We start from the raw sequence: 61,471 nt of genomic DNA, 5'->3' as shown, positions 1-61,471 counted from the left end.
CTTACCAAATGAACAACATATGAAATATCAGGGCGTGTGACAATGAGGTATATTAGACTACCAACCAATTGTCGATATATAGTAGGATCTTCGAGTGACTTTCCATCCATTGGAGTGAACCAAATATTTTGCTCAAGAGGAGTAGACGCTATCTTCTTATTAGTCAAACCAGCATAGGAAATAAGGTCAGAAACATATTTAGACTGAGAAAGATAAAGGCCATCAGAGGACGAAGATACTTCTAGCCCAACAAAGTACGTCAAAGCTCCCAAATCCTTCATTTCAAAATGTTAGTGCAAATAACGTTTAAGGCTAGATATGCCTTCAGTATCATCACCTCTAATAATCATGTCATCAACATATAATAAAATAAGAATCATGACATTATTAGTTTTACGAATAAAGAGAGCAGAGTCATGAGGACTAGAGGAGAACCCAAGCTGATCAGCGGTCGAACTAAACTTTGAAAACCAAGCATGATGGGCTTGTTTTAAACCATAAAGAGCTCGACAAAGACGACAAAGTTTTGAAGAAGCATGAGCATAGCCCGGTGGTGGCCGCATATAAACCTCTTCCTGAAGATCACCATTAAGGAAGACATTTTTTACATCCATATGATATAATTTCCATTTATTAACAAAGGCGATATCTAAGAGATTTCTAACATATGTAATTCGAGCTACAGGTGCAAAGATCTCTTTGTAATCAATTCCATACTCTTGTGTGAAACCTTTGGCAACTAATCGAGCCTTGTAACGTTCCATAGAACTATCTAAGCGAGTCTTAATTTTGTAAACCCACTTACAACCCACTAAAGTTTTACTAGGAGGAAGATTAACCAAGTCCCGAGTATGTGTCTTTTCCAAGGCCTGGATTTCATTTGTCATTGCTTGCTGCCACATAGGATTAGAGTTGGCTTCCTTGTAAAAACAAGGTATTTAGATATGTAATGGCAAAATAACAATGATAGTCATGAAATTTAGTAGGCAAATGACTTACTTTATTAGAACGACGAAGGAGAGGAGAAATAGATGAAGAAGAATCAAATTGAGTGGTTACAAGTTCAGCAGATGGTGCAGATTCGAAGGACGAGCGTAACGACCCGAAGAATAATGGTATTTAAATAATAAAAGAAAGGGAAATGGAAACCGGAAACAGAAGGAGGCAGTCAACTTCGTCGACGAACACTTCACGTGTTCGTCGACGACATTGCACTTTGGAAGGGATAATCGAAAAAAAATTGTCAGGGCCTCATCGAGGAACACATGGGATTCATTGACGAGGGTATAAGAGGACCTCATCGACGAAGGCAAGGTTTGTCGACGAGGAAATACCGAGAGAGGTTTTGAGCAGTCTGAATTTCGTCGATGAGGAGTGGGTTTTGTTAATGAAATTATTAAAGGACTCGTCGACGAGATGACGTGGCTCGTCGACGAATCCAGCCCTATAAATAGTGAAAAACTCAAATTTTGTATGGAAATCTTGCATAGAAACCCTCTCTCTCTCATCCTTCGGTTCCTCCTCCTTCTCTTTTCGATTTTGGGCTGGATTTCCGTCGGTTTGAGGATCTGAAGCCACCACAACGCTCCTGGAAAAGTTCTCTGCAAGTCTTCCGGAGCGGATCGTTGATGGGGCTGAGTTGGAAATCATCCCAAATCTAGGGTAAGACTGTCTACTCAGTATTTGGTTATTTGACAGTTGTGGAAAGTGTTATACACATAGAAATACTGAACTTTAGTTATGGGGAATGCTGTTTCCAGGGTGTTGAGTTGGGAACCCTACGGGTGCAAGACAGATTTTCTTAGGGCTTTTCAGGAGTCAGGTAAGGGGATAAACTAAGCTAGTTCTTTTTAAGAAAATGTATGTATATATATAGCATTTGATTTTAGGAAAGTAAATATGTTCATATATATAATTTATATTTGAGAAAACACTGTTGAAAATGATGGTATGTTGAATATATGAAAAACCTGTTCAGTGTGGCATGAGTAGGAATTGTTATGAAATACTATTTTCTGGAAATGTGATTACGACACGAACTTTTATAATGGAAAACCGGCGTACAGGCCAAGATTTTTTTATGTTTTTCTGGCGTACAGGTTGTGCTATGTGTATAATTTGCCAACGTACGGGCTGAGCTATGGATATATTTTGCCAGTGTACGGGCCGTGCTATGGATGTGATTTGTCATCGTACGGGCTGTGCTATGATATGATTTGCCGGCGTACGGGCCAAGCTATGGATGTGATTTGCTAGCGTACGGGCTGTGCTATGATATGATTTGTTGGCGTACAGACCGAGCTATGGTAAAATGTGGAATACTGGTGTACGGGCCGATGATTTTCATGATATATGTATATATGCAAAATGATATGATTGATTTGAAAATAAATGATAAAAAATATCCATGTATCACGGTTTCAATATATGTTATATGGTATCAGAACTTGGTTGGCTTGGTCTAGACTAGCACTTGCACGGTACCATTGCTATGTGTCCATGGTCTTCATGATCATGATATTTATGTTAACGCCGCTATACGGAGTGGTGTGAGATTAGATGGTCGATGTGATTTTTAAGAAGTGTGTGAGCGCCCCTAGTGTACGGACCAGGTCTGGCAGACCCATCAGACTTACAGACTGTACTTTTGACTTGGTAGTAGTAAGCCAACCATTGTCAGGTCCCGCCTTCGGGCCACACAACCCAATTATGTGGGGGTAATACATGACAACAGCCATCTAACCTACCAGGAATGTTTTTGTATTATTATTATATGAGATGAAATATGTTTATAAAAATGCAGTATATTCTGCCATGTTTTGATGATATATATGTTTTCTCAGATTTGATAAAACAATTATTGAATATGTCCTGTATGGTATATGTATAACACAGAATACTCATGTTGCCATACACTGGTATTAGTTTATTTACCTTACTAAGAGGTGTCTCATCCCAAAATTTTATAAACTTTTCAAGAGCCCCAGATAAGAGAGCGGGAAAAGCCCCGCTGATCTAGTGTTGTTTGTCTGCCCTCTTTGAAGGGTAAGTTTTAGTAGGGACAATTGGATTTTTTGGGAAGTGTCCCTCGATCTTGTTTTTGGGATGTATATACTGGAATACAGTGGATATAGTGACTCTGGTATTTATGGTAATGTGATGGATGTTTTTGTATTTATAATATTATGATTGTGTGTTTCCTGCTGCTTAGGCTTCTGTTATGTGTTCTGATGTATCTCTGGTACCCACAGGTCCAGGTGGATTATGATCTGCCGAGCTTTGTGATATTGTATTTATTGTAAAAAAAAATATGGAAATTAAGCAGGTCGTCATAGTTTGGTATCAGAACCTAAGTTGTTAGGTTCTGTAGACTTTAGAATGCAGCGGAAACAATACTAGAGTTTAGGAAATGATTTAAGGTTTTGTTCTACAGTCTAAAGGCAGGACTTCCGTGGTAGTTTCTGTGTTTTTCCTAGGGTGACGATTTTAGTAAAATCATAGCAAGCTATTGTCGGGTTGTGTTCCTAAAATGTTGGACTGGGTATTAGAAATGAGTTAGAAATGTTGAGATAAGTGGTGAGGATAGGTGGGTAAATTATGAGGATAAGATTACTGAGTTGCAACTGCTATTTTTCAGGATGGATCTAGGAGGAAATAGTGCCCATGCGAGTGGCAGTAATGGAGCAGGACCATCAGGTGCAGTTGGGACCGATTCTGACGCGGTATTACGTAGCATGGCTCAGCAGGTTATGGCTGAGATCGCTAGGAGCTCGAGGGAGCAGAGTGGTCCATCTGCAGGCCATGGGTGCACTATAGAAAAGTTTACGAAGATGAATCCTCCGGCATTCTCAGGTGGAGTTGATCCTGCAGCCACTGAGAACTGGATGTAGGAGATCAATAAAGTCTTGGCTATGTTGCAGTGTACTGAGGAACAGAGGGTCCTCTTTGCCACCTATAGACTAACAGGAGAGGCCGAGAGGTGGTGGACTACGGTGAGACTATTGGAGCAACAGAGGGTGACTTCGATAGCCATGACATGAGACCGGTTTAAAGAATTGTTCTTTGATAGATATTTTCCAGCTACGATTAGGGAGGCTAAAGTAAAGGAGTTCCTGAGTCTGAAGCAGGGACAACTATCCGTACAGAAGTATGCGGCGTGTTTCATCGAGCTCTCTCGTTTCGCTCCGTATATTGTTCCTGATGAAGTAAAGAAGGCGTGACAGTTTGAGAGAGGCTTGAGGCGGAGTATATTCAAACAGGTGGTGGTGCTGCAGATCCAGGACTTTGCTGAGTTGGTCGACAGGGCGGCCTTGGCAGAGATTGGTGAGCGTCTTGATGCAGAGGAACAGGGACAGAGGAAGAAATCTGCATCTACCGGCTACCAGCAGCGTCATAGATTGGGTTAGTGGAGGAGAGGAAACTATGGCAGAGGACGGAGACAGGAGACGAGAGGACGTGAGGTGCAGGCGGGGCAGGGTCCTCCAGTCTGTCAGACTTGTGGTAGGAGACACTAGGGAGAGTGTCGAGCTGGTGGTGTGGTGTGTTATCGCTGCGGTAGATTGGGGCATATAGTGCGAGATTGCCCTACCCCCACCAGATGCAGTTCCAGCTCCCAGACCATACCGGGGATGTCACAACCTACTCATTTTTTAACATTTTTTTTTATAATAATATCAACATCAATCAATACCACACATCACACATTCTAGCTCATCAGGTCACAATCCACCTGGACCCGTGGGCACCAGGGATATATCAGAGTATTTATATATATAGCAGAAGCCTAAGCAGAAGAAAACATATAACCATATACAGCTCATCACAACATGCATTACAACACCAGAGTTACTATAATCACTGTATCACATATATACATCTCAAAAATCACATCTAGGGACAATCCCCACAAAAACCTAACTGTCCCTACAAAAACTTACCCTTCGTAGAGGGCAGATAAACAACTTTAGAGGAGCGGGGCTTTTCCCACTCTTCTATCAGGGGCTCTTGAAAAATTTGTAAGATTAAAGGGTGAGACACCTCTCAATAAGGGAAATAAACTAATACCAGTGTGTGGCAATATGAGTATTCTGTATTCTACTTATATCATACATAACATACTCAGTAACTTTTTATCAAATCTGGGAAAACATACATATATCATCAAAACATGGTAGAACATACTGCATTTTCATAATCATATTTCATCTCATATAATAATAATGATAATAACATAAAACATTCTTGGTAGGTTAGCTGGCTGTTGTCATGTATTACCCCCACATAACTAGGTTGTGTGGCTCGAAGGCAGGACCTGACAATGGTTGACCATCCACTGCCAAGTCAATAGTCTAGTCTGTAGGTCCGACGGGTCTAGCAGACCTGGTCCATACACCAGGGGCGATAACAACACACTTCTTGAAAATAACCACATCGACCATCCAATCTCACACCACTCCGTACAGCGGCGTTAACACAAATATCATGATCACGAAGACCATGGACACATAGCAACGGTACCGTGCAAGTGCTAGCCTAAACCAAGCCAACTAGGTTCTGATATCATATACATATACTAAAACTGTGATACATAAATATCTCATATCATTAATTACCAAACCAATCATATCAATTTGCACATACACGTACATCATGAAAATCATCGGCCCATACGCCGGTATTACATATTTTATCATAGCTCGGCCCGTACGCCGGCAAATCATAGTACAGCCCGTATGTTGGCAAATCACACACATAGCTCGGCTCGTACGCCGGCAAACCATAGCAGAGCCCGTACACTGGCAATCACACACATAACTCGGCCTGTACGCTGGCAAACCATAGCATAGCCCGTACGCTAGCAATCACACATAGCTCGGCCCGTACGCTGGTTTTCCCATCATAAAAATCCATATCATCCACATTCCCAGAAAACAGTATTTCACAACATTTTATACTCATGCCACCCAAGCGGATTTTCACATATTCAATCATACAATCATTTTCAAAGTATTTTGCAAATATAAAACATATATATACATTTTTCGCAAATCAAATGCTAAATATATATATATATATACATACATTTTCTCAAAACAAACTATCTTAGTTTATCCCCTTACCTGATTCCTGCAAAGCCCCTAAGAAAATCTTCCATGCACCCGCAGGGTTCCCAACTCAACACCTTGAAAATGAAAATTCCCAATATTAAATTTCAATATTTTCATGCGCACAACATTTCTTATAACTAGCGCAAGACCAAATATGGCTTAAAAAGTCTTACCTCAACTTAGGGATGATTTCCTACGTTCCCAATTCAACACCCCTGGAAATGAAAATTCCCAATATTAAACTTCAATATTTCTACGTGTATAACACTTTTCTCAATTGTCAAACGTCCAAATAATGAGTAAAAAGCCTTACCCTGGATTTGAGATGGTTTCCAACTTGCTTTCACCAACGATCCGCTCCAGCAGATTTGGAGAGAACTTCCCCAGGAGCATCGTGGTGACTTTGGATTGTCGATTCGGCGAAAATCTGGCCCGAAATCGACGAAAGAAAGGGAGAGGACCGAAGGGGAGAGAGAGAGAGAGAGGAGAGAAAGCTTCTTTAATAAGTTAAAAATCGGATTTTTGTATATATATAGAACCGGGAATTTCGTTAACGAGCCCGTCCTTCGTCGACGAGTCCTTCACAAATTTCGTCGATGAAATCCACTTCTCGTCGACGAAATTCAGTCGGCTCAAAGACCCCTCTCGGTATTTTCTCGTCGACGAGCCCCCTGTGTTCGTCAATGAATTCTCTTAAGCCTTCATCGACGAAACCCTGTGTTCGTCGAAGAGGTCGACGACCTTCTTCTGTTTCTGGTCTCCATTTCCCTCTCTTTATTATTTAAATACCATTCTAAATTTGGGTCTTTACAGGGGAGGTTATCAGGCGCCATATGGGGGCCAGCAGAGAAATACGACTCCAGTCAGGGTGTTTATTTTGACGCCGGATGAGGCTGAGACGACCGGTGACGTGGTGATAGGTATGGTTATTATGCTTTCTTTTAAAGTTATTGCGTTGTTTGATTCAGGAGCTACACACTCATTCGTGTCTTCGGGGTGTGTTAAATTATGTGGGGCTGAAACACATTCACTAGATGTTAAATTGTTGGCATCTACGCCAACTGGGTCAATAGTGAGGTGTAGTAGGGTGCTATGAGGTTGTGCAGTTGATATTCAAGGGAAGACTTTATTTGCTGATTTGATAATACTGGACATACAAGGGTTTGATGTTATTTTTAGTATGGATTGGCTAGCAACTAATTTTGCCAACATAGATTGCCAAGCACGAGAAGTGATATTTAGATCTCCGGGGGAAGCAAAATTCAAGTTCATAGGGTCGCGAGTGCAATCCCCGCCTCAGCTAGTTTTAGCTATTTAGGTCAGAAGACTACTACTGAGTGGTTGTCAGGGTTTGTGACTGTTATGAAGGAGATGTCAGAAAATGAATTGAAACTTGCTAGCGCGGCTTTAGTAAAGGAGTTTACAGATGTTTTCCCAAATGAGTTACCAGGCTTGCCACCCAATCGTGAGATAGATTTCCCTATTGATCTACATTCCGGTACTACACCGATTTCTAAAGTACCTTACCGAATGGCACCAACGGAATTGGCAGAATTGAAAGATCAGTTGCAAGATTTACTCGATAAGGGTTTCATACGACCCAGTGTATCTCCGTGGGGAGCTCCATTTTTATTTGTGAAGAAGAAAGACGAGACTATGAGGATGTGTATAGACTATAGGGAGATTAATAAAGTGACAATCAAGAACAAGTATCCTCTACCTCGTATCGACGATTTGTTTGATCAGCTCTAGGGTACACGGGTGTATTCAAAGATTGACCTCAGATCTGGCTACCATCAGGTAAAAGTAAAAGTAGAAGACGTCTCGAAGACGACTTTCAAGACCAGGTACGGGCATTACGAGTTTCTTATTATGCCGTTTGGTTTGACGAATGCTCCTGTGGTATTTATGGACTTGATGAGCAGAGTCTTCCACCAATACTTAAACCAGTTTGTTGTTGTTTTTATTGATGATGTACTGGTTTATTTGAGGAGCTATGAGGAACATGAGACGCACTTGAGACAGGTTTTGCAGACACTTCGGGAAAAGAAGTTGTATGCTAAGTTCAGTAAATGTGAATTCTGGCTTGAGAAGGTCGTGTTCTTGGGGCATGTTGTATCTGGAGACGGTATTTTTGTGAATCTTAGCAAGATTGAGGCGATAGTGAATTGGGCTAGACCGAGAAATGTCCAGGAGATCAGGAGTTTCTTAGGGCTAGCTGGCTATTACCGTCGTTTCATTGAGGGATTCTCAGCTTTGTCAGGACCTTTGACATGACTAACGAGGAAGAATGTTAGATTTGAGTGGGATGAAAACTGTGAGCGGAGTTTTCAAGAACTGAAACAAAGATTAGTCACAGAACCAGTATTGGTTATCCCATCAGGGGGCGAGGGGTATGTCATTTACAGTGATGCGTCCTTGAAGGGACTTGACTGTGTATTGATGCAGCATGACAGGGTAGTGGCGTATGCATCCAGGCAGTTGAAAGAATATGAAAAGAACTACCCTACCCATAATCTTGAATTGGTTGTAGTGGTACATGCATTAAAAATTTGGAGGCATTATCTGTACGGTGAGCAGTGTGAGATTTTCTCCGACCACAAGAGTTTAAAGTATTTCTTTACCTAGAAGGAATTGAATATGAGATAGAGAAGGTGGTTAGAGTTAATTAAATATTTTTATTGTACTATCAGTTACCACCTAGGGAAAGCAAATGTGGTAGCTGATGCACTGAGTAGGAAATATGGGGAATCAGTGTTGATGGCTATGGAGATCCAGCACCCGATCATGATGGATCTGGAGAGACTCAACATCGAGTTGGTTGAGAGTGACCCACAGATATATATCGCCAGTCTAGTGGTACAGCCTACTCTGTAGGAAAGAATTAAAGTTGCTTTAAAGGAAGATCCAGAATTAGCAGAGGTGATGGACAGAGTGCAGAGTGGTTAGGGGGAGGAATTCTGCATTTCAGATAACGGAGCCTTACGGTTCCTTTCCAGATTATGCGTTCCTGCCAATACAAAGATCAGAAAGACTATTTTAGAGGATGCTCACAGATCTTTGTATACAGTTCATCCCGGTAGTACAAAGATGTACAGAGATTTGCGAGAGTTGTACTGGTAGAGTGGTATGAAGAGAGAGATCGCCGAGTATGTAGCCTAGTGTTTGATGTGCCAGCAGGTAAAGGCTGAGCACTAAAGCCCGGCAGGCTAGTTGCAACCATTATTTATTCTAGAGTGGAAGTGGGATTATATATCTATGGACTTCGTGTTAGGACTGCCGATGACATTACATGGCCAGAGTGCCATCTGGCTGATTGTTGACCATTTGACTAAAACCGCCCACTTTATACCTATCAAAATCAGCTACTCCCTCAACCGATTAGCAAAGATCTACATTCAGGAGATAGTTCGTTCTCATGAGGTGCCAATATCGATTGTGTCAGATCGAGACCCGTGTTTTACGTCACGTTTTTGGAAGAGTCTGCAGGAAGCACTAGGGTCTCAATTATCATTTAACACAACATTCCATCCTCAGTCAGATGGGCAGACTGAGAGGACGATACAGACATTAGAGGATATGCTCCGTGCATGCATATTGGATTTTGGGGGTAGTTGGACTCAGTTCATGCCACTAGTAGAGTTTGCATATAATGACATTTATCAAACCAACATTGGCATGACACCGTTGGAGGCTTTATACGGTAGGCGATGTCGTTCTCCTTTATTTTAGGATGAAGTGGGTGAGCGGTGAGTAGTGGGGCCAGAGCTTGTGTAGCAAGCGCGTGATAAGGTTCGGCTTATCAGAGACAGGATTAGTGCAGCTTAGAGCCAACAAAAAAGTTATGCTGATAATCGCCGCAGGAATCTAGAATTTGATGTGGGTAATCATGTGTTTTTGAAGATAGCTCTGTTGAAAGGGGTTATGCGATTTGGTAGGAAGGGTAAACTTAGCCCTAAGTTTATTGGTCCGTTTGAGATTTTATAGAAAGTGAGGCCAGTAGCTTAAGGCTAGCTTTACCACCTGTGTTGTCCAAGATCCACAACGTATTTCATATTGCTATGTTGAGGAAATACGTCTCAGATCCTTCTCATATCATCAGTTATGATGAATTAGAACTTATTGATTCACTGGTGTATGAGGAGGTACCAGTACAGATTCTGGACAGGAAAGTACAAGAGTTACATAACAAGGAGATTCCTCAAGTAAAAGTTTTGTGGAGGAATCATACAATTGAAGAGGCTTCCTGGGAATCCGAGGAGCAGATAGGGCAGAGGTATCCGCATTTATTCCAAGAAGTTTGATTGGGTAAAATGTAAGTAGTTAGGTAGTATTTCTTTTGCAGGTACATGTAATGGTTTAATTAGTGCAGCATTTTAGTTTTGGGAGAATTTTCCTTTTGTATATGTAATCTCTCAAGACTTGGAATGTAACCATGGTATTCCTCCGCCATAAGTGAGGGTAAGTAATAAAATAAGTAGACCCTTTTCTTGTTAAGGGATGACGAGTTACATGAATAGTAAATTTCGAGGACGAAATTTTATAAGGAGGGGAGAATGTAATGACTTGAAGAATAATGATATTTAAATAATAAAAGAAAGGGAAATGGAAATCGGAAACAGAAGGAGGCAGTCGACTGTTCATCGATGACATTGCACTTTGGAAGGAATAACCAAAGGAAATTGTCAGGGCCTCGTCAACGAACATAGGGGATTCGTCAACAAGGGTATAAGAGGACCTCGTCGACGAAGGCAAGGTTCGTCAACGAGGAAATACCGAGAGAGGTTTTGAGCAGTCTGAATTTCATCAACGAGGAGTGGGTTTTGTTGACGAAATTATTAAAGGACTTGTCGACGAGATGACGTGGCTCGTCGACGAATCCAGCCCTATAAATAGTGAAAAACTCAAATTTTTGATGGAAATCTTGCGCAGAAACCCTCTCTCTCTCATCCTCCGGTTCCTTCTCCTTCTCTCTTTGATTTCGGGCCGAATTTTCGCTGGTTTGAGGATCTAAAGCCACCACGACGCTCTTGGGAAAGTTCTCTGCAAGTCTGTCGGAGCGAATCGTCGGTGGGGCTGAGTTGGAAACCATCCCAAATCCAAGATAAGACTTTCTACTTAGTATTTGGTTATTTGACAGTTGTGGAAAGTATTATACGCATAAAAATACTGAACTTTAGTTCTGGGGAATGTTGTTTCCACGGTGTTGAGTTAGGAACCCTGCGGGTGTAGGACAGATTTTCTTCAGGGCTTTTCAGGAATCAGGTAAGGGGATAAACTAAGCTAGTTCTTTTTAAGAAAATGTATGTCAATATATAACATTTGATTTTAGGAAAGTAAATATGTTCATATATATGATTTATATTTGAGAAAACACTGTTGAAAATGATGGTATGTTGAATATATGAAAAACATGTTCAGTGTGGCATGAATAGGAATTGATATGAAATATTGTTTTTTGGAAATGTGATTATGATACAGAATTTTATAATGGAAAATCGGTGTATAGGCCGATATTTTTATATGATTTGCCGGCGTACGAGCGGTGCTATGTGTGTGATTTGCCAGCGTACGGACTGAGCTATGGATATATTTTGTCGGCATACGAACCATGCTATGGATGTGATTTGCCAACGTATGGGCTGTGCTATAATATGATTCGCCGGCGTACGAGTCGAGCTATGGATGTGATTTGCCAGCGTACAGGCTATGCTATGATATGATTTGTCGGCGTACGAACCGAGCTATGGTAAAATGTGAAATAGCAGCGTACGGGCCGATGATTTTCATGATATATTTATATATGAAAAATAATATGATTGATTTGAAAATAAATGATATGAAATATCCATGTATCACGGTTTCAATATATGTTATATGGTATCAGAACCTGGTTGGCTTGGTCTAGGCTAGCACTTGCACGGTACCGTTGCTATGTGTCCATGGTTTTCATGATCATGATATTTGTGTTAACGCCGCTGTATGGAGTGGTGTGAGATTGGATGGTCGATGTGGTTTTTAAGAAGTGTGTGAGCGCCCTTGGTGTACGGATCAGGTCTGGCAGACCCATCAGACTTACAGACTGTACTTTTGACTTGGCAGTGGTCGGCCAACCATTGTCAGGTCTTGCCTTTGGGCCACACAACCCAGTCATGTGGGGGTAATACATGACAATAGTCAGCTAACCTACCAAGAATGTTTTTGTATTATTATTATATGAGATGAAATATGTTTATGAAAATGCAGTATGTTCTGCCATGTTTTGATGATATATATGTTTTCTCAAATTTGACAAAACAATTACTGAATATGTCCTGTATGGTATATGTATAACACGAAATACTCATGTTGCCACACATTGGTATTAGTTTATTTCCCTTACTGAGAGGTGTCTCATCCCAAAATTTTATAAACTTTTCAGGAGTCCTAGATAGGAAAGCGGGAAAAGCCCCGCTGATCTAGTGCTATTTGTCTGCCCTCTTTGAAGGGTAAGTTTTAGTAGGAACAGTTGGATTTTGTGGGAAGTGTCCCTAGATCTTGTTTTTGGGATGTATATACTGGAATACATTGGATATAATGACTCTGGTATTTATGGTAATGTGATGGATGTTTTCATATTTATAATGTTGTGATTGTGTGTTTCCTGCTGCTTAGGCTTCCGTTATGTGTTCTGATGTATTCCTGGTACCCACAGGTCCAGGTGGATTATGATCTGTCGAGCTTTGTGATATTGTATTTATTGTAAAAAAAAATGTGAAAATTAAGCAGGTAATCACGATGAGGTCATAGAAGACGAGACAAAGGTGCTAAGCTCAGCAGTAGATTCTATAGGAGAATTATCAGGAAACAAGTCAATGGACGGATTAGTAAAGAATAAAGAAGAAAATGAGGCACAACCTTGAAATTTTGAGAGAGAAGAAAACATTGTATGCTCCCAAAAGGTAGCATGTCGAGATATTTGAAGCCGATTTGAAATTGGATCCCAACAACGATATCCCTTATGTTCAATACCATAACTTAAGAAGCAACAAGGACATGCGCAAGGTTCAAGCTTGCTATACTCACGAGGTTGCAATAGAATAAAGCAGACACAACCAAACACTTTCAAGGTTTTATAATTTGGTGGATAACCATAAAAATTTTCAAATGGTGACTCATTGTGAAGAACAGAGGAAGGAACACGATTTATGGTAAAAACAACGATAACAATTGCTTCACCCTAGGAATGCTCAGGACAATATGCAGATAAAAGCATTACCCTAACAGAATCAATAATATGCTTGTGTTTACGTTCTACATGTCCATTTTGTTAAGATAATGCTTGGGCAAGAACGTTGGACAATAGTGCCTTATTTTGGAAGATAAATGAAGAAGAATCCTTATATTCCATGGCATTATCCATATGCAAGACTTTAATGGGTCGGGAAAATTGAGTTTGAATCATAGTGACAAAAGAAATATAAACTTGGGGCAACTTAGATATATTTTTCACGAAATATATCTAGGTAAATCGAGAATAGTCATCAATAAACAAAACATAGTAGCGAGAACCTCCCATAGTAGGAGTAGGAGATGACCCCAAATATCATAATGCACCAAATCAAAAGGATTAGCAGAAATGTAATCACTTTTATTAACTGATAAAGCTGATTGTTTAGCTAGGTTACAATGGGAACAATGCAAAAATTTAGTTTTTAGTGAGCCTAATAGCCTAGAAGAAACAAGAAAATGAAGTTTATTTGCTAACACTTGACCTAACTGAAGATGCCAAAGATGAAAAAGAGACTCAGAAGAAATTATAGATGAAGAAAATGGAAGAGATTGGGAGACTCGAACATGAAGATAATTGAGCTCAAACAACCTTCCAACTTTACAGCCGATCCCAAGAATCTGTCCTGTCTGTGGATCCTGCACACGACAGTTGTAGAGACCCGAAAAATAGTAATAATAAAAATAATAAAGAAAAGAGGAAATTTGGTTTGGCACAGGCCAAACCGTCGACGATTTTGGATGAGCTCAGAAAATCGTCAACGGTTTTGAGTTACTGCGGCCAAGTAAGGATAAAATAGTGAAAACGGGTTTGGTTAAAAACTAAACCGTTGATGGTTTCAAGGAAACCGTCGACGGTTTTGTCTGGGTACAACCATTCATAAATAGCCATAAGCTCATTTTTCTTTTGAAATTTAAAATCCTCTCTCTCTCTCTCTCTCTCTCTCTCTCTCTCTCTCTCTCTCTCTCTCTCTCTCTCTCTCTCTGTAGCGACTCTAAATTTATTAACATGAAATGTAACATAATAAATGGATAAGTCGACCCTAACCCATGGGTAACGGGGACACCTGTCAATCATAGCGGAAACCTAAACAGCAGTAAAATAAAATCTCAATCATTCAACCACGAAATATAATACCAGAGTTATTTACATTCCCAAAATACTGTATTTATTTACAATTTTCCAAAAAGTCAAAATAACACTAGGATCGTACAACAAAAATCTCATGATCCTAGTTCAACGCTTACCTTTCTAGTAGGGAAGCTAAACCCACTTAACGGCGGCCCTGACCTGCCGGTCCATCTGGGTTTCCTGAAAATCATTTAATATTCGGGGGTGAGACACTTCTCAGTAAGAGAAAATAAACTAAATACAGATGTGTGGCAACATGAATATTTAAGGCACTTATATGTATACAGTACATTTCATAACTCTGTAAACATTCATCATATCATACTGGATAATCATATAATTTCATATTTATTAATAAATCATAACATACATAAAACATTTGTTATAACTGTAATACTGAAAATATACCTAGGATGAATAGCTAGCTGGTGTCATGTATTACCCCCTATACGGGTTGTGCAGCCCGAAGGCGGGACCTGATAATAGCTGGCCGACCACTGCTGACCACACCCTGGTCCGGACTTCTAGGTGGACGTCCACACTTTACTGAAAGCCACATCGACTATCCATCTCCCACCCCTTTATGGGGTGGTTAGCACTAATCTGATCATAAACATCTGATCTATAAGCTACGGTACCGAGCCCATGAACTGAACTAAACTAACATCCGAGTTCTGATAACATATAATACATGATATAATAGCGGCCTCGTGCCAATCATTTTCATAAATACGACCTCGCGCTGGAATCATAAATACGGTTTCGCGTCGAAATTATACATAAATACGGCCTCGTGCTGATAACATAAATACGGCCTCGTGCCGATAACAGAAATACATGGCCTCGCGCCAGAATTGTTTCAGGTATATACATTCTGAAAATAAATCATGTAACGTCCCTCAATTTCTTAACATAAAATATCACATAATAAATAAAATGGTCAACCCGAACCCGTGGGTAGCGGGGACACCTGTCAAACACAGCGGAAAACCTAGCAGCAGTAAACATAAAATCTCAAACATCCAATCATAAAATATAATACCAGAGCTTTCTATAACATCAAAATATTGTTATGATATACAACCTCCAAAAGTCAAAATAACACTAGGATTAAATAACAAAAACTCCTGATCCTATAAATATGCTTACCCTTCTAATAGGGAAGCTCCAATCACTCAATGAAGGCTCTAGCCCGCCGGTCTCACTGGATTTCCTGAAAATCATTAATGTTCGGGCGTGAGACACTTCTCAGTAAGGGAAAATAAACTAAATACAGCTGTGTGGCAACATGAATATTTAATGCATTTGTACGTATACAGTACATTTCATAATTCTATAGACATTATCATATCGTACTGGGTAAACATATATTTTCACATCTGTTAATAAATCATAACATACATAAAATCATCTGTTATAACTGTAGTACTGAAAACAAACCCAGGATGACTAGCTAGCTGGTGTCATGTATTACCCCCCATGACGGGTTGTGCAGCCCGAAGGCGGAACCCGACAATGGCTAGCCGACCACTGCTGAATCAAATATGTCTGTAAGTACGATGAGCCCGCCACACCCTGGTCCGGACTGCCAGGTGGATGTCCACACTCTACTGAAAGTCACATCGACTATCCATCTCCCATCCCCTCGTGGGATGGTTAGCACTAATCTGACGTAGATATTTGATCTACACATATAGCTACGGTACCGAGCCCTTGAACTGAACTAAACTAACATCCTGGTGGTGATAACATATAATACATGATCATATATATAACATCATTACGACCTCGTGCCGAAAATATAGTAATTACGGCATCGTGCCGAAAACATAAATACGTGGCCTCGCGCCAATAACATAAATACAGCCTCGTGCCGATAACATAAATACATGGCCTCGCGCCAATAACATAAATACGGCCTCGTGCCGATAACATAAATATATGGCCTCGCGCCAAAAACATAAATACGGCCTCGTACCGATAACATAAATATATGGCCTTGCGCCAAAATTGTTTCAGGTATATACATTCTAAAAATACATCATTTATCACATAATCGTCAAAACCATCACAACATAACTCATATTTTCATAATACCTGAAATCATGTTTTGTTCATAAAATCTTTCACATCATAATACATTTCACACAAAATAATATTCATGCCACACATATGCTGTTAAAAGTCATACTTCATATTCTAAAATCGTGAATTACTTACATCTCATACATACATATACATTTTAATCATCATAGCAGTATTTTCCCAATCATACATTTTATTCGTAATACACAATATAACATACGCTTTTCTGAAAATAAATTTACTCATAATCAATAATAATTTGTATGAAAAATTACTGTTTTAGTTTATTCCCTTACCTGGCTATTGAGAAATTTCTTAGGACCCAAATCTTACGCCCTTAGCGCATGAAATTCAACTCCTGAAATTTACATTTTTCCCCATATTAATTAATCTATTTCTCCAAAATAATACTCATCTAGCCTTCCTTAGGCTCTATATACCTCAAATTAACATTTAAATTATTATTTAACATCCCCACTTAATTTTCCAAATTTTACTTGCGGGTCCTAAAATTACACCCGCGGCGCTCACCCGAGGCCTAAATTCCAGAAATCCTACTTCAGTCCCAAATGCTTAATATTTTAGCATTTCTAAATTAATGCTAATTAATTAAAAATAAGCCCCTTAATAATCGCCGCACCCTAAATTTGGAGTTTTGGCCCGACACCCCCACGAGAATTCCGTCCCACTAGACTTGTAGAGAATCATCCCTAGATTCTCGTGGTGGTGTCCGTTCGTCAATTGGGCTTATATTTTGTAAGAAATTAAAGAAAAAGGGGAAAATGGCTTACCCCAGGGAATATGCCTACGCCGCTCCTACCACCGATCCGCTCCGGTAGAAATGACGGCAGCGGCGAATGGAGTCCAGTGGTATCTTCGGATTTTCAATCAGGCGAAAATTCATCACGAAATCGAGGAGAGAGGGAGAGAGAACGTGAGGAGAGAGAGAGATTACAGAGAGTTGCAGGACCAAAAAAAAAAAATAAATAAATAAAGAAGAAGAAGGGGAAGAAGATAGAATATAAAAGGTGGGGGGGCGTGAATCATTATATCAGAAGTCAAGAAGTTTTAGGTGATTTAATATCTATATATATATATATATATAATAATAATAATAAATACATATTTAATTAATATTAATAATAATATATTTTTTTAAAAAAATAAAATAAAATTTTAATTAATTTATTTTTTTTCTTTTTCTTTTAAATTCGATTAATTAATTAATTCTTTTTTTTTTAATTTTTAATTTTTTTGAAATCAATTCACTAATCTTTTATATCTCTTTTTGGGGTTTTTACAAATCATTTATCATATATTCATCAAAATCATCATAACATAACTCATCTTTTCATAATACCTGAAAACATGCTTTACTCGTAAAATCTTTCATATCATAATACATTTCACGTAAAATAATATTCATGCCACATATGTGTTGTTAAAAGTCATACTTCATATTCTAAAATCGTGGTTTTCTGGCATCTCATACATACATATACATTTTAATCATCATAACAGTATTTTCCCAATCGTACATTTCATTCGTAATAAACAAATATAACATATGCTTTTCTGAAAATAGATTTACTCATAATTAATAATAATTTGCATGGAAAATAACTGCTTTAGTTTATTCCCTTACCTGGCTACTGAGAAAGCCCCTAAAATATCCTAGCATGACCCTCATAAGATTTCCTGATCAATACCCTAAAACTTGAAACTCCCAATATTAAACTTCAGTATTTTCATGCGTACATCATTTCTTATAACTACCATAAGATCAAATTTGGCTTAAAAAGTCTTACCTCAACTTAGGGATGATTTCCAACTTCGTTTCCCAAACGATCCGCTCCGGCAAACTTGTAGAAAACTTCACCAGGAGCATCGTGGTAGCCTCAAATCTTTGATTCGACGACTAGCAGGGTCAAAATCAAAGAGATAAGTGAGAGAGAGACACGTAGGGGAGAGAAAGGAGAGAGAGAGAGAGAGAGAGAGAGAGAGAGAGAGGAGCGTTAAAAGGGAATAAAAATCGAATTTTTAGCTATTTATAGGGTCAGATTCGTCGACGAGGCATGTCACCTCGTCGACGAGTCCTTCATTAAATTCATTGATGAGACCCTGTATTCGTTGACAAAATTCAGAGCAGCCAAAAATCTCACTCGGTATTTTCTTGTTGATGAATCCTTGTATTCGTCGACGAATTTTCTTCTGCACTCGTCGACGAACCCCTATATTCGTCGACGAATCTAGGCAATCTCTTAAAATTATTTTTATCCCCCCAAATGCAATGTCATCGACAAACTCCTTCTGTTTCTATTTCTATATCTCTCCCTCTTAATTATTCAAATTCCATTTTTATTCGGGTTGTTACACGCTCTCTCTCTCTCTCTCTCCCCCCTCCATTTTTGGACCAATTTCAGCCCGAATTGAAGGATAAATGACATTTTGGGATCCCGACGATGATTCTCCATAGTTTAACCTGAGCGCTTTTGTAGTTCAGACATTCCAGACACCACTCCAAAACTAGGGTAAGGAAACTATTTTTCAAGTTTAGTTAGTTATTGGAAGTGCGTGGGCTAGGGAATGTTAAAATAGTTATTATTCTAGGATTGAGCTGATTAAATTAGGGTTTATGGATATAAGGTTTTGTGCGAACGTCGCAGGTATGGTTTTAGTATCTTTGCAGGCATTTCTTCAAGAATTAGGTAAGGGGATAGATTATGTAAGGAATTTTTAGAAAATTTACTGGTTAAAATGCAGTATTTAATTACATAAACTATATGTATGATTTTTCTGGATATTAAGGTATATGGGAATGAAATTTATGAATTAATGCATGCTTTTGGGAAATCAGATGTTTGAACTGAGTAAACCATAGAAGCGGTTTTAATATTATTTTTTAGCTATATATATATATATATATATATATATATATGTTTTCCCCAAACAGTTAGTACATTATAGTATAACACTCACTCGTGTGACATGAGCATGATTATTTCACAGTATGTATATACAAACCAGAATATTTTATGATTGTATAGAACAAGAGCACTTTGATAATGATTTTCAAAAATAATATAGACATTAAAGAAAATATGATATTATATAGTATATTATTACTGTTCAGCCGGTCTAGTGCCATGACAATTCAGCCGGTCTAGTGTTGTGATATTTCAGCCGGCCTAGTGCCATGATAGTTCAGCCGGCCCAGTGTCGTGACAGTTCATCTAGCCCAGTGTCGTGACAGTTCAGCCGGCCCAGTGCCGTGACAGTTCAGCCGATCCATTGTCGTGATCAAATATATATAACAGTTTATTCATAAATTATGATATGACAGATTTTACACAGAAACATGAAATGAGTCATGTTATAGTTATATTATGAAATGTACTATATGATAGTAGAACCCTGATGGATTAGTTTAGTTTCAGAGCACGGTGCAGTAGTTATTATGTCAGATTAGTGCCACCACACGTCTTAGATAGAGTGTTGGTGATTGGATATTGAGCCTAGAGAAGAGTAGTGTGCTCCCCTGGCAGTCCGGACTAGGTTAGGCAAGCTAATCGTACTTACAGACGAGTCAGTTTTGACTTAGCATGGTAGGCCAACCATTGCTAGGTCCCGTCTACGGGCTGCATAATCCAATCATGTGGGGGTAATACATGATATCAGCTAACTATCCATCAAGGGGAGAATTTCAGTATTATACAAAAATAGCATATGATTTACATGCTTATAGAAATTTATTATGACACAATATGTTTATGTTGAGAAATTAAATATGATTTTACCAGACTTATATAAGTATGAGTATAGATTTCCTAATTTATAAGATACAGTTAATTATGTACAGTATATGTTTATAACATAATAGAACTCATGTTGCCACACACTAATGATAATCTATCCCACTTACTGAGAGGTGTCTCACTCCAGAATTCAAACATTTCAGGAAATCCAGACAGACGAGTGGAGCAGGCTCCGAGGTAGAGGAGGATTTGGTACAATCATAATTTAAGAGTAAGTGGTTGTGTTGAGAGATATGTTTTGTATAATCCTTAGGATGTTTTATGAATTTTTGGGGACGTACATGTATATTTATGGAGATAGTAGAACTCTGAAATTGTATATGAGGTTTAGGTATATTATGTTTTTTGTTGCATAGATTGTAAAGACCCGGGAAATATATATATTATTAGATTAATTAATTAAAAAAATTAAGTGAATAGTATTATTAATGGTAATAAAATCCTGTTGGGATAAGATATATATATATATATATATATAGGTATATAGTTATTAATATAATATATTATATGTTATACGTAAGTTTATTATATAAAGTTTGCTTCAAGAAGATGGAAATTTCTTCTTTTTCATTCAATAGAGAGCTTCTGCGCTCTCAGTTCGTCCGCTCTCACCTTCGTCCTCCTCCTCTCTCTACTTGATTTCGTCGGCCTAACGAGAGCCGATCGAAAAACGGAAGGTACTGTTGGATTCCTAACTCCACCATCGATATTCCTACTGGAGTGGATTTGTCGTAGGAGTGGCTTAGGTACCACTCTTGGCGTAAGGTAACATTTCCTTATTTTCTCAATTTCTCCTTAAATTTTTCTCTAAATCGACGATCAGACATCACCACGGGGTCCTAGTCATGATCGTCATCATTTTGGCCGGAATAAATTTTCAATTTGGGTTTCCTAGACACCACTTCAAAGCAAGAGTGAGATTTAGGGAATTAAGTAAATTGATTATTTTTGAGAGTTTAATTATTTATTTAGAATTTATGGGTCTAGGAAATGTTAAAATAGTATTTTATTTAGGGTTGATTTAATTAAATTAGGATTATTGAATCTGGGTTCGGGTGAGCGCCGCAGGTATCGTTTTGGGGTCCCTGTTGGCGTAATTTAAGAAATCAGGTAAGGGGAAATATATATATATATATATATATATATATATATTAAACCAGGATTTTATGAATTAAACAGATAAAAAAATGAATAATTTATGTATATGTATACGTTTTCTTATGGGTTAAAAATGCCAACCGTTTAAATTATGATTTCTAAGCTTAGGGTTGTTTTATTAGATATGTATATGTGAAAATGAACTGATGAAAGTGAAAGATTCTTCAGGATAATTGTGTAAGAAATTAAAGGTATACTTTTAGTATATAAATGATAAATGAGGATTGACTTATTTTACAGAAAATGTTTGAAATATATTGCTTAATTGTGTGGCATAAGTAAAATGGAAATTTTGTGTTGAATTATGTTATATATATGAGATACAACTTATACAAGGAATGTAATGAGAATGAAAATATTATATGAATTATGCTACATGTGATTATTAATGTAACTGTGTAAATGATGAATAGCTGAAAGGAGCTGTAGACTAACTGATGTACAACTAAAAGGAGCTGTAGTAGCATATTAGCGTATATCTATGTGGACTAACTGATGAACAGCTAAAAGGAATTGTAGTGGCAGAATAGTGCATATCTATGTGGACTAACTGATGTACAACTAAAAGGAGTTGTAGTACGAATGCAGGAAATGAAATGAAAATGAGAATGAAATGAAATATGAATGAAATGGAAATGAAATGTGAAATGTGAACGATGTAAAATAGGAAAGAGCCACGTAAAGTGAAATGCTACAAAATGTCAAAGCTAAGAACATGAACAGATGAGAATTACAGATTAATGACAGACAAAATAATGCATTACGACATTATCAATATTTATGCTAGTATAACATGATACGTATTATGGGTGGGGTAAACTCTTCGCGCAAGGGCTTACTGAGAAAGGTGAGTGCTCTAGTAGGTATCAAATGTAGCAATAGGCTGCATAATGTATTAGGGCAGAGGGAAATTACTTGTATGTGCGGGTAAGTTTCCTTATTATTGGGAGTTTTCGTTGGTAAACCTTTGTATGAATGGTGTGAGTACGAGACTACTTTTTCACCCAAAGACTTACTGAGTAAGGTAAGTGCCATGATATGCTTCAATTGTGACCATGGATTGCCTAAAGTATTAGAGCAGAGTGGTACTACTTGTATGGGCAGGTAATCACCTCAATCTTTAGGTATTCTCGTGGGTAAAATACCTTACATGTGTTTGATCAGGTTCATGAAAGGATTTTAGAAATTATGATAATGATTTGCAAATGATGAATACATATACATATGTTATTTACAAACCTCATGTTGGCCACACGGTGATTTAATATATTATTTCTTTCCTTACTGAGATATGTCTCACTCGAATACAAATATATCTTTTTCAGGACTTCCACGTGATCGAGCTTAGAAAGCTCAAAGTTGTTATATCATTTTTGGGGAAAAATGGTATAAACTTGTGATGATATTTTGGGTTGTATCTAAGTTTTAAGTTTTATGTTTTATTTTTTAAGTCTTCTGAGAAATGTATGGTTGTGAAAATTGGATGTGGAGATATGTATATATGTGAATGCAGGTTGATGAATGGTTTATTTTGGAATGCAGATAGATGTAGAAAACTCTGGTATTATATTGGTTGAGGATTGTAGTTATGTTTTCCGCTGTGTAATTGTTAATGGAATAACAGGTACAGGAAAATGGATAACGTGGCACTCGGGTCCCACTAGGCGGGTTCGGGGCACCACGAAGTACGGTTTATTCAGGTATAACGCACCGGACCGGGTCTTCGGGTTCGGGGCGTTACATAGATAGTATGTACTTATGGATAGGTATCCCCGGTACCCACTTTGGGTCCAGGATGACATTGTGGATGTTATTATTGGTATTAGAGTAATTTTATATTTTTAGTAGTATGGAAAAAAAAAATGTAGCAGAATTTTCGGGTTGTGACAACAACCATCAATAGAAAATATTATTTTGAGACCAAGTTCACAAATTTGAACAAAAGAAATAATATTCAAGGTTAGGTTAGGCACATAATATGATTTAGGCAATGAAATTCTGGAAGAGGAAACATGACCAATATGATTAATTTTCATAGAAGAACCATTTGTTGTATGAATGATAGGTGTAAAGGTGGGAGAGATCGGAGATGAGAGTAAAGAGGAATCAAAAGTCATGTGATTACAACAAGTAGAATCAAAAAACCAAGATGTAGTTGAGATGGTTGCCAAAGCATAAGAATTATTAGATAGCATAACCTGTTTGAGAACACTTTCTAGATATTTTAGAGAAAAAAAGGACTGGGAGTTTTAGGATTCTGAAGATTCAGCAGCAGCAACAACAGATGAAACTAAAGGCCTAGAGTTATTTTATGGTTGAGGTTGATCTCCCCTAGGTTTAGGAGGTCGAGTAGGATAATTGTTAATAATATGACCAAGATGATGGCACTATCGACATTGGACCGTAGGACATTTAGAAAGCACATGACCCTTTTTAGAGCAATTCCTACAAAACTGCTAATCGGATGCGATAGGAGATTAACCACCGTACTAAGGTTGAGGGAACGGTGGCCAAAACAATATCAGGGGGGTAGAAGACTTTGTTATGCCAATACAAGTTTCCTAAAAAATGTTCTCATATATGTCAATATCCAAAGTAGGAAGAGGATGTCGATGCAGCAAAGAAGCACAGATTGGTTTATATTCAGGATGCAAGGCCATAAGAAATTGAATGAGATGCATTTAATTAGTAGTTATCTGGGATTGAGCAAGTTAATTCCAAAAAGGCTGAACCTGTGCCAAGAAATCATTGATCGATTGTCCAGATTCTTACTTCAAATTGTGCAGAAGAGTCCAAAGTTGATATTGATGAGCAAGACCAGTAGTAGTATATTGATGAGCAAGAAAATCCCAAATCTCCTTGGCTGTATCAAACTGCTCAAATTGAATATGAATTGATGGGACTAAAGTGTTATGAAGTTAAGTAATGACTTGATGATTCTTACTCTTCTAATCATCAATTCGTTCAAGAAATTTGTCCTGAGACTCCTTTTCCTTTCGTATTGGTGTACCAAGTTCACCGTAGTGATTCGTTAAAGTTTTTAAAACCTTTGATTTTTCAACAATAAAACCAAATTTACATCCAATGCCCGTAAACCTCTGAACTTCAAAAATATCTTTGTACATCATCTAGAGAAACTCAATGGATAGGTCGTCATACAGGATGTCGTAGGAGCAAATGGAGCCGGAGCAAGTCGGTGAGATAACAGTGGAGTTGGCAATCTGGGAGCATAGGTCCAAGTCGCAGACATTGTTGGAATATGAAGTGGATTGGGCGGGTTCTAAGATTGGCGCTAGGTCCAAGTGAGGCCACTACCGGAGTTGAATATAAGGGAGAAGTTTTTCTTGGGGATTCTGATGTCGACAGTGATGATGTAGTTGTCGGAGCCGATAGTGAGGTTGGAGTTGGCAGGGATGCTGGTGGATTGGTCGGGTTGCTGGAAGGCCTTAGACAGCCTGGATTGGATTGAGCTGACGGCAGCAGTGAAAACCGTGAAGGGAAGAGCCTAAAAAAAAAAATACTACGGCTCTGATTCCATTAAGAAAAATGGGAGAAAATTAGATGATATATTATCACTGTAGAAGGGGTATTTATACATAAGGAAGCTATACAAAGAAAGAAAAAATTACTTTACAATCTAATCAAATCTCCACAATCATTCTTATAATCAAAGCTAATTAAGCCCCCACAATCATTCCAATAAGGCTAATCAAATCCCCACCATTACTTCTATAATTAAGGCTAATAGGTTTGATGAGAAGTTAATTTTAAGCCAGTTTATCAAAGGAAATTGTTTGATTCAATTTGATCAATTTGACTTATAAAATTAGATTAGATTGATAATTTAATTTATTTTTTTGAAGAAAGATATTAAGAAATGAGTAAAATTAAAAAAAATTTGCAATATATTTAATGCATTAAAAATAATTATTAACTTTTTTTTTTTTATCTATTTGATTCTCTATTAGGTTTTGACTATACAATGAACTTGTCTTTCACCTGATACTCGAATATTAATTAAAATGTTCCTTTAGGAATATTACTAGCAACATTCTGATTAGATATACATTATATTTTTCAATTAGTGTGTTTTTAGTTGGTGGCAAGGCTTACAAGGCTAAATTGAATTAATTTGGACTAGACTAATTTGACTTACTGTTATCCTAATCTATGTTTAAATAGTAATACCCATAAGATAGGCTAATTATAAAAACATAAAAATACCCTTTAATTTTGTGCAAGTTTATCAAAATATCACTTGTCAACTTGTTGCGCTATCACAAATTTACTTACTTCTCAACTCTCTTTCTTGCTTTAGGGACGTGGCTTCACATCCCTGCTTCTCTCTCTCTCTCTCTCTCTCACACACACACACACACAAACATACACACGCACATCAGATAATACTAAAAAATAAATTGATATTATAGTTTTGTTTAGTGCAACTTTTTTCAAGAAAAAGAGACCGAATTTCTTCATTAGAAACATCCGAATATTTTGATTGAAACGAGGGGAGCCCTTATAAGGGTCTCATGCCGGAGAAGTTGATTGGCAGAGAGGCGGTACCAACAAAGATGTCGATTGCGAGAGAATGGGGATGGAGGTGGGGTTTGAGATATCTTCTTATTGTTTGTTATTTTTATTTTATTTTTGGTTAGCCGACCAAATGACCTAGAACCTTATCCCCTGTCATTGAGTGCTCTTTTCTGGTCATTGCACAAGGGATGTGGATCCTTACTTTAGTCTAGCATACAAATCACATACTTTTATATTGCGTTTGGGAGCATAAATTTTAGATTTTAAATTAAGTGGATTTGAACAAATTTTAATATAATTTTATATTATATTTTATTCAAATTCAATATAACTCCAAATCTAAGACATTTTCAATATGATTAGAATGTAATATAAGATTATATAGAAATTTATCCAAAACCACTCACATCCAAATCCAAAATTCAAAATTTATACTCCCAAACAGAGTGTTAAAGAACTTCAATAATAATATAACATGTACTCTACATTAGTGCCGTCAATGATAAAGAAATTTTTATAAACAATTGAACAAATACCATCAAATGCAAAATATATCCAACAAAATAAGAAGTGAAATTTTAATCCTTAGTTCAAAATCTCATCTTCCTCACACATTTTTACGATAAAAAGCAGGTTGGGTTGGGTTGGATTGCACACTGAACTCTAGGTTGATCCATGTCTTCAATTTATAAGAAAATTCAATCCACCACTTTGATCCAAATATCCTTGAAACCATTTGTTGGTAGTTTGATTCGAGTTGACCACGTGAATAGAACGGTTTGATTCACAAACTAATTCCCTTGCCCCATCTTTATGGCTCTAACCCTTCCATACAGGCAACAATTAAAGGTTTGTGTGTCTTCACATTGAGTAAGCTTAATACCAATTAACTTGAGCATGCTAGATTAATTGGTCAACCAAAATACATTATAGGGATAATAAGTTTGGCTTGAATCGGCAACCTGTCACCACAACATCATCTCACCAGCAGAGAGGGGAACAGAAGGAAAACAATAGTCTGCTCCACCTCAAAATTGAGGCGTTACAATTGGAAAATGGAAACAAACATGTTTCAAACTCCACACTTTCCATGATTTTGAGAACTGCAACCCCAAATAGCAAGTAAACTAATCATATCTCTGGAAACTTTTAAACCATAGATCTCTGTGTTGATGTGACAAACAAAAAAATGGCAACACCAAATTGTATTGAATTTTATTAAAATTTTCTATTTGTCATTTTACCACCAAAAATATTAAAACCTGAAACAACAAAAACAAACATGTTCTTGATCCCTTCTTTTGTTATATATTGTTTTGTAGGCTTGTTCTGTTAACATCAGTAGCCCTTGACGAAGCACTTGCAAGTCAAATAAACATATACCAATGCGTAAAATGCAAGTACTTAGAAAACCCATATATGCCAAAGGCAGGTTCCCATAAAAGTGTTGCATCATTAGAAGTATATTCAAAAAGGCGAATCACCAAAGCCACTGACCAGACTTCTGTTTTAGTACCAGAAAGATGGAGCATGTAAAACATTTATTTACAAGCACATTTGGGAAATTAAAAAATGGGGTGAAAAAAACCACAGGATGGAGGCCATCACATCTCGGCAACCAGAATTTCTGATTCAGGTGTGGCTGTGGCTTCAGAAAGTTTACCCCGAGTCCACCTCTTCAGCATCTCTAACGCAGCCTTGGGCTGGTCCATAGGAACCATATGACCTGCGTCGTGGACCTACATGACCATACATACAAACTAGTGTCAGCATCAAAGCAAATCCCTTATGCCTAATCAAGAGAGGGAGGGAGAGAGAGAGAGAGAGAGAGAGAAACCTTGAGGAAGGCAACAGACCCATGACTTTTCAACACTCCAGCCTCTGAACCATCAACTACAAAAGGGGTTTCAGGAGATGCTACAAACTCTTTCTGACCGGACCATTCCATGGCATGAACCCACCTTGAGTTACCTACTCAAATGCAATCATAGCCCCAAAAGGTCAAGCATTTTTACCATGTTCTCAATTTCCCTCTGAGCTCCTCACTGAGATAAGTTCACTTCCACTCTAAACCAAAGAATGATCCAAAAAATAAAGAGGAAAAAAGAAAAACTCACCAAGCCAGTTGCAGATGAGATCATATTCTCCAGCATAAACTAGCAACTTGACTCCATCTTCAAGAAGAGCAGGAATACCGACTTCCAGGTTTCTCATCCAGTCCACCAGCATGGCCTGATACACTGTAGGGCTACAAGAAACAAAGTCTAAGTCACCAACTCCAAGTGCATCCCTGACAGACCTCTGGTTCAAGAATTTCTCCATGTTCGAGAAGTCATAGCAGAGGCTCCCCTCACACTTCTTTCGGATGTCATAGTACTGCAAAGTTGCAAGACATTTCACATTGCTATATTAAGAATTTAATATATGTGGTTCACATTTCCTCAGCCCTTGAAAAAAAAAATTATTGCTGAGAAATATGTTTTTTTAGTTTTATTTTTATTTTTCTCTCCTTTTTAACCCTAGGTGCTGTGATTTGGCACAAAATGTGCTCTATTAAACAATGCCACCAAACAATATCTGCTATATCCCACCTTGTGATAAGTGCATAAAATGCTATCATGAAGTCCTGTGACATGCTAACAGTGAAAAAGGGGGGGGGGGGGGGGGGGAAGATGGATCTGTGTTTTCTTACATTAGTATCACCAGCGAGCAGCATTATACTACTGAATATGGTATTGCAAACAAAATATGAAGCCATGCAAGAGATTGTACCATCAGTGCCTGAAATTAAAAAATAAAAAATAAAATCAACTACTAGAGTCATAAACACAGGCGATACAGAAATTATGCAGTCTCAAACATTACCGCAGAGTTTTATCGCCATTTCACACACTGGAATGATCTTCTTAATGCGATTAAAATCAGTTTTCTTAATAATCCCCATGTCCAATGCATAATCAGTGTAAGCTTTGTATTGGATTGCGGGATCAGTGAGTCCATTTCCAATGGCAAATCCCTAAACCACCAGTTTTGTGTTACTGACAAGTTGAAATGACCCATTGGAACTCTGAACAAGATAAAATTATGGCCTACCTTCAAGTTTATATGAATTCCATCTTTAGCTTTGTTTCCTTGATGGACTCGAGCAGCTACGGCAGGAATATAATGCCCTGCATATGATTCTCCAGTTATGTAGAAATCATTGTTCGCGAACTGAGGGTGCTCCGCAAAGAAGGCCTAACATCACAGGGAAGAAACCAAGGAATCAAAACAGCACCTCAGGGAATCAAAATGGCAGACCCTTAAATTAGCATATGCCAACAATCCAAAAAACATTTAGCTTTTACTTTCTCCAGATGTATAGCCTATCTTTCAAAAATCAAGGCAACAGAATAACATGCACAGTTGGAGGCTATCTGTCAAGTGTGAAGAATGGAATATGCACCGGCAGTAAATTATCAATAGAGTATGTATGGTAGAAGTTCAATGAAAATTGAAAACCAGAAGAGTAGAGCATAGTCAAGTAGAATTTATCACTGGAGTTCTGGAAAAAATGCCCTATTTTTTTCAGATTTGAAATTACTTTTTTTTTTTTTAAATTTGCTTTTAGGAATAGGGAGGGGGGGAGGTGCAGTTGACACTCTGTTAAACTAGATCAAATCTGGTAAAAAGAAATGATTTTAGTTCCAATAAATCAGCATACTGGGAGAATGACATTAAAATACATAATTAGCATACCTGTAAGAAGTCATATAGGTCATTACTAACACCGTCTTCATCATGACGAGTGTCACGTTTATCAGAGCTATAACTAAAACCAGTCCCAATAGGCTGGTCAACATAGAGAAGGTTTGATGCCTGCAAAATGAACATATCAATTATGTTACTCTCTTTTTAAAAAGCCATACATTGTTGAACAAAATAGAACCAACTTAATTTTTTTTTTTTTTAAATGCAAATTATGTTGCACATTGATACCCTACAATATTAAATCATGTCATGATCTATCTGCCAAATTAAGTTGCACATTTCTGTTAGTGAAATGAAGCACATGACACTATAAAATTCCTGACCTATTAGACTATTCTTGAATTTATGAAGGATATTGTTCTGAAGTCTGAGCAGAGAAACATCACCATACTGAGACAATTCATTTTCTAGAAAAAAATTTAGTTTTTGAAATAAGAAAACTGGTGATGTAGCCAGCTGGCTAAGCCCTGGTCATATGCCCTCTAGAACTGAACCCTACTTCCAGCCCCCACTAGTTTGAGAATTTTCATTACCAAGACTGTCCACCAATTGTCTAATGCTACCAAAAACTGTCTCCTTTAGCTAATGGAATAAGGCTTCACTGAAATCTTTTTGCCACAGCAGATTTGGTCCTGAACGACCACATAGCATTCCAGTTCTTCATAAAAGTTTCAAACAGAAAACCCTCACCTCCTTTGTGGCTACCAGTTTTACGATCCTAAAATAACAACATGAAATGGGCAAACTGCTATTAAAGAAACATGGCTCACTATAGGAATTGGGCAAACACCCAAACACTAAGGCACATTTGTTCAAAAGTAGTAGTCTTAATTGTTGTAGTAGCAGCATATTATATAACATGCTAATAAACATTTGGGCACAAGGCATGCACCTAAGGAAAGGTGTTTGCCATTATCTCCGTTAAAAAATTTAAGGATAAAACTGAAGAATGCTTTTGACACTAAACAAACCTTTTTGATGATGTCTAATGTGACCAAAAGTGAAGATCCTAAATGAGATAGAAACATATAAATGAAAAGAGAACCAACCTAGACGTCTTGTGAAAAGTGACCAGGGGAATGCCATTAGTGCATCATGTTCTTATTAAGATGACAAGGAGAAATCCTATATCACTTGTTTGCAGCATTTAGTAAATGTAGCTTGAAATGAATTTTTCAAGAAATTAACGCTGTTGTTCACTATGTCTGGCGTGTTTATTTGAAAAGGAATACTATGGGGCATATAGTTGTGGTAAACAGTTTTCATTTTTCATTTTTTATTTTTCAAACTACTATAAAAATACTAGCTTAATTTCAATTTTCCAAGCTTTGTACTTAAAAAGAAGAAAATAAAGGATTTGTTTAACCATGGAAAACAATTTTATTTTTCATTTCTGAATATCTAAATAACTAAATAATCACACCTTGCTTTCCAAATTTTCAAAGATTAAATAAGAAATCAGAAATCTTGAAAACAATAAAAAGGTGTTTTCTAACTTACAAATTTAGAAAATGGGGAAACAAGGGGGCATTTTTGTAATTATTTGAAAGAAATTAGAAATGAAAATAGAACTAGTTTCTGCAAGTGAATAGTGACAAATTTTTTTACTGTTTTCTAGCTTTTTCTATACAGATTTTAGATAACTGAAAAATAAGCCCGACTTCGTAATTATTTCGAATACTTAAAATGGAATATGAAAACTATTTTCCACAACTAAAATGGCAGTAAACTCTTCAAGGATGATTTGCCTCCTTTTTATATGGTTTGGTAGAAGGTGGTATTTTTGGCTTCACTTTGGTCTCCAATCTTCAGTTGTGCTTGCAGGGATTCCTCTTACTCATACCCAGCTTGATTGGAAGATTCTGTTATTTTGGTTGGCATTCTTAGTATTTGTTTTCATACTTCTTAGTTTTACTTTTTTCCTTATTGGATTTCTTTTCCTCCTCTTCTTGTATTCTTTCCTTCTCACTTTATCCCAAAAAAAAAAAAGAAAAAAATATTGAACTAAACGTGGAAAAAATAAAAAATAAACAAGGAAAAATGTACCTTGTCCCAACCATACTCATTCCATACAACAGACAAGTTGTTTGTGATGGAAAACGGCCCATTTTCATAGAAAAGAGCTAATTCACTGCTACACCCAGGCCCTCCAGTCAACCAGATAACAACAGGATCTTTCTTGTTGCTGCGTGATTCAAAGAAGAAGTAAAACATCCTACATACAACAAAAGAAATGAATTAGTAAAATTATTAAAGAGACCGAATGGAAACAAACTATGGATGGCTTACATGCACCAAATATATGCAAGTCGCAGAAAAAGGATGTACGATTCCATTCTGTTGCCAATAATCTATTACAAGAACTGTTCATAATTAATTTAAACCTTTATCAGAATGGAGGTTCAGAAGAACCTGATGCATCATCAATATAGGAAAAGCTTCATGACAATTAACTCAATAACATTAAGCAAGCATTAAAAGATGCTTTCTCCTATAACCTGTTCACAAAACATTCAAGTTCCAATTCCCCAAATATTTAGGCAAACAAAGAAATTAATTAACAACTGCATATTATAGACTAATCAATCCCAAAAGCAAATGAAATTAGTACATTTTCGCATTTCAGTTTCTTAAAAGCTAAGGTTTCTGTATTGCTCGGCGGCATGTAAATACCGACTGCGTTCCAATAAAATCCCCCCAAAAAACATCATCTGGAAAATCCTCAGCCAAATTAAATAAAATTCGAGAATTAAAAAATTACCTAAGCCGCATGAGATAAAATTGTAGAAAATAAATCCTAAAATCCAAATAAGATGATCAATTATGGCATTAGACCAAATTCTAGGTTCATTTCTATCTGGCAGTATAAGCTAAAATCCAAAAAAAGGGGTCAATTATCGCATTTGAACAAATTAGAGGTTTCAGATTTATCTGACAGCACAAAGCCTCCCATCATGAACAAAACAAACCCTAAATATCCATTGCAAATTCAATTAAAACACAAAGAAAGTACGATTACGATATACAAGCACTAAGAAATACCTATCACAGAGCAATAAAGACCAAAATGAAACAATGCCGTGGTTGGAATAACATCGCAAGTAATAATTATCGCAGGGTTTCACACAGACATACCTAGCATTATGAGAATGCTTTATCTTGTAATATCCGGCATAATGACCAAGGTCCTCGACAGGTACTCCCTGACCAGCGAGACCGGGGAATCTGAAACGCCTTTCGACGATGTTCGGATCCACAGAAGAATCTCCGGAGCGGACGACATCGCCTGCATCCTTGGGGATCAAATTGAGCTCTCTGATCAGCTTCTCCGCCTGAATCGACGGGAAATTCGCATTTGATGGCAGGCGAAGATCGTAGGACACCGCCGCGGAAGAGAAAAGAAGAAGCAGAAAAGATATAACAACCAAATTCTCCATCTCTCTCTCCCAGAGGAATCCACTTTCTCTAGTTGAAGTGTCAGACCATATTTATAGTGTGAGAAAAAAATATCTACTGAGAGAAAAATAGAGTAATGAGAAGAAAAAGAGAGAGAGAGAGAGTAACGTTGAAGGGTTGGTTTAGAGAGGAGTGAGGAGAAGAAGAAGCGAGCAAGGAGGAAGGGTTGTTGGTGACGGCGCTGTTGCTTCGGGCGGGAGGCGGGAATAAAGGTTTGGATCTAGTGTTAACCGTCCTACCATAAAATCCGTGGATCTGAGCTCATTCCTCTCTTTATTTTTGTTTTTTGGTGAATAAAATTAAATAATAATGACGTTTGGTCGGCAGCATGGATCAGGCCTTTTCGTATTATAATTTTTAAAATTATTTTATATGGGAATACAAAATTACTTGAAATGAAAAATTCTTTGAAAAATTTTGAGCATGCAGTATTTTTATGTCTTGTTTGCTTTTAAAAATGATCATAAAATAATTTTAAATGAAAGACATTTCTGAATTTTTAAAATGTGAGTAAATTTTTGCTGTCAATTTCAACTTCCGTAATTTTTTTGCATCGAGAATTTAGATTATATTATGAAAATATGTACCTTGATAAACAAAATTCTAATAAAAAATGTGATTATTAAATAATCTTAAAATTATTGAGAATTCTAAAATTTGATTAAACCTACAAATCAAATGCTAATTAAAGGCATAAAAATAAATCATAAGGTGAAGAGGTACTTTTGATTTGATAGGAGCAGGTGTTCAAAGGCCTTTCAATTATGGAAAATATTATAGTAACTACGAATAGAAAAAAAAAATTATGATACTTTTGATTTTGAATGCTTCTCCTAAAATTTCATTTTATTTATTATTTTTTTTGTCATTTACAAATCAATTTTTTGTTATAGAAAATATAATATTTTATATTTTGGTTTTTAAAAACATAAAATTTTCAAAATTTTATTTTTAAAAAAAATATTTCATGAATGCCCTCCTTTTAATAAAATGTTTTTTTTTTTCCCAAATGATGTCAGTTCGTTTTTTATTTTTGATGTCAAATTTATTTAATTTTTTTAAATCTCATGAAGACTCATTATGCCTTCATATTCTATATTTAAATAATCACGTATTTAGGAACTTGAAGTTTGAATATTGAACTTGAATTTATACAAATTTGAATAAAACTCAACATCCATGTGACCTAATATTAAAAATGTTTACATGCATTTGGAAGCCTGAAATCTGAACCTCAAATTTAAAATTTTATAAATTTGGATTATAATGTCAAAACACTGGTCAATTTCTTTGAAATAATTCACCTCGTATCTAAAAATTGATTTAAAAAATCCATAATTTTCCCAAATATTTTCTTAAAATATCATTTCTTCATCTCTTCCTTGTAAAAAAATGCCCATAACATAAATAAATAAATAAATAAACAAACAAAATTATTACTTATTAGGAAAAAAGGAAAAAAAAAAAATAAACACAATCAGCATGCACACAAAAATTCCAGAACCTATGGTTTCCTGGTCATGATTCGTTATTCTCTCACGATAATTATCCAATTATTATGAAAATGAGATAATTATATCGTTTTATGAGATAGAATAACACAAATTTTTGCACGATATAAATTACCATGAACCAAATTTTTGCATGAATCACTAATCCTTGCAGATACAAACTATTCTCATTATAAAGGCCGCAGCAGCAGTAGTGATTAAGAGGCTGTGAATAACATGAAGAAATTTGAAATAAGGTGTACACCAGTAGATGAAGGTGCCTATAATCTTAGTCACAACACCAACTGTTTTTGACCTTTACTGAAGAATTTGCATGACTTTGTGGGTAGAACAACTCTCACAAAGATTGTGTGCCAATCTTAATGATGCAATTAAACAAATGAGATTGTAAATCATCTCAAATTTTGGCAGCATTTTCTTTCAAAATGAATTGGTATCACAGAGAATGAATTTGTCAATCTTCGGTTAAACGAGAGCTATACTGATCAAGTTACATGTTGATGTTGATATTGAACCTCCCGACACTAAGAAGCCATATCAGGAGCAGGAAACAAACAAAAACCTGAGTGGAAGTTGTACATGGAAGGATATATTGAAGAAATTGGATCGATCTAACTCTGCATGTTAAAGATCGTGACAGGCATAGAAATTTTCTGCACCGATTATCTCCATCTTGCCACCTAAATGAGAAAGTATCACCATTACCTAATCAAAGAGACCTTCATCATGCCATATATCAACTAAAAAATCCACCATCTCCTGCACAATCCAATGAATAAAATTTAACTACATTTGCACAAGAACCATAAAAGAAGAGAAAGGGAATTCCAGAAATTTAATCAAACTTCACAAGATGCCAACAGTGCCCATAATCTATTTCAAAATAATTATGCCATCTTCGCATGCTCCAGCATAACTAGATCAAACTATTTTCTCTTCCCTAGATATCTGTCAGCCATTTCTAACTCCAACTTTTTGATTAAAAAAATGTTACAAGTATTTCGGTGGCTAAGATTTAGAAGAGTGGATTGAACTGGACTGGAATGGCTACAATAATTATCCTGTCCTCAAGTTTGAATTGTCATGTATAAAGGACAAAGATAACTACAGTTGTATCTTGAATGATAATTGGTGCACTGCACATTGACTAGGCTAATCATTCAAAAAAGATCGCAATACCCTTAATGAAAAAATATATGAAAATTTTATTCGTCTTTGAATTAAACATAATGATCTGCACTCACCAAACCAAGCAACCAAAAATTACAAAAAAAAAAGGATGTATTTGTCTGCAAACTTAGACCATAGCTATCTTAATTTTAAATAAATAAATAAATAAATAAAATTATGCCACTATCATTTTCCCCCTTTTTTAAATGATTGTGGGAAGTTGAAGGATGAATAGCTACTGCAGTCTGGGGCAGATGACCAACATCTTATAGCTGGGCACAAATCCAATTTTGGACCAAAAGTCCCATTTCGGATGTTGATGTTTCCACAGTGACTACAGATTACAAGAAATCATGGCCAGATCTGAGCCCAAAATCAAGGCCAGATCTCACTGGCCAAGTGGAGCACATGACCAACACAGTCAGAACATGAATGGAAGCAAGAGAAGTTGAGCCAGAGAGAGAGAGAGAGGGGTACAACTAAACTTGACGGAGAAGACAATTGGAGTAAGGTGGAGCAGGTGATCAGCATATGGAAGAGGAACTCAAGGTTTGTAAGGAGGTGCAGAGGGGCAGTCATGGTCCTTTTCTATTTTTCTTTGTTCATTAGATGGCCTAGCCATTTCAGGCCGGTGAGAGAAAACCAACCAGCCCTATACCTCACATAAATGGGCCAAGACCCTCACTCTTGGCCAGTCCTAGCCTAGCCTGGCCTGGCCTAGCCACCAAAACAAACAAGCCCTAATGCTGCATCTGGGAGCATAGATTTTGGACCTTAGATTTGGATTCGAATGGATTTTGACAAATTTCAATACAATTTTATATTACATTTTTCCAAATCCAAGGCATCTCCAAACATGGTGTAAAGAAATATACAGATTCTCATCATCAGTTGACTTCTCTATTTCATTCTGGGTGATGTGCTGTTTGCTAATATAAAAATAACATAAAGATAATACACAGGTTCTCATCATTAGTTGACTTCTCTGTTTCATTTTTAGCCAAGTGCTAGTTTGTTTATTTATTTTTTCTTTCTCCAGCTTCAAACGCAGGTTTCCAGATGCACAAAAAAATCTACAATACACTTGCATGTGTTTGTCAGAGTATGTGAAGAAGCTTACAGGTAAAGGAATTGGCTCAGAGAAAGGTTCATTACTTGAGAGCAGATCTTCATAAGTCATTGACCAGCTGCAAGAGAAAATTCCAATTATTACTTTCCAAAATTAGCTTTAAAGCAACAACAAATAATATAAGGGCATAGGCTCTGACAATCACACTTCTAAACTAGAAGGGGAGGGCTTATCTTTGTGTCAGAAATCCTCTCTTTCTCTCAGGATGATGTTCCACATGAATTCAGTCAAAATTTGTTCAGTATGGCAGCAGGTTCAGCCACACCAGTTCTCCTATTCACTGGAGATATTTTTTTCTGGATTGTTAAGTGGTCATAGAAAGGCCCAATCTTGGTGGGGCTTGATTAAAGTATCAAGGCCTCAAAGATAGCTTGGCCATCAAACAACTTATACTCATGGTAGATAGATCTCTGTAATTTATCCCAATAATACAAGACCACGGTTCCTTAAAATCATTAGAAGTTAAATGTTATTAATTTATAATAGTAACCCACTCGATACTTTCTTCTTCTTTGAGAACCATTTATCTTTGGGTGTGTAGAGCGGAAAAACTCATATATGCAACTCTTGCTGAAAGGAGTTGACTTTGGGGAATCTTAGAAAACACTATTATCAGCCTTGATCCTTTACTTTCTTAATTTTCAATGTTCTATGCATTTCTTGCACCTGCTGCTTTCTTCAGATAAGGCTTCTACCTAAATAAGATTCTGTTTCATCCATGTCCTGTTAAACAATAAAAACAAAGTGCGGCTAAAGCAAAAATGTTAAGATGGATGAGCCATGAAACAAAACATAACGTGTGGATTGAATATGAATGTAGTAAGATAATAGTAGCACCTATAGAAGATCAAATAAACAAAGAACATCGAGATGGTTCAGGCACTTGCATCGCAAGCTAAATAGAAAATTAGTGAAAAAAGTGATTTGATCAATGTTAGAGCAGTGAGCTAAGAGTTGCACTCATACAAGATAAAATAAAGGAAGAACATCAGGATGGTCTAGGAACTCGCATTGGAGGACAAGTAGCGAATTCATTAGTGATTTGATTGACACTAAAAGTTGTAAGGGGGAAGGAGAAGACCAAGAATAACTTGGATGGATATAGAAAGAGCATTTGACAGCTTTCTAACTTTTTGAGCACGTTGCCGTTGACTGAGGAAGACAACAAAAACAGTTATCATACAGATGATCCGATCCACCTAGAGGGTCTTAAACTGTTGACGTTGTCATCATTGTCTATACTAAGGTTAAATGAAAAAGAAACAAGAAAAGATACTTACTTGACAAAGTACAACCACTGCTGTAATGAGGATATTGTACATTGATTATTATTATCATTACCATTTTGTTACTATTATTATTGTAGAGGGCTATACACAATTTTGGACAGTATATTTCCTTTTAATTTATTAATTCTTTTTTCAGCATTGGCACAAGTCTACAAGAAGGCTTGTCCAGTGATCATAACACTTAAACCCCCAACACATTCTTCCTTTTATCTCCCCATTCCTTACATTTATGAACCAAATACAAACTTTTATTTATTTATATATATTCTGGAAAAACTTAGATTAAAAAGCTTTTTACTATGCCAAGAATGTGCTTCCATCCTTTTCTATAATGACATTCACCAATTATCTTAATCGATGACCACTCATGGAGCTATTTAATTTTAAAGAGTTTTCAAGCACATAAAACAGAAACTCAACCATAAACAAGAAACAAAATCCCAAGAAGCATGCACTAAATATATATACCTTATGATTGGATCTTTTGCCATCCTCTGTGACTTTTGAGATTGATCTCCAACCCACTCTCTTCTACTCTTATGCCAAGCAGTTGCAGCTACATAATACATTCAGCCCTATTATGCTAAATAAATTATTATCCAAAAAATTTGAAACACAGAAAAAAATGATGGCAAACCAAGTGGGATTACAGCAAGTAGGAAGAAAAATATTTGCAGAGTCACTAGCTTTAATTATGATTTAAAGCTTTGAGCCAATTGAATGACTAACTAAAACCTCGTTGCGTCAGAATAAAGTTCTATGTACAATTGCAACATGATGCAATGAACTGCTGTACAAAAGTTGTGCTGGTTATTGCTTAGGGCAAATAAAATTGTATTTTCTTTTGTGAGGTCACAAAACCTCATCTATCATCATGTTCTGGTTAGATTTAGTAGTTGTTCAGCTCACCAGCCGTTTTCCCCTAATGAATTTTTAGAGACTGAAGATTGCAAGGGTGATTTAATGGCACAAAAGCTCTTGCTCTCTATCCAATCTTAGGAAAGATCTGTTTTGAGTGGTAGAATTGCAAGGTAAACCTCAATGAGTGAGGAGAATGGTGATGAATACCCCAGTTTGAGCTGGATGGCAATTCTTCACAGTTGATAGCATAAAGCTAAAATTTGATTTGGTGTTTGTGGAGAGTTTTTCCCCCAACATTTTAAGAACAGTCCTTCTCTCCATCTTCCAGTCGAGCCCATTGGGTCATGGCACTTGCCAGATTATCTCTTCAATGGCCTTTGTTGTAAACATAATATTTCATGCTGACTTACAATTTGTGCAATAAAAATCTATGCTTAAGATTTACAAGTTTGTGGGTTAAAAGAGAATGGTTCTTGTGAATCTTGTCAAATGCATCAGAGGACAGGCTCCACTTCCATGCTTTAAAGGAAAATCCACAACATTATATTAGACAGAAATGACTCAAAGGGAAAAAAAAATTGAGCTAATGACCATAAAAGAATTGTTTCAACTCAATATTGCGGTTTTTTCCTTCCCAATATCCCTCTCTCTCTCTCTCTCTCTCTCTCTCTCTCTCTCTACGTCAATATATATAATTTCAGATGTTAATTCGTTTTTTTTTTCTAATGTTTTCATTGTCCTCCCCATGTGTGGCTTTTTTCTTTCCTTTTTTTTTTTTTGTGTGTGTAGCTCCAGTTCAGATGGAAGGGAGAATCAATGAGATGACAGCAACATGAAGCAAGGAGGCAGGAGAGGGAAAGAGAAGGCCCATGAATACAGAGCTCATGGGCTTGGGCTCCATCAGTGGCTACACCTATGAGAATCGGTTTGATAACTCTGTATTTGTAGGCCGATTTCTCCAAATGCCCACCTAGTTAGTTGCAGTGGAACTCGTCCATGTATGGCCAGTACATCCTATGTGATGCAAAACTGTTTCTAATTCCCATTATAAAGTGTGTGATTGGAGGTGAATCGTAATGCCCCAGGAAAAAAATATGCATGGAAGTATAGACTTCCACAAATTTGATTTCAATTTGAAATCAAATTTCAGACACCCCCAGAGAGCTCTCACTCTCTCTCGCCTGTCTCTCCTCAAACACTCTCTCTCTCCTCAATTTTCTCGGCGAAACGGGCGCCGATTGAAGAACGGAAAATACCATTGGGTTCCATTCTCGACTACCAACATTTTAACCAGAGTAAATTCGTGATTAGGGCGTCGTAGACACCACTCCTGGGATAAGATAAACTCTCCCTCTCTCCTCAAAATTTCCTCAAATCTTTAGCCAAATCGACGATTGGACACCACCACAGGGTCCTAACTTTGATTATCGTCATTTCAATCGAAGCAAATTTTTAATTTGAATTTCCTAAGCACCACTCCAAGGTTAGGATAAGGATAGTGAAATTATATCCGTTAATCATTTTTAAAGTTTAATTAGCTATTGGGAGTGTGTGGGTCTAGGAAATATTAAAATTATTATTATTCTGGGAGTTGAATTAATTAATGTGGGGAAAATGTGAATTTCAGTGTTTTGACTTTCGAACACCGTGGGTGTGGGATTGAGTATTTTAGCAGGTCTCTCAGTAAGCCAAGTAAAGGGAATAAATTATAACAGTCATTTTTGGAAATTATTGGTTGAGTAGATATGTGAAAATGAGAATATCTTATATTTACTGTGATTATTATAATATGAATATTGAATGAAAAATTGTGTGGCATAAGGAATTCAAAATAATTAATTTATACTGGAAATGTGTTTGAAATTGAGAAATGTGTTTTGCACTGATAAATGATGTTATGTTATAAGTATGAAAATGTTTTACTCAGATGAGAAGACATGAGAAACCCAATATTGATATATATATATATATAGATGGGTATTATACTGAGAAATGAAGAAAAGTAATATACTGATAAGTATTTTATGAGAAATGATGAATTGGGAAACAGAGGTGTGTTTTACTGGGAAATGATAAATGCGTTACACATATGTTTTCACTGTGAAACAATAAAATGAGATATATAGATATGTTATACTGAAATGATGAGATATGTGTTATACAGATATGCTAAAGGAAATATACAAGCATGAGCTGTGAATTTATACTGAAATGACGTGAATTATATAGAAATGATAGAATGATACAGAAATGATATAAATTATACTGATATGCTGAGATATTCAGATTTAATGAAATTTGAATATGAAAATGTGGAAATGAGAACCTTGATGAACCACAGTTATTCTAAGAGCATGGTACCGTTGCTAGCATTGTGTTAGTGCAACCACACGGCTTGTATAGCATGTGCCGTGACAGTCGATTGGGCTAGTGTGAAGGGTTGTGTTGTTTCCTAGAGTCCGGACCAGGTGTGGGTAGGCCAATCATACTACAGACATGTTCCCCCTTTGATCTAACTGGGTAGACCAACCGTGGTTAGATCCAGCCTTCGGGCCTCACAACCCGGTCATGGGGGTGATACATGACGAGGTGAATATCCTCAGGGCAGCCATAAGTTACACGTAATTGATTCTATACCGGCGGAAACTCATGAGCTAGATTATGGTTACTCATTATAGACACGTTGTATTGTATACTAGAGGATACCCAAAGGCTAGGAAATGTGAATACGAATATGAGAAATGAAATAAAGTGAAATTGATATGAGAAATGATTAGCCACGGGTTACAAACACGTTGTGAAATATACTGGAGGAAATGAGTTAGAATGTGAAAATGAATATGAGAAATGAAAAAACGTGAATTGATATGAGAAATGAACAGTCGTGGGTTACAGACACGGCATGTTATATGAGGGTGGACACCCACAGGCCAGGAAATGTGAAAACAAATATGGGAAATGAAAGAACATGAATACAATATGAGAAATAAGAAAGTATGTATATGATATGAGAATGAATGATTATGTATATGATATGGGAAAGAGAAGAACATGTACATGATATGAAAGTATGTGAATAAGAATTGAGAAATGAAAATATACGTATATGATTATAAAAATGATATGAAAACTTATGAAACTATGTTTTACATACGTATATGATTATGAGTACGTATCTATATAAATTCTCCCAGTTGATATATTTATTAAAATGGAATGTGATATAAAGTAATTGAACTCATGTGCCACACACTTGAAATAATTTATTCCGATTTACTGAGAGGTGTCTCACTCATAAACATTTCAGGGAATCATGACAGACCAGTAGATAGAGCTCCAAGATAGAGGGGAGCTGGTACCCTGATAGACAGGGTGAGTGGTTCGAGTTGAAGCATGTGTTTTGTGAAATCTACTGGGGTTTTTGTGGAGTTGTGGAGATGTATATGTGTATGTATAGATATATAGTACTCTGGCATTTTTATTCGGAATGGTATGTAAATATTGACTTCCGCGGTTAGGAGTGTTTATATATGATGAACTGATTACCCGGTACCCCACTTTAGGTCGGGTCTTGTTGATATGGTATCAGAGGTTGTGACGTGGCAGATGATTGATTATTATTGTTTATTGTAAAAAAAAAAAAATGGTAGAAAAATCAGGGCGTCACATTAGTAGTCGTGGAAAGGGGCCCACAGGAAAAATGTAGTATGCACTCCAACATGTGGCAAAGGATCCCGAGCTTGTGATTAATGGTTTGTCTGGTTAGATGGAGAAATTGTAATAAACCATGTCTTAAAAGTTAAATTCATTTGCTAAAAGGTTTTTTTTTTTTTAATATAGCAAAAGAAATTCATTAATAGATTAAGAAGGTACAAAAAGGAGAATAAGACAAATCCTTAATAAAATTTGGGATACCCTAGAAAAAACCAAAAGGCAAAGGAGATTCATTTGCTAAAAGTTTCACATGCCATGAATAAAAAAGCATTCAACACTCAATAATCTAATTAACAAAAATAATGGGACAATATCAAAATTTCAGCAATTTTATTATATTATTAAAACATAATAATGATTATTTAATAATTTATTATTTTAAATATAATATAATTATTATATTATTTAATTATGTATACTGTTGGCCTTACAAGGCTTAAAATCTTGTTTTGATAATAACAAATCAGAGGAACTTAACATATTTGGTTAAGTGATGATATTTCAAGACTCAAATATGTGAATACAAGGTCAAGTGCACACAAGGATTATTGAAAGCTTATACTTCAAAGAAAAAAGATCTCATAAAGCTTATACTATTAAAGCAAGGATTCAAAGATGATTTGATAAAACTTAAAGTGAATTGAAGTTGGAAGTCAAGATAAACTCAAGAGATGGAAAAGCATAAAGAGTTAAGTGCTTAGAATGTCAAAGTCCTAAGAAGTCTTTATGTAAGTACTTCAAGCGATTTCAATATGGATTCATGAAACTCTTAGGTTAATTAATTGGACCTAGATACCTTTTAAAATACTTGGAAAATATTTTTATAAGGTCAAAAGTTATTTCAAAAGGTTAAAATTATTTTTGGAATGAAAAGCACCAAAACATGATTTTCCAAATTCTGTTATTTTTTCTATATCCACATTGATGTGTATTTTTCTCTATCAAAAACTCCTTATCTTAAAAAGTGTTCAACATGAAAGTTGTGAGATTTTCTCTTAGCTTTCTATTGATATCAAGAACGTCTAATTTGGAGTTGTGTAGAAAAAGTTATGATCAAAATACTGAAGGGTGGTCGAAGCTGTCAGGTGGCTAACCTTATCTGTTCAGGCGCCTAAACAGCAGACAAAACCACTTCAGGCGACTAACCCTTGTCAGTTCAAGCGCCTGATCCTGTACTGACTTCAAAAATACACTGAATTTTAAGTTCAGGCGACTGACCCGATGAGTTCAGGCGCCTGAATCTTGTAACGGTTATTTTTTAACGGCTAATAAAAGTTTTCAAAAGTGATTTCTTGGGCTCCAAACTTTGAGAAAACTTGGGGAATACTCCAAGAAACTTGGGCAACACAAAAAATACTCTTTAAACTCTATAAATACATGATTAAACCCAATGATCAAACACACCAACAACCTACAAGCAGCAAGTCAATCAAATTCTTTCTACTTTTCAAAGCTATCTTGCCGATACTCTTGTTGAATTACTTGCTGCGATTTTGCTGAGAAAAGCTCACGGGTCTTTGCATTTTTACTGAGTTATTCAACCTAAGAAAGAACCCCGGTGATATATATACTTGAGCTTCATCTTTCTATATTGTGATTTTGATTGAAGTATATAGATTTCAATTGTACTAATCTACTCTTTTGAGAGTGTCATTGTACACCAAATTGTTTCTTATTTCTTTTGTAGTTTTTGACGGTTCAAGGTTGGTTGAATCGTTGTACTGAGCGTAGGGTATCGCTTGGAGAGGGGGCTCCACCCTAAAGGAGGGATTGTAAACGGTTTGTTCCACCCGCAAAGGAACGGTTTAGTGGAATCCTTAGGTGGTCTTGCCTAAGGCGAGGACGTAGGCTGGATATAAGCCGAATCTCATAAAAATCTCGGTCTCACTCTTAACCTTTACTCTTTAAATTTCAGCATATATAAATTGTGTTTCTAAGTGTAGGTTACTGAAAATTGAGATTGAGAAAAATTTTTAATTTAAGCGAGTACGTTGATTAATCTCTCGTAAAAACCTTAAAGGGAGTACATTGATTAATCGTTTGCGGAAATCTTGGTTAAAAGAACTGCAAAAATTCATTCATATAGGGCTTTAAACCGAATTTTTGCAAACACTGAAATAAGGAAGTGTTGCAGTAATTGGTTAAGTATTGTGTGATTGATTGATTGTCATTGTTAAAGGTATTTGGTTTGTGATTGATATTGAGTGTGGATTGTGGTTGGCTTAATTGTGTATTTGAAATCAAAAAATTCTTGTGTGTTTACTAAGTATAAAAAAGATTGTGAATTTGTAAAAAGGCTCAAAAGAATTTTAAAACCTGATTCACCCCCCCTCTTGGGACTACACCTTAACTTTCATATACAAGGGAGTATGTATTTACAAGAATAATGTTGTGTAGTTACATTTTGTTGTATGTACGTTATCTTCCTTGGATTTTTAACTGATTTTAATATATAATTTTGATAGCTTTAGAAGATATCTCCAGTGTGGATTATGTTTTGACTCCTAATAAAAAAAGGGCAAAAAAAAAAAACTATCATTTTAATTTTTGGATGGTGAGTTCACGATTACCTAATTTTAAATTGGATTCATTTCATCATTGAGCTTCTCCTCACGTAGAATTTAAGCAAAAGCATGCTTCATTATTTTAGAAAATGGGGATGAAGAGGATTGTTTTGATGGATTGAGTTGTGTGGTTCCCCCCCAAAAAAAAATCCTGGTGCAAACTTACTTTCCCACTATTAATATTGTCATGTAATAATTTAAAACAAGTTTTTTTTTCTTTACATCTGCCTTGATGTAAATGGACAGATGTTATTTATTTCTTTGTTTAAAAAAAGAGTATTATTTTATTTCTTGAAAGAAATTTTGAAAATTTTGTAAAATTTCAGAAAATCTAAAAAAAATGTATGTACATGCAAAAACCACTACACACAAGGGGAGGGAGAGAAATTAACATAACAACTAATGAGAATACACACAAAGACATAATGAGAGTGTATATGAAGAGATCACATGGACAGTGATCGACAAAATATGAAAAAAAAAAAGAAAAAGACTAATAACAAAAGACATAAGCAGATGCAAATATCGCGCGTGCGCGCAAGAGAGAGAGAGAGAAACAATAAACATTAGCAAGTAATGATAATACATACACACACATACACAATGTCCATCAAGAGATCACATGGACAATGGTAGACAAAATAGGAAAACAACATAATAAAAAAAAACATGTAGATGCAAAAAGTGTTGCACATAGGAGCTGTGTACATAGAGAGAGAGAGAGAGAGAGAGAGGGGAAAGGGAAGGGGGGGAAAACAATTAATATTAACTAGTAAATATAATACAAACACAGGCACAAAGACAGAGTGTATATAAAGAGATAGTCATAGACAGAACATAGAAACAAATAAAAAACATACTAGATTCAAAAACTACTGCGTGAGGAGCTTAAGAAGAGAGAGAGAGAGAGAGCGATTAACATTAGCAACTAATGATAATACGCACATACAAAGAACATATATGAAGAGATCATAAAAGACTGTAGACAAAAAAAAACAGAGCAACAGACAACAAAAAATGTATGTAGATGCAAAAACTACTACAAAAACGTCCTTGATTCAAATCATTCAAAGATATCTTCTTGACATAGACATCAACAAAATATGGAAATAAATTGTACCAAAGATTTAGAAGACCTCTGTCATATCCATTAGACAATGTACACTTTCTTTTTCTTTCTTTTTCCTTTTTTTCATTTCAATTTTCATATCTTTTGTTTCATTAGACAATGTACACTTTCTTTCTTTCTTTTTGAAAATTTCCATTTTCATATATTTTGTTTGAAAAAATCAGATTGTATGTGAAAAAAGTTTCAAGACTGTATATTTAATGACACATTAATTCTATTTAGATGCATTGGTTATGTTTAAATTATAAGATATATAAAGTGATCAACAACAAACAACAAGACAAAATACAAAGAACAGAAAAACATATGTAGATGTAAAAACTACTGCATGCAAGGAGGCTCAAAGAGAGAGAGTTTACCTTCGTTCCATACACAAAAATGGATTACCATTATTTTTGAAATTAAATATAACAATTCAGGAGGATTAAATTTTCCCTGGAATATATCTGGAATACGAGTGTTCCAACTAAAGTTGCTATTTGAATTGAAGGACTTCAAATCAACAACATTCAAAAAGGGGAGGAGTTTTGGTTAACAGATGTTCCTTTGTAAAAAATGCAGCTGAATCAGTGTCACCGCATCTAATTACACTATTCAAAAACAATAAATTTTTGGCTTTATTGCTTATTAATTTCTTGTGGGCAACAACTTGGTCAGTTGAGAAAGAACTTTATGCAGTGGGATGTGTAAATACTTGTACAGAGGAAAAATGCCTTAACTTTGATCCACTTGCCGTTTTTGAGTGGCCTGGAGGGAGGGAAACAGAAGGGTCTTGAAAGCACTGAAATGTCTCTTCTTATTCTCAAGAAACAGGTGGTCTAAGATTCTCAATTTGTGGATTCATGGGCAATGCCCTTTGTACATTCACACTATTTTAGATTTTTTCAATTTATTATTTACTACATGATACCATTTATGTTTTTTGGTTGGCACCACCTTGGTGCCTGTTAACAATTTTCTTTGGCCTACAAAAAAAATGGGTTTTGAGTAAGATCAAATAAGCAGCTTCATCCTCAGATGCAAAGAGGCTGTGTCTGTGTTTGAAATCCATGATCACAGGTAAAAATGGAGAATGTTATCAATGCACCAAAGCCCACGCTCTTGCATTTCACTATTACAAATTATGAAATGATTTGAATTCAAGATGTTTTGAGTAGAATTGTCTAGTTCTAATAAGCAGTTTCTCACAGAAATGCATCTATTATAAAATAACTTAGAATGCTAACACACTGGATGTGGTAGTTATAAATTTTGTGTCCAGCATCAATAAGTGTGATTTCTTTAATATCCTTCATAATTCTAAAATTCAGGTCAATATCCTTAAAATTTCTTCTTTGGCATAGTTTCAAAAGTTCTAAAGGAAGAGTTTACCATCATTGACAAATATAGAAGTGCTTGAATCTCTTTCTGTGCACTTGTTTTCTTGATTGGCAGATGAGGAACACTCTAAAGGTCGCTTCTCCTTGGTAAGGGGACTTGGAGTATTGAGTTCCATCTTCTTCATAATAAATAACCATTCCCTTTAATGATGATTCAATGATTGCTGGAAAGTATTCCACTTTAAATGTCCTCTCAATGTTCTAAAATTGTATGGCCACTAAAAATGAAGCAAAGTTCCAACACAACTAGTGCTCTGCATTAAAATAACCCTTCTATGTAATAAACAGACAAAAAAAGGATAAAAATGAAAAAAAAAAAAAAGAAGAACAAAGCACAATGCAATATGTGTGTGTGTATATGTGTGTTTTATATACACTATGCCTTTTCATGTTGGAAGATGACTTAACCTTAAACAAAATATTTTATTTAAGCATGTATCACCTAATCCCCAAATCAATTGTAATACGCTTATACTGTGTCTAACAGAATTGTTTTCACAACTTGGATTTGGATTTATATGAATTGTTATGAAACTCAAAAAGAGTTTGCATTGCACTTTGTTCAAATCATACAAATTCAAACCCAAGGTTTGGACCCCAGGCTCCAAAACACAGCTTTAGAAGTATAAACAACTTTGAAATTATTTTAGCGCTTCAAAAACAAAATCCAAATCCAAATAATAACAAATTAACAATCTTCTTTAATTCAAGACAAGTCAACAGCAAGAAACTGTGTCCTTGATCAACAAACCCTAACCATATGTTTGAGAGAGGCCTTGGATTCGGATGTATTGATTTAGAAAAGACGTAATGCAAAATTGAATTGAATTTTGTCAAAATCCACCCAAATCCAAGGGCAAAAATGCAGCAACTGTAGTAGAATGGGAACTTTAATTGCTTCAAATTCTGGGTCCATCACCGCCCCCCCCCCCCACCCGGGTCCAAAAAGAAAAAAAAACAAAAAATAAAATAAAATAAAGAGAGAAAGGAACTTCATTAAAATCAATATCTTGCCCATCAAACTCTGAAGTCTGGCCTAAATAACCAAGAAAACATCCCAAACATTACTTCATTAGTTCCATGCTCATTCAGTGTCAAACATTATTTGCAGTAGTATTTACAGAATTTTTGTGAGTTTAAATAAATGCTTACTAAGAGAACAGTTTCAAATGAAACCCCAACAAACACCGCAGAATATTAAAAACCCACAAACACCCATCATCCGTCTTCCAAAACCCACAATGCATTCCATCCAAAAATAGTTAAACCAAGCAAGAAAACGAAAAAACGAAAGTACAAACCTACAAAAGAACAGAAAAAAGGAGAGAGCTAGGCCATACCATCTCGTGTCGCGGCTATAACAGGGCAAGCATTTGAATCTACGGATGATTCTTTGACGGCTCAGAATCGGAAGGAAACGGATGGGATCCGAGAAAGGGAGAAAGAAAATACAATGTGGGATTTTGAGTGTGGTCCGCTAGCAATAGCATAGAATTAGAATGTCATTTTCTTCATATGTTTCTTGCTTCGCTCGCAGCACCCTGTTTTAGTTTTCTGTCTTCACAAACAGTCCCCCTATCTCAATTGACGTGGACTCAGATTTGGATTTTGGGGTAGATAAGAATATTTAATGTCACAAAATGGAATGACTGAACTATCCTTCACCTACTCCAAACAACTGCAGGGAAAAGGGAGGAAAGGAGGGGTATTTAGGACATTTCAACGAGGATTTGGGGCTCACCCGTGGTGCACAGTGGGGTTTGGGTTTGGGTTTGGGTTTGGGTTTGTGTTTGGTGGACAAATGTACAAATCACGTAAACTGTTTAATGACATTGATGTGATTTAGAAAGGTCATACATCCGAGTCATTTGATCTTAGCCATTCATTTTTCCTTTATTTTATTATTTTTTAATATCTTAACGCCACAATTTTTTTGTTGTTTTTTTTTTTTTGCATTCATAAGTACGTAATTATAAGTGAATAATATAATTTTATAAATTTTATTTATTGGAAAGTTAATCAATTTACAATAGTTTTGTTAATTTTCTTCTATCTCTTTTTATTATTTTTCTTTCTAGAGGACAACATTAAATAAGAAGAACAAATATTCTTAAGTTGCCCCCAGGGCGTAGCTCAGGTGGTCGAGCGGATTCCGGGTGTGCCTCTCACGAGGTCAGCAATGCGCCTCCCGGACTCGATTCCTCCCCTGGGCTCCTGGTTTACCCTCCTCGTGGTGATGTGGGGCCGGATCCCCGGGGCGTGGGATTAGTCACTGGCCGGTGCGACGGACCGTAAAACGGACGTCGTTGACGGTAGGTGGATACATGGACGTACCCAAAAAAAAAAACAAATATTCTTAAGTCTTTTTAGATGTATGAATTATTTTTCATTAATTCATTTAACTAAAAGCGTTTTCCTCTATTAGACTAATAGTTATTAAATTTATTTTCACTATCATATTTTAAATTATTTTAAGTTTACTCATACTTCTATTTATATCAAAACTAATAACTTATTTCTCTTCACAAATGCTCTAATAGGTCTGTATATCAAATGTCTAAATCATTCCTCTTCCTTATTTTATCTTCGATCTATGTTATTCACTTCTTATTTTATCTTTCAATGTTATATCATTCATTTACTTTAACATTCATATTTCAGCTACTTTTATTTTTTATACGCGTTATTTCTTAATTATCTAACTTTCAAAAACATAATGGTATGATTCGGTCTTATAATTGTATTATAAAACTTTTTTCAAAAAAAATTTAAGGATATTTTACATTATATAACATATCTGACTTACTCCTCCATTATACTTAATATGCTTTAATTCTATGTATTATATTTTTTTAATTTACTCTTCTGCATGCATAATAAATCCAAGATATTTAAATTTATTGACATATGAATTTCTTGATTACTAAGGTTATTCTTTTTTCCATTACTACTCCTTATATTATTGAAATTACATTTCATATATTCAATTTTATTTCTATTTATCACAAACACATGAGCACATGATTGTGAATAAAATTATATATTTTATATATTTTTAAAATTTAAAAGTATTTAATTTTATAAATAAAAATTGTATCCAATAAAAAAATTATTGTTGCTTTAGCAAAAAAAAAATTAATTTGACAGGCAATTTTTTTAAACATAAAGGTAAATCGATTTTTCTTATGTCCATATTTTCTAAAACTTGTCATTATCCTCTTTTGTATATTCTTTAATCTTTTTTTCTAATTAATTAATTAATTAATTAATTAATTATTATCTCTTTCATTTCTTTAAATTTTTTTATAGATCTCTCTTGTGTATTACTTACCTTTCCAAAAAATAATAATAAAAAAGATAAAATGGTTAAATATTAATTTATAAAATTTGTAATTAGTGAATGATAAAATGCTAAACGTACATTGGTTAATAAAAAGTGAAAAAGCAACGACAAATGGATGAAGATTGGAAAAGGAGGCTTGCCGTCATTTGACGAGGGCCCTCCCCTCACCTTCCTTGTTGAGATAACTTCAAAACGAAGAAAAGAAAAAGAAAAAAAAAGGATATAATAAAATAAAATAATAAGTAGGAAAACTTGCTAATTAAGTTTAAACTCAGTTTGAGAGGAATTAGAATTGTCTAATTAAAGCACGAATTAAATGATCTTTAGATCATTTATTTTCCAGCAAAATAAGTTTTCTTTTTTTAGCCATCACATTTAATTGCAATGTAATTAGTTAAAAATATATTTTTGGAATATATGATTAAAATTTTTATTAGAGTAGTGTATACTTATTTACTGAACATCAACTGTTTTCTTACCTACCGTTTTAAATAGTTATAGTTTAATACCCACAAAACAATAGATACACAAAAGGGTGATATTAAGAGGGTAAGTGTAGCATTTTTGTTTTTGTCATTTGTTATAAAAGTTTATTCTAAAAGTGAATTTCTTTAAAAAAAATAATTGATTTAATTGTTGCTTTTATATAAATTGTGTTGAACTTGTAAATTATTATTATACTTGACAACATTGATTAATAGAAATTTATAATATTAATTATTAAATTGGTTGAAACTAAAAATTTTATTTGGCATTTCGCATCATGAACAAATATCGAAATTGTTGAAGAAATATGATCATAAATGCTCATGTTTATATATATATAAACATATATATTTGTATGTGTAACCTGTTTGTTAATTTTGTATGCACTCATTTTGTTGAAAATGTGTTAAGACTGAGGAACCTCATGAACTATTTGACTAAGTACCAACTTGACTAAAAAATATAAAATGATTAAGTCTTGAACTCAATCATGCATATAAGTACTCATTCTCCAATCAAACTTTTTAACATAAAACAAACTTACTAATTAAGAGGGTAGGCCTTGGATTAACGGTAAGGTTGCTTCTTTGTGACCGATTGATCATGGGTTTGAGTCCAAGAAAATAGTCTCTTTACATAAAAGTAGGGCTAAAACTGCGTACAATATGACACCCTCCCCTACCCTCACAAAGTGGAAAGTCTTATGACTCGGGACGCCCTAACAAACTTCCTAGTTAAATTTTCAACAAGTTGAAATTTAATGACTTTGTGGTGTTGTGATATCATTTTAATTTATTTGTGTAAATTAATTGTATTAGTTAAATTGTTCATTTTTGGTTAAAAATGTAGAGTTAATTGTATTAATTCAACTAGATAAGAATTATTTTATTTGATATTATTGTGTTTTATGTCGAATGAATATTTTGTTACACATGATTTAGGAAAAAAAATATATTATCCAAATATTGAACGATTTAAGTTTGGATAAAATTTAATATAATTTTATATTATATATTTATTTAAATTTATATAAATTTAAATTCAAGACCACCACAAAGACAAAGAATTTGACATGGTTTATTATTCCACTTACAAGAAAATAGTTGCATTCAATTTATAATGTTTGCGGACCTCTCCAAGACTACAGTAGTTGGAATGAAATTATTGTACTAGAAACCAACAAAGTCCGTCGGGGCAAAAGGGTAAACTCACTTCACACATTGTTTTATATTTAATGAAGGTGGCGAGGACCGCAACCGACCTTAGCTCAGTTGGTAGAGCGGAGGACTGTAGTGGGTTCCCTGATAGCAATCCTTAGGTCGCTGGTTCGAATCCGGCAGGTCGGATTTTCTATTTTTCGTTAATTTTTATTTTTCTATATAAAAAATTATATTTTCGTTAAGAACAAATATTGTTGTAGAGGAAGAACATAGGCCTAGCATAATAAATGAATCAATCTATTACGTATTATTAAAATACATATCTACTCAAAATTTTAAGTCCATGTGCTAAAATTAATTAAATTTACTTATTTATCATATCTACCAATCTCTCTTACGACTCTAATCCATAGCTCTAAGTTTTATTGAGAGAAGAAAATTTGTTACCTGAAAAATAGGCCAACTAATAAAAATGACAATTACTACCATGCAATTTTTGAAAAGTAATTTATGTTTAAAAATATAAATTTAATTCTAAAATTTGCCAATCTCCTATCCCATATTCTTTCTCATCCTTCCCGAAATTTTTCATATTTGAATTTATGACCTTCAACAAGAATATCCCAAGTTTTTACAATAATTTCACCATAAACAACACTTGATTTCACGATTTATCAGTATTTATCTCGCATACAACATAAGTAAATTTATACAAAGCTCAATAAGATTATACTGCATTTTGTGAAGTTTCATACCCAAATTCAAAACTCTTTTAACTTCAATTTTTTTAGTTCTATAAATTCTCCTTACCAACATTGGAGCTCGTGCAAACATTTTTGCCGTTGATATTTTTTCCTCTCTTTTTAAACACCACTACAAGGCTGCTGAGTTTGAGGTTGAATGATATAATGTGATAACTCCTTCGTCCTCCTAAACCCTTTTTACCTCATCCCAAGTGTGTAGCCGAGTCAAAACAAGCTGACACGGTAAAATACTCAAATTGACTTGACTACAAAATCTTAAGATTAAAATTTGACTTGAACTTGATCAATTTTATAATTGTTAAATTCAAATTTAACTCGACTATAGATTCATAAAACTCAAACTTGACTTGATTAAGCTAGACTCAGTTATAAATTAACATTAAATACATATATAAATATATATATATATATATATATTGTGCATATAATATAAAAATAATAAAATAAAAAAGTTCGACTAAACTTGAAACCTGACTCGAGTAGTATTACTAAACTCGAACTCAAGTAGAATTGAGTCGAGTTTAAATAACTCGCGTGTAAGTTTGACTCACTTAATCCCCTATTCCCAAGGTTAAATCCTTAGTTGTCTTTATTGTTATTATTATTTTTACTTCCAGTTATATCTCTTACTTTCAATTGTACTCTTTTTTTTTATCAACTCGTATTAATAGTAAAGAAATTGCTTCCCCTTTCAAGACAATTTACCACAAAATGGACTTACTACTATTAATTCACAACAGTTTAAGTAACTTTCTTTTTCTACTAGAAGACTAATCGACCTATGTAATGGGATACCTCCCTCCCATGATACCTCCCAACATACAGGTCATGATCGATTACATCATTTGCCTGTTCGCAATTGTTGGGTTATTTCCTTCCATGTGGAGGAAAGCCCAAGTGGGCTTTATAAAAAGCCTAAAACCCAGTCATTTTAGTGTAAAAAATCTAAAGGAAGTTATAAAAAGAGAGGGGAGAAGAGAGAAGCCGTTACTTTTCAAAAAAAAAGAAAGAGAGAAAAACGTGATTTTTCTCATGCTGCCCAGATTTTATCAAGACTCCGATTCCGCTTCTTCTATGGTCCGATCGAGCTGACATTTGGAGGAGAGGTTTACGACTCAAGGAGCTACAATTTGAACGGTGGAGATTGGATTTGGTGCTCGGGACTTGGGATATTTGCTCGTGAATAATAACCGCGAATTTGGTATATTCTCTCCAATTCTCTTAACATTTTTAATATCTTGATGAGAGATATTTATATCCTCTAATTATGATTAGAGAAGACTTTGTGTACCCATTATTTGATTGATAGCGGAGATTTTAACTAGACTAGGTCCCGTGGTTTTTCTTCCTCACACTAGGAAAGTTTTTCACGTAAAAAATTGATTGTGTTCTTGTGGCTTGGTGTGACTGATTATTTTTCTTATTATTTCCAGCACGTATAAAAGTAGAGATACACTATATTTGCTTGCATATAGGGAGAAGAATTATTTCGCTGTGGTTGTTTATTAATATCTCTCCCAACAAAGTGGTATCAGAGCTTGGTTAACAGATTGTCAGGTTGGTAGTTTGAGTTATGGAAGCAAATACTAGTAGAATGATTAATCTCCATGATTTAAATTATCACATATGGAAAGGAAAAATTGAGGATCTTCTTTATGTGAAATATTATTACCAACCGGTATTTAGTGCTGAAAAACTAGAAAAAAAGTCTGATGTGGAATGGACTTTGTTACATCGACAGGTGTGTGAGTATATCAGGCAATGGGTAGATGATAATGTTTTGAACCATATTAGTGGAGAAACAAATGCACGTTCTCTATGGAATAAGCTTGAACAATTATATGCTAGAAATATTGAAAATAATAAGTTGTTTCTGATTAAACAAATGATGGCTTTGAGGTACCAAGACGGGACTCCTTTAAATGATCACCTGAATACATTCCAAGGAATTATTAATCAGTCGGCTAGAATGAGTATTAAGTTTGATGATGAGATGCAAGGGTTATGGTTGCTTGGTTCATTATTAGACTCATGGAAGACGCTCATAACTTCATTGTCTAATTCCGTTCCAGAAGGTGTAATCACAATGGATATGACCAAGAATTGTTTGCTAAATGAAGAGATGAGAAGAAAAACACAGGGATCCTCTTCACAGTCAGAGATCTTTGTTACATAAAAGAGGGGGAGAAGTAAGAGCAGAGGTCCGAAGAACAGAGATAACAGTAGAAGCAAGTCCAACAAGTTTGCAAATGTTGAGTGTCATCATTGCGGGAAAAAAAGATACATCAAGAAATATTGCAGGCAATTGAAGAAAGAAAACAAGAATGAGAAAGGGAAGGGAACGAAGAATGGAGATGACAAAGATGGTGATGATAGAGTTGCTACTACCATTCCTGTAGAATTCCTCATTGTTTATGATGATGAGATGATAAATGTTGCATATCATGAGACCAGTTGGGTGATTGACGATGGTGCCTCCATTCATGCTACATCTCGGAAGGATCTCTTTACATTCTATAGATTTGGTGACTTTGGAAAAATAAAAATGGGCAATGATGGCTTGGTTAAAGTCATTGGAATTGGGGATGTGTATCTGAAGACAAATAATGGCACGAGTTTAGTTCTTAGAGATGTGAAGCATATTCCTGACATTCGTTTGAATTTGATTTCTGCAGGTAAGCTTGATGACGAAGGGTACTGCAGCACTTTCAGTGATGACTAGTGGAAGCTCACCAGAGGTGCTATGATTGTGGCTCAAGGCATGAAGCACTCTGCATTGTACATTCTGCAAGAAAATATCTCCAACGACATTATTAATGTGATAGAGGATAATGGTATAGCAGAGTTGTGGCACAAGAGACTGGCTCACATGAGTGAGAAAGGATTAGCTTTACTAGGGAAGAAAAGTCTACTATGTGGACTGAAAAGTACACTTCTAAAAAGGTGTACTCATTGTTTGTCAGGGAAGCAGAGCAGAGTTTCCTTCAAGAATTCCCCTCATTCGAGAAAGTCAAAGATACTAGATTTAGTACATTCGGATGTGTGTGGCCCCATGAAGACGAGAACACTTGGTGGCTTCAGATACTTTGTGACCTTTATACATGATCATTCAAGGAAGTTGTGGGTATATATCTTGAAGTCAAAAGACCAAGTGTTGGCTGATTTCAAGAAATTTCAAGCCCTAGTTGAGAGACAGGCTGGGAAGAAACTGAGGTGCATCTGGACTGACAACAGTGGAGAGTATTCTGGTCCATTTGATGAGTATTGCAGATAGCAGGGTATTCGGCATCAAAAGACTCCTTTGAAACTCCTCAATTGAATGGCATAGCAGAAAGGACGAATAGAACATTGCTTGAGAGAGTGAGATGTTTGCTTTCACAAGCTCGGTTGCCAAAATCCTTTTGAGGGGAGGCATTGAGCACTGTTGTTCATGTGTTGAATCTTACACCCTGTGTTCCTCTACAGTTTGATGTGCCAGACCGAGTTTGGACAAGTAAGGATGTTTCCTATAATCCTCTGCGTGTTTTTGGGTGCAAAGCATTTGTGCATATTCCAAAAGATGAAAGGTCTAAACTTGATGAGAAAACGCAACAGTGTATATTCCTTGACTATGGTCAAGATGAGTTTGGACACAAGCTTTATGATCCAGTTGAGAAGAAAATTGTGAGAAGCAAAGATGTCGTGTTTGTAGAAGATCAGACGATTCAGGATATTGAGAAGGTAGAGAAATCTATGTCTCAACAGGGTGACAGTTTGATTGATGTGGATCCAGTTCCTTTGAAGAATTTTTCATCTCAGGTTGAGAATGATGTTCAGGATGACCACCAGGGTAGAGGTGATATGGATGTTCCCTTATAGGCTCATGGAGATGTTGAGACTGATGAGCATTTGACAGTGCCAGAGATTCCACTAGAGATTCCATTGAGGAGGTCAACTAGAGACCGACATACTTCCACTCGGTATTCAGCAGAACAATATGTGTTATTGACTGATGGGGGAGAGCCCCAGTGTTTTGCAGAAGCCATGGAAGATGAACACAAGACAGAGTGGGTTGAGGCAATGCAAGATGAGATGCAGTCATTGTATGATAACCACACCTTTGAGTTAGTGAAGCTGCCTAAAGGAAAAAGAGCTTTGGAGAACAAGTGGATTTACAAGAAGAAGCCAAATGAGTTCTCTTCACAACCACGGTACAAAGATAGATTGGTTGTAAAAGGGTTTGGTCAGTAAAAAGGTATTGATTTTGATGAGATCTTCTCTCCAATTGTAAAGATGTCCTCGATCCGTACAGTACTTGATTTAGCACCTAGTCTTGACTTGGAAGTTGAGCAGATGGATGTGAAAACTGCCTTCCTTCATGGTGATTTGGAGGAAGAGATTTATATGAAGCAGCCAGAGGGTTTCAGAGTGAAATGGAAAGAGGATTATGTGTGCAAGTTGAAGAAAAGCCTATATGGTTTGAAATAAGCACTGAGATAGTGGTATAAGAAGTTTGATTCTGTTATGGGGGAGCAAGGCTACAAGAAGACAACTTCAGATCATTGTGTATTTGTCAAAAAATTCTCTGATGATGATTTTATTTTCTTACTACTTTATGTGGATGACATGCTAATTGTTGGCAGGAATGCTTCAAGGATTGACCAGTTGAAGAAGCAATCGAGTAGGTCATTTACTATGAAGGATTTGGGGCCAGCAAAGAAAATTCTTGGCATAAGAATCAGTCGTGATAGGAGTGCCAAGAAATTATATTTGTCACAGGAGGAGTACATTGAGAAAGTGCTTCAGAGGTTCAATATGGACAAAGCTAAAGTGGTTAGCTCTCCTCTTGCTACCCACTTCAGACTAAGTACAAAGGAATGTCCTTCTACAGATAAGGAAAAGGAAGACATGGAAAAAGTTTCTTACGCCTCAGCAATAAGAAGTTTTATGTATGCAATGGTTTGCACAAGACCAGATATAGCCTATGCAGTTGGTGTAGTTAGCCGATTCTTGTCAAATCCGGGAAAAGAGCACTGAAATGCAGTGAAGTGGATCATGAGGTATCTTCAAGGCACTTCCAGTTTGAGACTTGGTTTGGGAAACAGACAACCATTGTTAGTTGGCTACACAGATGCAGATATGGTCGGGGATGTGGACACTCGTAAGTCTACTTTGGGCTATTTGATAACTTTTGCAAGTGGGGCTATAGCTTGGCAATCGAGACTTTAGACGTGCATTACTCTTTCTACGACAGAGGCAGAGTTCATTGCAGCAATGGAAGCGACTAAAGAGTTATTATGGGCAAAGAAGTTCTTGAGAGAACTTGATTTCGAGCAATAGAGGTATGTGTTGTTTTGTGATAGTCAGAGTGCTATTTATCTTACTAAAAATTTCAGTTTCTATGCAAGATCGAAGCACATTGATGTACGATACCATTGGATCAGAGATGCGTTGAACGATAAGTTATTGGAACTTGAGAAGGTTCACACTGATGATGGATCTGATATGTTGACAAAGACACTACCAAGGGAGAAGCTTGAAGTTTGTTGTTCGATCACCGGGATGGCGATTCCCTCCACATAGTCAGAAAGGGGGAGATTTGTTGGGTTATTTCCTTCCATGTGGAGGAAAGCCCAAGTGAGTTTTATTAAAAGCCCAAAACCCATCCCTTTTAGTGTAAAAAACCTAAAGGAAGTTATAAAAAGAGAGGGGAGAAGAGAGAAGCCGTCACTTCTCAAAAAAAAGAAAGAGAGAAAAACGTGATTTTTCTCATGCTGCACAGATTTCATCAAAACTCCAATCCGCTTCGTCTGTGATCCGATCGAGTTGAAATTTGGAGGAGAGGTTCATGACTCAAGGAGCTACAATATGAACGGTGGAGATCGGATTTGGAGCTTGGGAGTTGAGATTTTTTCCCGTGAACAGTAACCGCGAATTTGGTATATACTCTCCAATTTTCTTTGTATTTACCAAGATTGTTGATATCTTGATGAGAGATATTTATATCCTCTAATTATGATTAGAGAAGACTTTGTGTACCCATTATTTGATTGATAGTGGAGATTTTAACTGGGTTAGGTCCCGTGATTTTTCTTCCTCACACTGGGGAAGTTTTCTACTTAAAAAATTGATTGTATTCTTATGGCTTGGTGTGATTGATTATTTTTCTTATTATTTCCAACACGTATAAAAGTAGAGATACACTATATTTGCTTATATATAGGGAGAAGAATTATTCCGTTGTGGTTATTTATTGATATCTCTCTCAACAGCAACAACATTGATCATTCGTATTCCAAAACTCTTACTATTCTAAGATTCAAACTTAAGTTCATGGACAAATGGGACCAATACCAAGACTCTGAAAACTTGCTCCAAATCCAATTGAGGCAGACCCAAATAACTTGAAATCCCCATGCACAAAGCCATTTGATGCCTTAGGGTTTTAGTCATGTAAGCTTGTGTAGGATTACCTGCTTACACAACACGATTTTATTAGATGAGGCACATGCCCTGGGACATCCCACAAATGTCTTGGCCCTAGCCCTAATAGAAACACAATCTTGAACTATTAACACTTGTAAGTTCCCAATAGCTATTAGCTAGCCTTCCTCAAGTTGAAGTAACAGGTGACGTTATCCAATAAAGGTGGCCTGTTAGCCAACAGCTGCCGAGAAATAAGAAAGTAGCACATAATTGATGGGCAGAAGCTAGTTACGTTTAACAACATCCTCATAGATTAATTACATATGCAAGCAAAGCAAAGCCAATTGGGAGTGACATGTATAGTTCACTGTTCACTCACTAGTGGAAAAAACACATGTCATGCGCAAAAGAGAAGATCATGAAGGTGTATGCCCACGATCCACAGCAGCAATCCAAAAAAGCAACCTGCCCAGTGGTTAAGGGCAAGAGCACAAAGTAAGAACCGACCAGTTCAGCAATTCATTAATATTATGACGACAAGAGGACTCAAGTCAATAAAGATATTGCAATGCTTTAATTCAAAATTTTTAAAAGATTTAAATAAGATAGAAAATAAAATGATAGGAGATATTGGACCAGAAAGCAGGAGGCATGTATCTGCATTTTGCTTTTCACTGTATTGGGTGTAATGGGGATTTATTGAGGAGTTAAAACATAACAACATCCAAAAATGATGTTTTTCTTTCAAGAGAAAAATTTAGCCCCAGGCACCTGAGATTCTATTGAAGCCAAGAGAGAGAGAGAGAGAGTATATTGAAAGAAGGGCACCAAGGGTGTGTGATCTGCCAAAGCAAGTACAAAGAAAGGAGAACACAAGAATGCCAGCCTCTACAGAACACAAGGCTATAACTGTTACAACACAAATATTTTTTATTTTCTACTTTTTCTTCTCATTTCACAAATCAAATCTGATTCTCTAGGTCAAGAGAGAGGAGAAGAGTACAATGATCATGACATACTTAATTACTTATCTTTTTGATATTATTTTCTTTCTAGTTTTTGTCTTGTTCAAGTTTTTAATAGTTAAATTTTCAACAATTGAGTTTTATGATTATTAAAATATAATTTTATAGGTTAAGTTGTATAACTAATAACACAATAGAACTTGTTTACTTGATTATATATCTTTATAAGCCTAATATATTGATAGTGCAAACATATTGCAAGCCTTCTATTTCATTTCCTTGATTTTTTTTTTC

At 35.9% G+C, this 61,471-nt stretch overlaps 2 protein-coding genes and 1 non-coding gene across 6 annotated transcripts; 1 reads left to right on the top strand and 2 right to left on the bottom strand.

Moving 5' to 3' along the window:
* Nucleotides 1-27,506: 27,506 nt before the first annotated feature.
* LOC131165425 (serine carboxypeptidase-like) lies at nucleotides 27,507-34,769 on the bottom strand. The gene is made up of 9 exons (XM_058123233.1): nucleotides 32,988-34,769; nucleotides 31,899-32,067; nucleotides 29,841-29,960; nucleotides 29,196-29,339; nucleotides 28,968-29,118; nucleotides 28,795-28,883; nucleotides 28,220-28,478; nucleotides 27,940-28,073; nucleotides 27,507-27,841 (listed from the first exon to the last, which is right to left on the bottom strand). Exons 1-9 carry the CDS (start codon nucleotides 33,287-33,289, stop codon nucleotides 27,707-27,709), a joined length of 1,503 nt encoding a protein of 500 aa, XP_057979216.1. The 5' UTR covers nucleotides 33,290-34,769; the 3' UTR covers nucleotides 27,507-27,706.
* A 176-nt stretch (nucleotides 34,770-34,945) lies between these two features.
* Nucleotides 34,946-49,655, bottom strand: LOC131165426 (uncharacterized). Of its 4 annotated transcripts, none has more exons than XM_058123237.1 (5): nucleotides 49,395-49,655; nucleotides 48,047-48,308; nucleotides 38,876-38,963; nucleotides 37,110-37,176; nucleotides 34,946-35,578 (listed from the first exon to the last, which is right to left on the bottom strand). In XM_058123237.1, the coding sequence occupies exons 2-5, from the start codon at nucleotides 48,177-48,179 to the stop codon at nucleotides 35,525-35,527; spliced, it is 342 nt and encodes a 113-aa protein (XP_057979220.1). In that variant the 5' UTR covers nucleotides 48,180-48,308; nucleotides 49,395-49,655; the 3' UTR covers nucleotides 34,946-35,524. The 4 variants fall into 4 exon arrangements, with proteins under 4 accessions (XP_057979220.1, XP_057979221.1, XP_057979219.1 ...); XM_058123238.1 differs by having other exon boundaries at nucleotides 37,145-37,176; nucleotides 49,395-49,616; XM_058123236.1 differs by having other exon boundaries at nucleotides 48,047-48,218; nucleotides 49,395-49,616.
* A 3,484-nt stretch (nucleotides 49,656-53,139) lies between these two features.
* TRNAY-GUA (transfer RNA tyrosine (anticodon GUA)) lies at nucleotides 53,140-53,229 on the top strand. Its single transcript is given in 2 exon segments — nucleotides 53,140-53,176; nucleotides 53,194-53,229. It is a non-coding gene; the product is annotated as a tRNA-Tyr (tRNA).
* Nucleotides 53,230-61,471: the final 8,242 nt, after the last annotated feature.

The sequence above is a fragment of the Malania oleifera genome, chromosome 10 (assembly GCF_029873635.1).
Source record: "Malania oleifera isolate guangnan ecotype guangnan chromosome 10, ASM2987363v1, whole genome shotgun sequence".
Lineage (NCBI taxonomy): Eukaryota > Viridiplantae > Streptophyta > Magnoliopsida > Santalales > Ximeniaceae > Malania > Malania oleifera.
The sequence above is the reverse complement of the archived record's forward strand: the minus strand, read 5'-3'. Positions and strand labels throughout refer to the sequence as shown.

Coding starts and splice junctions, on each gene's coding strand:
- LOC131165425 (XM_058123233.1), bottom strand. CDS start 33,289: ATGGAGAATTTGGTTGTTATATCTTTTCTGCTTCTTCTTTTCTCTTCC. Junction 29,119..29,195: donor GAATTCATATAAACTTGAAG/GTAGGCCATAAT, acceptor CTGGTGGTTTAG/GGATTTGCCATTGGAAATGG. Junction 28,479..28,794: donor TGCTCGCTGGTGATACTAAT/GTAAGAAAACAC, acceptor GCAACTTTGCAG/TACTATGACATCCGAAAGAA.
- LOC131165426 (XM_058123234.1), bottom strand. CDS start 48,179: ATGAAGAAGATGGAACTCAATACTCCAAGTCCCCTTACCAAGGAGAAG. Junction 38,964..48,046: donor TTCTATATTTGTCAATGATG/GTAAACTCTTCC, acceptor TGTATTATGTAG/CTGCAACTGCTTGGCATAAG. Junction 37,177..38,875: donor GCAAAAGATCCAATCATAAG/GTATATATATTT, acceptor TTTCTCTTGCAG/CTGGTCAATGACTTATGAAG.